The sequence below is a fragment of the Pseudonaja textilis genome, chromosome 14, assembly GCF_049901715.1.
Source record: "Pseudonaja textilis isolate UNSWEBS1 chromosome 14, rPseTex1.2, whole genome shotgun sequence".
Taxonomy (NCBI): Eukaryota; Metazoa; Chordata; class Lepidosauria; order Squamata; family Elapidae; genus Pseudonaja; species Pseudonaja textilis.
This window is the reverse complement of record NC_142003.1, coordinates 6,498,803-6,570,108: the sequence shown is the minus strand read 5'-3', so window position 1 is coordinate 6,570,108 and position 71,306 is coordinate 6,498,803. Positions and strand designations below refer to the sequence as shown.

The 71,306-nt window shown below is 43.9% G+C and overlaps 2 protein-coding genes across 6 annotated transcripts in view; one reads left to right on the top strand and one right to left on the bottom strand.

Moving 5' to 3' along the window:
• Positions 1–20,223: 20,223 nt before the first annotated feature.
• On the bottom strand, positions 20,224–55,050 carry LOC113438739 (BOS complex subunit NOMO3). Its single transcript, XM_026704255.2, has 31 exons — positions 54,854–55,050; positions 53,394–53,483; positions 52,935–52,980; positions 51,548–51,648; positions 50,503–50,609; positions 49,418–49,490; positions 47,494–47,646; positions 46,270–46,407; positions 43,764–43,853; positions 43,498–43,603; positions 42,258–42,408; positions 41,964–42,141; positions 40,728–40,869; positions 40,397–40,528; positions 39,423–39,559; positions 38,629–38,716; positions 37,703–37,766; positions 37,014–37,109; positions 36,133–36,342; positions 35,187–35,269; positions 33,020–33,179; positions 31,823–31,949; positions 29,443–29,556; positions 28,255–28,382; positions 27,223–27,364; positions 26,803–26,886; positions 24,624–24,734; positions 24,287–24,388; positions 22,967–23,086; positions 21,706–21,798; positions 20,224–20,640 (listed from the first exon to the last, which is right to left on the bottom strand). The coding sequence occupies exons 1-31, from the start codon at positions 55,007–55,009 to the stop codon at positions 20,509–20,511; spliced, it is 3,654 nt and encodes a 1,217-aa protein (XP_026560040.1). The 5' UTR covers positions 55,010–55,050; the 3' UTR covers positions 20,224–20,508.
• Positions 55,051–58,328: 3,278 nt separating this feature from the next.
• Positions 58,329–71,306, top strand: part of ABCC6 (ATP binding cassette subfamily C member 6) — a 37,706-nt gene continuing 24,728 nt past the window's right edge. The window contains exons 1-9 of one of the 5 annotated variants that reach the window (XM_026704259.2): positions 58,329–58,443; positions 59,823–59,999; positions 61,476–61,601; positions 63,494–63,631; positions 64,823–64,948; positions 66,678–66,739; positions 67,463–67,594; positions 68,098–68,301; positions 69,996–70,173. In XM_026704259.2, coding sequence (XP_026560044.1) covers positions 58,384–58,443; positions 59,823–59,999; positions 61,476–61,601; positions 63,494–63,631; positions 64,823–64,948; positions 66,678–66,739; positions 67,463–67,594; positions 68,098–68,301; positions 69,996–70,173 — 1,203 coding nt within the window. In that variant the 5' untranslated portion in view covers positions 58,329–58,383. Of the gene's footprint in view, positions 58,444–59,451; positions 59,626–59,822; positions 60,000–61,475; positions 61,602–63,493; positions 63,632–64,822; positions 64,949–66,677; positions 66,740–67,462; positions 67,595–68,097; positions 68,302–69,995; positions 70,174–71,306 lie in introns of those variants that run through there. The other 4 variants (XM_087942089.1, XM_087942087.1, XM_087942090.1 and 1 more) reach the window with 4 other exon arrangements.

Sequence of the window (71,306 nt, the reverse complement as noted above, 5' to 3'; positions counted from 1 at the left end):
GCTAAACAAATAATTCTCTCAGCCTTGTCCAACTATTTACAAAGTCTGCACTGCTATTACTATTAATCTTCTCATCACTCCTTATACCCCTCCCCTTTCACTTGGGACTGTAGGACTGTAACTCTGTTGCTTGTATCCTTACGATTTATATTGACTGTTTCCTAGTATGATTTGATTGCTGATTGTACCCCATGACTATTAAGTGTTGTACCTGATGATTCTTGACTCTTGATGAATGTATCTTTTCTTTTTTATGTACATTGAGTCCATTTACACCAAGACAAATTCCTTGTGTGTCCTATCACACTTGGCCAATAAAGAATTCTATTCTATTCTGCACATCTGCACGTCAGGCACTGGACCCAGCTGTTCCTCCTCTTCCTCATCAGCCACCTCCAGACCTGGGCGCTGTTGACTCTCCATCTGAGGATGGCCCAGGTTCTGCCTCTCTCTGTCTCTGTCTCTGTCTGTCTGTCTGTCTCTCTCTCTCTCTGTGCCAGCTCCATTCCCTCCTTCCTCTCAGAGATCTCAGGTTGCCTTGATGCTGACCCTACTCCCATGCCTCCTCCTCCTCCTCCTCTGATTTAGCTGCTGGAAGGGCCGGCAGCTGACAGGACACAACACATGTACTTATGACAGTTGCAGTCTCCAGGGTCATGTGACCATCATTTGCCGAGCAAAATCAATGGGGAAACTGGAGTACTCAATTACCAGTGATTCACTTAACAAAGGAGACAAGAGGTCGTAAAAAGGGGCAAAAACTCCCTTAAACTCCCTGCCTCTCTTAGCAACGGACATTTTGGGCTCAATTGTGGCCATAAGTCAAGGGTCATTTATGTTATTTATGACTGTATGGTTTACTGGTTCTTCAAGTTTGATTTTTAATCGTTCTGCAGAGATAGATGAATAGATAGATAGATAGATAGATAGATAGATAGATAGATGATAGATAGATAGATAGATAGATAGATAGATAGATAGACAGACAGATAGATAAACACAAACACACACATATATAAATATATGTCTATGGTTGGACTTAAGCATAGTACACAAATTCTGCTACAATGTCCTACCAGTCAATGACCACTTCAGCTTCAACCACAACAATACACGAGCACACAACAGATACAAACTCAATGTTAACTGCTCCAAACCCGATTTCAGAAAGTACGACTTCAGCAACCAAGTGGTCAATGCCTGGAATGCACTACCTGACTCTGTTGTTACATCCTCTAACCCCCTTGCCTTTAACCTCAAACTAACCACTATTGACCTCACCCCATTCCCTAAGAGGTCTGCAAGGGGCGTGCATAAGTGCACCATCGTGCCTCCCATCCCTGTCCTATTGTCCCCATTTATTCGTACCTATTTCCTGTATTCATACTCATGTTTATACTTATATCTATTATCTTGTAAGCGATTGACAAACCAAATCAAATCAATCAATCAATAAAATTTATAAATTGGATAAATAAACAAATCAAGCCAGCAAGTTCACTGCCGTGGTGAGTCAGGGAACAGCAACAGCTCTGGCCAAGACTGTAAAATAAGCTTAGCCTCATTCGGGGTGTGGGGAAAAGATGTCTGTAGCAGAGATCAAGAACGGCTTTTGATCCCCAGAGGTTTTACAAGAGCAGGAACAAATTGGATTTCTTTCCTTTCTACCATTAAGCTGGTAGAATCCCTGGACTGCTGCAGTCAATAATATATTTGTCCATTCACAGATTGGTTATCCTGGTGTTCGGAGCTGAGCCGAGAGATCATCTGGTTAAACACACACACACACACACACACACACACATACCAAATCCAATCTTTTTTTTATGGGCCTCGATCAGCATAGGATGTCATGATCTCAAGGGGAACCTCATTCCAGAAAGCGAGTGCTGGAACAAAGAAGTAACATTTCCTAGATCCCAAAAGATGACATTGTGTGATCAAGAGGGTGTGGGGTAGGGAAGAGACTGTCTGAGCCAGTGGGAAGAGTCAAGCAAGGAATCGGTTTAGAGTCTTTACATAGTCAGGAATGGAATAGAATGGAATCCGAGGTGGGATTCAGCCGGTTCTGACCAGTTCTGGAAACCCGGTGGTGGAAATTTTGAGTCGTTCGGAGAACCGGCCAATCCCACCTCTGACTGGCCCCACCAACCCCATCTCTTCTCTGCCTCCCAGTGAGTCCCAGCTGATGGGCTGGGTCTTCTTTGGTTGCCCTGCACAGGAGAACGGAGCTGGAAAGCAGGTTAATGGGATGGGGAGGGAATGGATCCCCTGCCATGCCCACCAAGCCATGCCACATCCACCAAGCCACACCCACAGAACCAGTATTTAAAAAAAAACTTGACCCCCACCACTGATGGAGATGGTTCTGCTTTGTGATATTGCCTTGGTGAAGCAGACGGGGGGTTGCCATATTTTTTTTCCCCTTTTTTACCGCTGAAAGGTTGCTGAAGATAGAGGGTATATATGTGCCTCATCCTTAACATAAATTTCACTCCATATTACTCATGGATTACAGAGAGCTTAATGTCAATTCGTCATGGCCTTTAGTGGTAGCAAATTCATCTTGTCTTTGTAATTGGGAAAGCTGTAAATAATCACCATCATCATAATAAAAAGAAGGAATTCTGGGAGAGTGAAAAGTACACGGTTAAGGAGGAAGGCGCCAACAGCATACCAGGTTATTTGTGCTGTCTGCCTGAGTGTTGTGCTGTGAGTCACGGTCAAGAGCTTTCTTTTGTAGGAATTCATTTAAAAAAACCTCTGTTACTACAGAGTAACAGAGTTGGAAGGGACCTTGGAGGTCATCTAGTCCAGCCCCCTGCTCAGTTGGTAAAATGAGGACCCAGATTGTTGGGGGCAATATGCTGACTCTGTAAACCGCTTAGAGAGGGCTGTAAAGCACTATAAAGCGATATATAAGTCTAAGGGCTGTTGCTATTCCCAAGTCCCTTTTTTCAGTGCCGTTGCAACTTTGAATGGTCACTAAATGAACTGTTGCAAGTTGAGGGCTACCTGTATAAACTTGGAAGAATTAACATTTGAAGGCATAGGCGGCACCGACCGGCTTAAATTTTAAAAAGGCTCCTTCTCAGAGATATGGCTGAAAGTGGACAAGCCATTTAACATGAGCCCAAGCAAGGGAGCTGCGTTCAAAGCGGTTCTTTTCAAGTACAATTTTCCAAATTTTATTTCTGGGCTGGCATTTCGTGCGTAGCCCACGCTGCTCCCTTATTAACTCACTATAAATAAAACACTTTTTTTTTTTAAAAAAAAACAACCCATTCCTCTGTTTTGACAATGTGTGGCTGGCCATCTATCAAAATTTGCTTGCGGAGTTATTAAAATCCATCGTGGAACCAAATATATATAAGAACCTGCCTGCTGGACTGCCAAGACGCCCACCTCACAGGAACATCTGCTATACTTAGTGGTCTTACGCTCCTTCTTTTTCGACCTCTCTCTCTCTTCCTACGTTCGTGGGTTCTATTTTCGGGCACAGCTAAAACTTTTCTTGGGTTAACCACTCCATGGGCAATTCCAGAAAAAAGGCGAGTTTACGCTGGTCAGAAGTACAACTCTCGTGTTTCTTTGGGGCCCAATGGTGGCTAAAGACGCTGAGCTTGTCAGCTTTCCAGTGTTTGAGACCCAAACACTACACAATGGGGTGAACTCCCATTCCTTGCTCCAGCTCCTACCCACCTAGCAGTTCAAAAGTGGAGTCTACGTTTGTCAGAAGTACAACTCTTTGTGTTTCTTTGGGGCGCAATGGCTCAATGGTTAAAGACGCCGAGCTTGTCAACTTTCCAGCATTTGAGACCCAAACACAGCACAATGGGGCGAGCTCCTGTTCCTCGCTCCAGCTCCTGCCCACCAAGCAGGTCAAGAGCATGGGAACACGAGTAGATGAATTGGTACCACTTCGGTGGGAAGGTAACAGCATTCCATGGGCGTATAGCCATGCTGGCCACATGACACCAGAAGTATCTTCGGGCAACGTTGGCTCCCTCAGCTAAGAAGCAGAGATGAGTAACACCTACTAGAGTTGGACACCCGCTAGAGTTGGGCAGAGGAAACATTTTTCTCAGCAGTGACTTTTCTGAGATGGCATATTTGAGTTTCACCTGGAGAAACTTCAGGTTGAACTCAAAACCACCTGAATTCAAGGCATGTGGCTTTACCGCCCACTGACAAGCTTACAGATCTTTCTTGAGAACACAGGAACTGTTACTGGATCCAGCTCTTTTATCCATTGGTACTGAAATGTCTGCAAAAACCTCCAGCAAACTCCTAGACGCCCAAGGATCCTACAGTCCTCCTCCCCCTCCCCCCTTCCCCCACACCCAAAGCCCACTCTCTTCCAAGACTGATGATGTTACCTACTTGGGTCATGGAACATCTGCAAGAAAATTTATCAAGCTCAGACAGCACCACGGATCCTACATTATTATTCTTCTTCTTCTTCTTCTTCTTCTTCTTCTTCTTCTTCTTCTTCTTCTTCTTCTTCTTCTTCTTCTTCTTCTTCTTCTTCTTCTTCTTCTTCTTCTTCTTCTTCTTCTTCTTCTTCTTCTTCTTCTTCTTCTTCTTCTTCTTCTTCCTCTTCCTCTTCCTCTTCCTCTTCTTCTTCTCCTCCTCCTCCTCCTCCTCCTCCTCCTCCTCCTCCTCCTCCTCCTCCTCCTCCCTTCCACACAGTCCAATCCCTTCTTGCACTGATAATGTTACATAGTTGGACCATGAAACATCTACAAGAAAGCCACCAAGCTCAGAGAGCACCAAGGACCCCATCGTTCAACCCTAAGTTACAAAGATTCACTTCTAAAATCTAAAATGCGGCACACAAAGGAACACCTCACACAAACATAATAGCCTCTAGAACCCCTTTGTGATACCTATTAAAAACCACAGTATTGCCCCAAATCATTCATTACCACCCAATCGTCTTAAACTTCATTCGATTGAATTCCTCTCCCCTCTATTTATCTGGATTTTAGCTATTGGTCACATCAGACATAGGAACCTGATCAAACCACCACCTGGACTGTCACAAAATCTACCTTTGTACAAGCCCGTTTTTTTCCCCCCTTCCAACGTTCTCTCTGCTTTGGCTCCAACTTTGAAAGGGGATTGGGAGGGAGAAAGAGGAAGTTGTTTTCCAACCATCCATCAACGCTCCTGAAAGAAACATCTACTAACCATCAGAAAGTATCGATCAAGCATCAATAAGTCATCAGAGCCATTGGCAAGCCATCAAATTAGGCAGGAAAGAGCCTTGACACAACGCTAAATCTATTTACGATATGATCAAGACGTGCCCGAGGGAGGGAAAAATATAATGTTAATGGGTGCGGAAAATGTCAAACCACATTTTTGACTTAAGTAAAGAAAATATTGGTTATTTATTGCTCTTGGAAAGTCATTAGGCTAATTTTGTTTCAGTGACAACCCACTGTCAGACCTCATTAAAATTGTTTATTGATATTTCTATTATGTTTCATTTTGCCCCATAGTTCAAGATAGCAGGCACAATATACAAGGCTCCTACCTGTAGTTGAGGGTTTGTTGTTGTTGTTTTTTTAGTTTTAGGGGTTGTTAACAGTTGTTGGAGAGTAGTGGCCTCTTTAATAACATTAGATTAAGAACATTAAGTCGATAACATTAAGAACATTCAGCAATGCAAATGTGTTTCTTTTTAAAAAATAAATAAATAGCTGGTTCATTAGAACAACTCTGCCCCAAAACAAATAAAGCTATAAAAACTATAAAAGTGTACAAGTGATCCTCAACTTATGACCGACATTGAGCCTGTGATAGTCACAAAGCAGATCATCACACAACCGGCCCCGTTTTATGACCTTTTTTTTTTTTGCAGTGGTCATTAAGCTACTGCAGAAGTCATTAAGCGAATCCATTGTTCACTATGGTGGCATTTTTGCTAGAAACTGGAAGCAAATGCTACTTTTTGGCAAAAATGGGGGGGTCAAAGGTAAAGGCTCCCCCCGCATATCCATGCTAGTTGTTTCCAGCTTTAGGGGGCGGTGCTCAACTCCGTTACAAAGCCGAAGAGCCAGCGCTGTCCGAAGACGTCTCTGTGGTCATGTGGCCGGCATGACTAAACACCAAAGGCACAGGGAATGCTGTTACCTTCCCACCAAAGGGGTCCCTATTTTTCTACTTGCATTTTTAATGTGCTTTCGAACTGCTAGATTGGCAGAAGCTGGGACAAGTAACAGGAGCTCACTCCATTCCGTGGCGCTAGGGATTCGAACCGCCTTCAAACTGTTGACCTTTCTGATTGACAAGCTCAGCGTCTTAGCCACTGAGCCACCGCGTCCCTAGAAATGACTATAAGTACAGGCAAATTGCCGAGCGCCCAAAATGCGGTGACATGACCCATTAGGGGAGGATGCCTGACAGAATTTCAGAATTGGGGCGTAAATATTTTTGGGAGGATCCATCAGAACTTCAAACTGTCACTAAGCAATTGGTCATTAAGTCGAGGCCTACCAATACATTTCGCCGCCTGGAATAGATCTCCGGCGAGAGAGGCAGCAAATAAACTTAACAAATAAACAATACATACATACAGCATTCCCCAAAGCCTAACTTCTTCGATCCTTAATCAAATAAATGGAATTTAGCACCTACACCAGGTGTTTACATGCCTTTGGACTGCTAGGATGTGATTCCCTGATAGAATCCAACATTTGGGCACAAAGTTGTAAGCGTGGCTGAATTGAGCTGCTATTTTAATTGCCTGCTGCATTTCCAAAACTGGATAACACCAAGACCTTGACGGAAATCAAAACAAGCACCAATCTGTTGGTCTCTTCTAATACCTTAGCCAGGAACGGAAGAAAGGTTTTAACCGACAGCGATCTTGTCCAGTGGAAAGAGGAATAAAAATTGTGCCAACTGTTAGGTAGGTGGCTCCCCATCTATGCCTCTTCATCAGATAACTTGTGTGCTTCTGAACGGTGATTTATTTATTTTTTAGCTCTCTGTTGATTTTCACTCTTCACTCAGCAGTTTCCTCGCTTCCCACTTCTGTCAAAAGCCGCCAATGCTGGCTGCCGCCTTCGAAAATCAGAGTTGGGCTTTATTATGATTTCTATCTGCACCACTACTCAATATTCTGCAGCTCCTGGAGTGCTCCATATAATCAACACTGAATCCTTTCCTCAGGTGTATTAAGAGGCATTTATATCCTCTGGTGTTCTAAGACAAGGGTCGCCAACCTTTTGGATCTCAGGGACCACCAAACTCATAATTTTAAATCCCACGGACCACTAATATGAATTTTGACTGACGGTGGCTTGCTGATGTTTTCCCAGGGTCTCTGCAGAAAGCAGCAGAGACCCTGGGAAAATCCCTTAAAAAGTCTGCAGGGAAATGCCCCACTCCATTTTCCTACCGATCGATCATTCTTTATTTGGGATCGCAGGATACTGCCTCCAGCTCCGTTCTCAGGGGGGAAAGAGGGAGAGACTTTTGGCTTCGTGCAAGGAAAGCAGCAGAAGCAGCAGAAGTCTTTCTTTCTCTCCCCCAAACTCTGCCAGAAATGAATCTTTGTGAGACTTGTCATGCCAGCGCAGCCTCTTGGAGCAGGAGGTCTTGCAGAGTCCCAAAGACTCATTTCTGGCGGAGTTTGGGGGGAGAGAAAGGAAGACTTTGGCTGCTTTCCTTGCATGCAGCCAAAAGCAGAAGAAGCGGGAAGAAGCAGCCCTGTGGCCAGGCCAGGCGTGTGGGGCGAGTGGGGCAAATTCCCCTCCTCCGCCCTTTCCCCCCCTCTCCCCTCACTACCTCGTGTTGTTTGCAATGCAAGCGACGCAAGCCTTGTGTTCCCGCGGGCCATGTGGGTGGCGCAGCCTTGTGTTCCCGCACAGCCTGGATTAATTGCTTTGGAGGTGACATTTCTCTGTGGACCACCAAAATTTTCTCACGGACCACCAGTGGTCCCCTGCCCACTGGTTGGCAACCACTGTCCTAAGAGGCATTTTCAGTTTAGAAAAAAAGGAAATATATATATATATATAAAGAGAGACTTTACACCCAGCTCAATAGATGGATGCTGAGTTTGATAGGATTTCCATGTCTTGAAGACAGTTAAGGAGTTGATGGTTCGAGAGCAGTGATAGGCACCAAACAAGGCCCTTCAACCCCATTTGTAACCTACTCAGCCTTCCTGGGGTAGAAGAGGCTGAAAAATCAGGATCCAATTTTTGTTTCAACTTTGGGGTAATTTAGGGGTGAAGCTTGCTATTGGAGGGGTTTGAAAGTAGAGTTTAGAGTTTAGGCCTGCCTAGATCTAAATGGCCACTAAAGGACAGCAAAGAGGTAGAGATTTCTGCATTGCTTTGCTGCCCTCTGGTGGTCATAAAAAGTTTAGCAGGCCCGATTTGGCAATTCTTTCAAAAGAATGGGGGAAACAGTTTAAAAACCCTATTTGCCCATTCAAAAGTCCACAAAATAAGAAAAGATCTCACATGATGGACCTTTCCCGCTCAGACAATTTGACCATATTCCCAACCTCATTGCTTTTGGCCCTTCAGTTGGGGAAGAAGATGAGAGGGATCTTGGAATCTTGGTGGACAACCAGTTAAATATGAGCCAGCCGTGTGTGGCACCAGCCAAAAAAGCCAATGCAATGCCATCCTAAATTGCATTAACAGAGAGATATAATCAAGATCAAGTAAAACCACTCTATAAAGCCTTAGTAAGACCACACCTAGAATGCTGCATCCAGTTTTGGTCACAACACTATAAAACAGATGTTGAGACTCTAGAAAGAGTGCAGAGAAGAGCAACCAGGATGATTAGGGGACTGGAGACATATGAAGAACAATTACAGGAACTGGGCCTGGCTAGTCTAGGGAAGAGAAGGACCAGGGATGACATGATAGCAGTGTTCCAATATTTGAGGGGCTGCCACAGAGAGGAAGGGGTCAAGCTACTCTCCAAGGCCCCCAAAGGCCAGACAAGGAACAATGGATGGAAACTGAACAAGGAGAGATTCAACCTGGAAACAAGGAGAAATTTACTGACAGTGAGAACAATCAACCCATGGAACAGAAGTTGCCTTCAGAAATTGAGGGAGCCTCGTCATTGGAGGCTTTCAAGAAGGAATTTGACTTCCATCTGTCAGAAATGGTGTAGGGTCTCCTGCTTGGGCAGGGGGTTGGACTAGATGACCTACAAGGTCCCTCCCAACTCTGTTGATCTGTTAGTTTAAGAAACAGGAGATGAATCCTCCAAGATTCACCTTGTGTCAATTGCAAACCCATAAGAGGGTGTCAATTGCAAACCAAGAAGAGGGTGCCAATTGCAAACCCAGAAGAGGGTGCCAATTGCAAAGCACACCACAAACTCTGACGAGGAAAACTGAGCTCCCTGGGTACTCCAGCATCCTCAAAACAGAAGGGATTAATCTTGGTGCATTTTGTTTTCATTACCAAGTAATTCAGGCACATCGTTAGAAGTGCAGCCCGATGCTATGCGCGCAGGGGCCAAGCGGCACATTTCAGCTGAGATATGCTAATGACCCACTTGAGAACCAAATGTTACTTTTCCTCCCTTATCATTTTTTTTCCCCCGGCTCTCATGACTTGAATGACTCTGTGTACAAAATATTTGCAAACAGGAAGGCGAGAACTGGGAAACCACAGCGCTGGCATTCAATGTATTGTTTTCGCCTAGCTGCTGTAGGTTTTGCTTGCTTGCTTGATAAAACGTGAACTGAGCGTGGGGATGCTAAATTAGCCATTTTGCAAATAACCGATAAAGGCAAGATAGGGATTAGCGTCTCCCTGCTAATTCTGCATTTCAAAGATAAACAAGACAATGCAAATATTACCAATTAGATAGTGTTGAAAAGTAAACACTCCTGAGCATTGAGGAATATGAAAATGAGCTCAGAACTGGAAGGAGGTGGGGTATTTTAATCTTCTGGGATTAAAACAAAGTGTATCATGCAGTATTTGTCATACTTAGAAACCCAGAAAGATTTAGACTGGGGATAATTGACACAAGAAAATATCTCAGATGTGCTAGGATCTATCAGTCAAATGCAACAATTAAGATATCGGTGGGATCCTTCCAGCATCCAAGGTAACATTCACTAAATCGTTTTTTTTTTAAAAAGCCATCCAGAGTCAGTAAAAGCGAGTGCCATATATATTACCTAAATCAAATCAAATAAAAAATGGAAACTGCTAACAAAAGTTTAGCAGAGGAAGTGTAAGGTTCCTACTTAAGTATTTAATTAATCAAAGTTATGATGACACTGGGGGAAAAATGGCTTCTGGCAGGTTTTCATGCAACCGTTGCAACATCTCCATAATCACATGATCAAAATTCAGACGCTTGGCAACCGGCATGTACGTATGACGGTTGCAGTGTCCAGTAAATGAAGACTTGTGGGGTTCCTAATTTGGTTGCCAAGATTCTGTACGTTATAGCAATAGCAGTAGCACTTAGGCTTATATACCGCTTTAGCCTTCTCTAAGCAGTTTACAAAGTCAGCCTATTGCCCCCAAACAATCTGGGTCCTCATTTTTACCCATCTTGGAAGGATGGAAGGCTGAGTCAACCTTGAGCCCGGTGAGATTCGAACTGCCAAACTGCAGGCAGTCAACAGAAATAGCCTGCAGTACTGCATTCTAACCACCGCGCCACCGTGGCTCATTATCCCTTCTTCTTGGCATTAAAAACTCATATTAATATTATGCTGAGCATCAGTGGTACAAGCCTCACAGCCAGGTGCTCATCTATAGCTATTATCTACTTTGAAAATATGTTTGTGTTAAATTAAATCATAATAATCTGCTTTTTAAAAGTCCACTTCTTTGCATGCGCTCCCCAATTAGGCAGCTGGAGGGATGGAGGGATGGACTCCCCAAGTTTCGACTGTAGCGTAGCATGTTGTAGGAATACTGCTTTAGCTTGCTGGGGGAAAGATTTCACAGCTGCAAGGAACATTCTGTTTCCTATGAATTTAAAACACAACCGCTCCTCGCTCGAAAATTCATTTCCCCTCCACCCTCCTGCTGGAGTGGCTTAAGCCTGCGCACGATTTGAATGCAAGCATCAGCACATGATAAAGTAGCCAGACTGATGATATTCCTGGCACCCATACACACACACACACACACACACACACACACACACACACACACACACAGGACTGATTTGTATATTGCGTGTTTCTTTTGCAGGTATAAATTACTCCCTTTTCTGCCTCTGCTTCAGCTCCTACAAGGTCATCATGTCATTATCAAAACTGCATTCCAAAATAAAACAATTGGCAAGGGACTTCATTCATCCTTCTCCCGGCTTTGCAAAGGGAGCTGGCCTCATTTGAAAACATAATTTAATACCAGGAAGGGCTCAGAAGCTGGCATTATCTTGAGCTCCACTTCTGGCTATGAATCACTGTCGTTAGCATAGACTACCCCGTGTTCATGTAAAGACCATCAATGAAATCACTTTCTAATACGATGAAGCTGGCTAAAATTATTCGGAGTGGAAAAGCCCACTGCAGTCCATGCACACAGCAAATCCACTTTCTATCTTCCCTGTTAACTCTTCAGTCCTTCATGGAACCGTTTAAATTTATTCTTACCCTTCGCTTTGATCATGAATTATTTTACAAGTCGAGGTAAATAACAGGGGAAAACAGCTTTCAAATCTCCTAATAGATTCCACCTATACGTATGTCTTTGGGGAGCAACTCAGGTGATTAAGGGTCTGGAAGCTAACACGTTTGAAGAACGGTTGCTGGATTTGGGATATGGCCAGTCTAGAGAAAAGACAGAGTAGGAGTGACATGAGAGCAGTCTTCTGGTATTTGAGGAGCTGACACAAAGAAGAGGTCAAATTATTCTCCAAAAGCACCAAAGGGCAGCAGGCAGGACAAGAAATAATGGATGAAAACTGATCAAAGAGAGAAGCAACCTGGGATCAAGGAGAAACTTCCTAAGACTGAGGATAATCAACCAGTGGAACAGTTCGCCTCCAGAAGTTGTAGGTGCTTCATCACTGAAGGTTTTTAAGAAGACCATAGACAGTCACTTCTCTGAAATGGTATAGGGCCCTGATGGCGAACCTATGGCACACGTGCCACAGGTTGCACCCAGAGCCATTTGTGCCAGCACGTGAGCTGCAGGCAAACTTACCTCACTGCACATGCGCGTGCCTTTTTCGGACTCCCAAAGGGTTGAGAAAGGCTTCTGCAGGCTTTGCAGGCCAAAAACTAGCCCCGTTTCATCACTTCCTGTTTTTCCGGAAATACCAGAAGTGACGAAATGGGGATAGTTTTCGGCCTGCAAAGCCTGCAGAAGCCTTCCTCAAGCCTCTGGGAGGCCGAAAATCAGCTGTGAGGTGCAGTGCAGGTAAGAGGGCGGCGGGGATGGGTGAGTGGGTGGGTGTGAGTGGATTGCGCGCGCATGCCTAGGGGGCATGGGACATTGCCTTCTGAGTGCTGGCAGGCGAGCGCGAACATGCAAGCGTGCACACAGTTTTTGATACAGGAGCCCAAAAAGGTCAGCCACCACTGGTATAGGGTCTCCTGCTTGAGCAGGGGTTTGGACTAGAAGATGTCCAAGGTCCTTTCCATCTCTATTCTGATTCTAAGCTGGTTAGGAGTTGGAGTTGACAGTGACCACGAAGCTATTCATTCTCTGGGTGGTGAAGGACAGCACCCACCTTGTTCTTTGTTTTCTCAATTGGATGGGATCATTAGATTCCACTGCGTTGCCCTTCTGCATGGATGCCCACCATCAAAACCCAACTACAGACATCTTCCATTCTTTGCAAGAGTCCCAAATTTGGATGTTCCCGCTCAGTTACATATGTTTTGAAGGGTTGCAGGATACACACCAACTGCTCAATCAGGTCAGCTGATCAGGACCCCTCACCCTTAAGATGAGTTTTTAGCTTTCATCAAGCTTGTATGCTTTTATGGCTTACTGTCAGGTAGCGTTGTCAACCTGGTGGTATTTTAGTGTCGGCTGGCTGTCAGGGCTCCAACAGATCCACCCCCATTCAAATCATAAGTCTCTAGCTGAGTAAAAAAAAAATGTTTTATTAGGAACAGCCATGTTGGCGTTAGCTGGGTGCAGCCGACACTAAAATACATCATCCATTTCTCCCGTGACCCTGGTCTTCCCCCCACCCCTCACCCTGGATGTATATTCTCCAATGGGACACATCCATAGCCAAGAGTCATCAATCATGCTCTCCAGTAATAATCTTGCGCACCGACAGCTTTGGGCTGCCAAGGCGATTATCTAAGGCATTTAAGGAATGTACTGCTTTCCCCAACTCCCTTTCTGATGGCAACTAAAACGACCAAAGGAATATTTCTTTTAGTTGACATTTATGATATTCTGCCAACCCAGGTAACCATTGATATGATTGTCGGTTCAATGTCATCACGCAAACCCAGACTATTGATTAGGTGAAGCTCCAATAGAACTACGACCAACCCAACCAACTGGTATAGCATTATTAGGTAGTCCTTGAGTTACAAGCATTGGTTTAATGATGGTTGGAAGTTTTGACGGCACTAAACAAAAGTGACTTAGTGAGTTCTTGCCCTTCTGCTTGTCAGCGTCCCCAGTTTGCCTGATCAAAATTCAGGCACTTAGCAACCGGCAAGCATTTATGAAGCTTGCTGTATCTCAGGGTCACATGATCCACCATTTGCAACTTTCCAACAAGCAAAGTCAACAGAGGAAGTTGGGTTCTCTTAACCAAGATTCGCTTAACAGCCACAGCACAATGGGTGTAAAATTGGGTGCAACTCCCATAACGACCTCATTGGTTAGCGATGGAAGTTCCTGTCCCAGTTGTAGTCGTAACTCAAGGACTACGTGTACACAACTAAGCTAACCAAGTTTAACATTTTATGAGATACTTCAACTCCTAGTCTTGGGGTTTAGGAATGTTGGGACTTCCAGTTTGTCGGTCTTCCCTGTTCCTCCTCCCAGATATTCTGAGAAATTGAAACAGCAATTATCACCACTTGTAGTTATCAAACCTCCAATGCAGTAGAAACCAAGGGGGGCCGCTTTTTCAAACCCATCTTCCCTCTTTATTTCTAATCCTTTTATCCCTAATATTTTGCATATTGCTTCCTTCCCAGGAGCAAACCCCGATTTGTTTGTTTGGAACGAGTGCTCGCATTAAAAGGCGATACGATTACCACTGCTTAAAATCCACACGAGGCTGCAAACTAAAATGGATCTGTGAATTCATTTGTTTTCATTAAAGCCAGACAGCAGGAAAGTGATGTCAAAGGAGAAAGATTAATTTGCAAACTGAATAAATGGGAAAAAAACGAGGGTGGGAAGAGCAGGAGAGATGGATGCTCTGATTTGACAAAATAGCTTTGAAAAGAGATAGTTAACTTGCTCAGATAGACCTCATCGGGCTGAGAAGGTATCAAAAACCAACTCTGGTTTTTCCCGCGCAATGCATGTATAGTTAATAGCAATAGCACTTAGACTTGTATACCGCTTCACAGTGCTTTCCAGCCCTCTCTAAGTGGTTTACAGAGTCAATCTCTTGCCCCCAATAATTTGGGTCCTCATTTTACCGATCTCGGAAGGATGGAAGGCCGAGTCAACTTTGAGCCTGGTGGGATTCAAACTGCCAAATTGCAGGCAGCCGGCAGTCAGCAAAAGTAGCCTGCAGTACTGCATTCTAACCACCGCACCACCCTGGCTCACAAACAATAGCTTCACTTTCTCCCCATCCTTGGTTGGTCCACATAGTCTAATTATGAATCGTCCTTTTGTTTTGAGAACTGTTCCCTTTTCGGTCAGACACCTGCCTTAATGGGTCCTTGGCTCTCATGGTCTGTCTCTGGTGCGCCTGCATGCTTTCTCCCTTTCTTTTCCCACAGTTCGTTGGCAAGTTGAAGAGCGATAAGACCTAAACATTTCCAAAGCAGTCCAATCTTGAGAGGACCACTGAAATAATTCAAATCCAGAAATCGTCCTTCAGTCACAAGTAGTCCTCATCATACAACAGTTCATCAAGGAACCAAAGTTACAACAGCACTGGAAAAAAAGTAGCTTATGGCCATTTTTCACACAACCGTAGCAGCATCCCCATGGTCGTGTGATCAAAATTCAGATGCTTGGCAACTGGCTCGTGTTTATGATGGTCGCAGTGTCTCGGGGTCATGTTTTCCGACCTTCTGACAATCAAAAATCAATGGGGAAGTTGAACAACTGTGTTGCTAATTTAACAACTGCAGTGATTCACTTAACAACTTGGGGCAAGAAGGGTCATACAATGAGGCAAAACTCACTTAACAACTGTCTTGCTTAGCCACTGAAATTTTCGGCTGAATTGTGGTCGTATGTTGAAGACTACCTAGACATCGTTATTGTAGATCTTGAAATCCTACTATGATTACAAAGAGTGAGGTACTTCCTAAGATCATTTTATCTATTGCATGTGGTGAATAATAATTCCATAGGTGGCTTTTTATATAGAAAGAGAGGCTATACAGTAGTCCCCGACTTACAACAGTTCATTTAGTGACTGCTCTAAAGTTAGAATGGCACTGCAAAAAGGGACTTACGACAATTTTATCACGTTTGCAACATCCCCATCGTCACGGGATCTAAATTAAGACGCTTGACGACTGACTCATGTTTATGACGGTTCAAGTGTCCCAGGGCTACATGATCCTTGTTTGCGACAAACGACGTCAATGGGGAAACCAAACTCACTTAACAACTGTGTTACTAACTCAACACCTGCAGTGATTCATTTAACAGCTGTGGCACAAAGTCGTAAAATGGGGCAAAACTCAATAAATGTCTCACTAGCAAGAAAAATTTGGGGCTCCGTTGTGGTCGTAAGTCGAGGACTACCTGTCATGCCCCTGTCAAGAGTCTGAATCTGAGGAGGAAGACGAAGGAGCTTACAGGGAGCGGGAGTGTGGCTCCGTTGGCTGTGAAGGAGGCTGGGGAAGAGCAAAGTCCGGTTGAGCAGAGCAGGGGAGAGAGAGAACGAGAGGGAGTTCAGAGGAAGACCCAGGCCCACCCCCTCTTCATCCTAGGGCACGCAGGGAGGAACAGAGAAGGGAGCAACGTGAGTTGCGTGGCTTATGGGGGAGGAAAGGGCCCTGATTCCCTTCATTAGCCATACCTGGGAATGAAAGTTTAAAAGAACTAAATGCTGACTGTGACAGCTACTGAGAGCAAACGTGAATTTATCTTGTGTTGACTTTAGTTATCTGTGTTCCCGGCGTCTTTCCAACCGTGTTGAGTTTTGCCGTGCCTTCACGTCTGGAATTCTTGCTCCTGCCCTGCCAAACTAATTACCTCAGTTTGGCTTTATTGGGTTTATCGTTACAGTTGGTGTTGACCATGTTATGGACTTGATTCTATGCAGCCAAAGGCTGTTCCTGGGAGAGTTTTTCTCTAGCCAGAAGGTAACCGGGACATTGGGGGCAAAGTTGGAGTTAATAAAGTGAGTCTTATTGATTATCTGACTAGGTTGGCTTTGTGCCACGCCCCGGGTCATCACACTACCCGTATTCTCCAATCCTTTTCCTTAAACATCTTGGGTCAGCCCTACACCTCCAATCCAGAAAAGAGGCAAACAGATTTATTATCTCTGGGTTTGATGAATTATATAGGAAAACTCTTTTTGAGTACAATGGTTATGTTGGACTAGAATTGGGTGACTTGTTCCTGTCACGCTTTCAACCCAAACAAACATAAAGGAGAAAAACAGGAGCTCTCTCATTTGTTATCAGAAGCTCCCCAGATTAAAAAACCATAAAACACAACCTAGATCCAAAATGTTGCTCTCTGCATTTGAATATATCCACACAACCTGTCCTTGGCAGCAGTGTTGAGCTCATCGTGTCACATCAACCAAAAAATTGCTGCAGCCAACTTGAACGGTCCCGAAGAATAAAACTCATAATGGCTTCGAAAACAAAGGCCCTGTCTTGAACCTCCCAAGACAGCTGTCACATTTCAGTTCACCCTAATTTTGCAAATCGGTTCCAAGCGTGTAAAGCTCATTCTGCCCATTGTAGTTGTGACAAAAGACCAAGAGGCCTCCTTCCAGTTTGCCGAGTCTATTGTTTGAACGATCTCAACCTGTGTCATCCAAGTTTTCAAACAGCCACTGGACGAGAGAATCATGCAAAATTTTAAACTAATGTTTCTTCTCTGGATTGGCGTTTTTGTTTTGACAGATGTGGGGGCAACGTCATCCCCAATAGATGGCAAAATAATTGTCACTATCTTCAAAAGGAAATTAATAACAACTTCCGAATTGTTCCATTATGGATGTAAAAATCTTCTGCCCACCCTCGGCTGGGGTGATTAAATCTATTTTCTTTTTAAAAATAACCTCTGCAAAACTGCAACTTAAGAGGAATATGATGGACGCATTTCACTGGCAATATAAGCAGTAACAAACAGTGGTGGGATTTCACATTTTTTCCTACTGGTTCTATGAGAGAGCGCTTCGCAGCACTCAAAGACCGCCCTCTGTGTCAGCGCGGGTGAGGTGAACTGCTTTTTAGCTCAGCTGAGGCGCGGCAATTTGCTCTGCCACAGGAATCAGCTGAGCTAAAAAACCAAGGATGGGAAAGGGTAGGGGCAGGTGTGTGGAGCCGGCCAGAGGTGGTATTTGCCAGTTCTCCGAACTACTCTAAATTTCCGCTACCAGTACGCCACAACCGGTACGAACTGGCTGAATACCACCTCTGCTCACAAAGACTCTCTGCTGACAGTATTTGCAGACAGAGAATGCTTGACCTTTTTCCGTGGTTCTTCGATGAAGTTATTTCCAGAAGGGGAAATATCTAGAGGAAGGGTGAAAATATTTTGTGTAGATTAGAAAAAGGAAAGACACAAAGTGCGGGCACTTTATATACGATCTCATTTTTTTTTTTAAATCGGAACATGTTGCAAAAAGATTGGGTGGAAGATAGAAACAAAGATATTTTATTTATTATCTTGCCTTTATTGTTTTTTTTATAAATAACGCAAGATGGTGAACATACGTTATTCTCCTTCCTTCCTATTTTCTTCACAACCACCCTGTGAGGTGGGTTGGACTGAGAGAGGAGCTGGCCCAAAGTCACCCAGCCAGCTTTCATCCCTAAAGCAAGACTAGAACTCAGCATCTCCCAGTGACTGGCTCATAGTCATCCAGTCAGCTCTCATGCCTAAGGTGGGACTAGAACTCACTTATTTCCTGGCAATTAGCTCAGTTACCAGCCGCCTTTCAAAGCTAATTTAGGACTAGAATTCACCTTCTCCCGGTTTGTAGCTTGGTGCCTTAACCACTAGATCAAACTAGGTTCACTACTTTACTTCATTAAATATTGAGGTCTCTCGACATGCAGAAACTGACAAAAGGGAACTATTAGCAAATTTCTAATTGTTCTAGGTGCCAACTCCTAGTTGAGTAAAGAAAGATGGATGCGTCCATGTTTATTTTGGCCTGTTTGTGTACCAGGTCTAAATCTGAATCCAACCTAGAAATGTTGGCTTTGCATGGCGCATCTTTTCTGACCCAGCACTGGCTAGATAGATTTGACTACAGTTCCCAGAATTCCTAGCTATTATCAATAATGATAGAAGATTCTCTGCCTACAACCTAGCCCTCTAGGCTGTTCTACCCTTTAGCATTGGTGTCCTGGAGGTATGCTCGCCCATCTCTTCACAGACCTTCGAGACAAATAATTGCGCTCAACTCCTGTGGCCGATTCTCATCAAAAGAAGCAACACAGGATGAATGCAAATTTAAACAAGACTTTAAGAGAAAGAAAAAAAAGAACTGGCACAAATAGGGATTTGAAAATAAAGTCATAATAAGTGTTTGCTTTTCGTGCCAATTATTTTTCCCCTCCCTATTGAGGCGCAAAATACAGCTTTCCTCCACTTATATGGACCTGCTGAACCCTGAAGTGGTTTGGCTAAGGAGATGTCATTAAACCTTCCATTTAATGGTAGAGGATGACTCATGCACTCCATCTCTTCCACGTTCAATTCACATGAGCCCATTTTTCCGTAAAAGAAGAAACATCTTTGCAATTAAAGCAGGGATATGAACTAAAGCGACATCATGAGAGCTAGAAGACATGCTGATCTTCCAATTCCATTCTCATCAGAACTTATTCTTGATACATGATCAACTCTTTGTGGCATTGTGCAATTCGGGTTGTTCAAATCTCTCCCCACTCCACCCCACCCCAAATCCTCTTGGAATCAGACTGGTTAAAAACGGCGTTTGCGTTAATCCTTAGAAGATTGTAAGGGCGAGTCAAAATGCCAAGCTTTATTCTAGCTTTCTCTCCACCAAGACATTCTCCGCTTCATCCACTCTAGGCAACCAAGTCTTACGCCACCTAGAGGCTACTTTCTCATATTACATTATCCACCTAGTCGAAACCTGTACAGTACAAGTATTCTCGAATTGCAACCATTCTTTTAGTGACAGTTCAAAGTCCTTCAGTTCAGTTTTTGGATGAGAAGTGAAATGCCTTCAAGGAAAAACAAAGAAAATCCAGTTGCCTCTTGAAAAAGCACCTTTGGAACAACTGTGACCTGGATGACTGAGAATCTCCATAGATATTAATTCCATGTTTCTATGGGTCCCTTCATTCTTATCCCAGAATCTTTTGGTATCATCCAAACCACCTACAGTACATGTCAAGGACCTACTGCTGGCCATACTGTAAGACATAGGGCAGCCTTCCCTAAGTCCTCCAGATTTGTTGGACAACCAATACGGAGAGGGGTCACTGAACATCAAGGTTAGTGGAACCAATGGGAGGTGAAACCAGCATTCATGGACTCCATTAAGTTGAAGAAGGTGGGTTAGAGAATCTAGAAGTGAATCTACATGTGTGGATTCCAACTTTCAGAACCTTTGGTAACAGCCATACTAGTTGGAGAATTACGGGAGAGAGAATCCCCATATCTGGATGGTTGGCCAGCTTGCAGAAGTTTGGACTGAAATGGTCATAGTGGGCTAAAATGCTATACAACCAGATCCCTGCACTGAGCATAGAATCTGACCAGAGGATTGCCAAGGTCCCTTCCTGTGTGTACATTCCAGGAAGGCTACTTGCAAAAAGATCAGTGCTTGGAAAGTAAAATATAAATAAGAAATGAAGCAAATCAGGAACAAACAACAAGAATGCCTGAGAATTAAGACTCAACTCAGACAAAGGTGGGTGTGAAAACAAATTTAATTGGTCGTTGTTCTTCCAAACCTGATCATAATTTATGACCCCAACACTGTCTTTTAGGACAGAGGCTTTCTCTTTAAAAGGGCTTCTGTGACATTCAAGATACTCCATGTAAAAAAATCATACCCGTGACAAACCAACTCGGAGTCAAGATGTCCAGTGCAAGGAATTTCTTTGCTGTAACCCAGAGTGTCTCACTTTAGCAGCCAGGCGAAAAGAGGAGGAGGAGGAGGAGTAAGTAAAACCAACGCATCGGAATCAGACAGCCATTCTCACGTCCGTCTTGTCTTCTGTTTCTTGGCCTGCCTTTTGATATCCTCGAGGCCTCCTGCGTCAGCCCCCGCCTGCCCCAGAGCACACACCCCTTGGAGATGGCTGGTTAACTGAAGCAGCAAGGGAATCAACTGGAGGAACAGAAAATAGGCTACGTTTTGGCCCAGGGAAGGGAGAATTCTTCCCCAAAGACCAACAGGATACCATTGTACAAGTCATCAACCCCACATTACAAAGCAGCGAGAAGCTCCAGGCGTGCGTTAGAATGTGAAGCCCTTGATCTCTGAGCTGGACTGTTTTCTTGCACGCGTTTCATAGCCCAGCTAGATAACATCCTCAGTGCAAGAAGGGATAAGAAACAGAACAAACTCCTCTCTCTTCTAGCACTGAGGATGTTACCTAGCCGGCTCATGAAAGGCCTGTGAGAAAACCACCAAGCTCAGAGAGCACCAAGGATTCCATAGTTCAACCCCAAGCTGCAACTATTCCCTTCTACGGGTGCATTAAGATGTAGTTGATGGTTCAATCTATCTGTCCCCCTAGTTCAGTAATCCCACTACCCTAAATAGGCAATCAGGGGTGAGATTCGAATTTTTTAACCACCAGTTCTGTGGGCATGGCTGGGTGGGCATGGCCATGTGACTCGGTGGGCATAGCTATTTTTTGCAGCCCAGGAAAGGAAAAAAGGGAGCCGGGGCGGACGTAACACCCACCCACCCTGCGCCCCATTTTGGCGCCTTCTCGGCCTCAGGGGAGCCTCCTGGGGGGGCATTTTTGCTCCTAAAAGGTTTCCCTGGGGCCCAGGAAGGCAAAAATGGAGCGGGAAGTTGTGGAGGTTGAGAAATACAGATTTCAGCAACTTTCAAAACAGCTCTTCTTCTCCAGGATGTATCGTAAGCTTGGCAAAACGAACACATGCACTTAAAAGCACCGGGAATGAAGTCGCATTGCGCACTCTGAGCATTGGCTGGTGCCTCTGCTTGGCCAAACCCACGAAAGACAATGAACCCAACCACACAGTTCATCCATCCAAACCTCAACCCCAGCATCAAAACGCTTGTAGCTTGGTGCAAAACCCAAGGGAAGCCATCCTAGCCAGGATGATGTTCACTGGGTACCCAAGAAAGGGAAGCAACTCAACCCAAAGAACAGCCACAACCAGACGGACCATCACTACAAAACAATTTCTCTATTACCTTGTCATGGTTATAGCCGGCTAACAAAAGCAGCAGAGTCAACGGAAGGGCGATGTAGGATCCTTGAGCGATATCCTGCTCTGGCAGTTTTCTCTGAAAAGGAAGACAAGCGTGATGACCCAGAGTATCTCAGAAATATAACAAAAACCGAAAACGTAACTGAAAGTCCTTTAATGCCTTCAGCCTGGCTTCGCCGATTCATTGTTCACAGTGGAGGAGTAAAACTATTTTCGAAATAACATTTCAAAGGCAAGAAACACAGTTCATGTTCGAAGAGACGATAACGAAGCAAAAACCAAAAACAAACCGCACTGAATAAAGTTCCTCGACAGACCAGGATAGATAATGGCCAACTTCAGGAAGATAATCAGGGACAGTCCGTTGGAAGAACGCCAACCAAGATAAACCTTCTTTAGGAATAAAACACTAATTTGTCTCCAGCGTCTGTTAGCACGCAGGTCCAAACTCTTATGCAGATCTCACACCTGCAGCCCATGAAGAGGATCATGGCCCTCTCCTCCCGAGTAGACCACGTTTTACCCTGATCCTCTCCTCCCTGCGTGCCCTAGGATGGAGAGGGGATGGGCCTGGGTCTTCCCCTGACTGCTCAGCCGGCCTCTGCCCTTCCCCAGCCTCCTCCACCACCTCCGGAGCCACACTTCCACTCCCTGTTCCTCCTCTTCCTCAGAGTCAGTCTCCACCAGGGGGATGACAATAAGAGTTACAAGAGTCTTTGAATACTTTTGGCAGTTAAGGGCCCAGAAAAATCCCCAAAGTGGTGTTACGTCATCCCTTAGAAATCATCAAAGGCATCACATCTGCCAATCAGGACTATCAGTTAAGGTGAAATCCAGGTTTATTGCTTAAGTCTATATACAAGAATCTATTCAGCTAAAGTTCAATACTAAAGTAGCACCAGATAAGCGTCAATGGAATTCAGGAGAGGGTTAGACTTGTATCATCTGTGGGAACGCAATGATTCTCGGCTGATGACAAGCTTAACTCCACCCCTCCCAGCTCTGCCTATCCTCCTCCTGCAATAGCTTATTGACTTCCTTTGCCTGGATACACCATGGTTTGTTGTGAATAAATCTCCATTAGCTGGGTTCATCTACCACAGCAAGCCACAAATCATGGCTGCTAACCCACCAGCGAGCTCACCGTGGCACTATGCTGGGGCTGACGCCCACTCTTCTCTCTCTCTTTCTCCCTCTCCCTTCCCTTCCTCCCTCCCTTCCTCCAGAAATTTGCAGCACCTTACCGTAGGATTAAAAACCAAGGTGATGTGCTTGTGGTATCCGATGGTGGTGAATGAGATTTGAGGTAGAGTGTAGTCATACTGGGACTTGGACAGGGTGGAATCTAAAAGCACCATGTAATTCTAGCAGAAAAAAAAAAACAAGAGAGGGAACGGAGAAAAGAAAAATAAACACAATAAAATCGGCTTAACAAAAAAAAAGAAAGGAAGACAACAGAATCTGAATCATATTCAGGTGTTCTTCTAGGTAGGCATTTACTACAACACCCCAGCTGATTTTACATCATTTCGACAGGTCGGTAAGCTAGTTTGTTTATATCCTGCCTTTATTAATTTTTACAAATAACTCCGGGCAGGAAACGTATTCAATACACCTTCTTCCTCCTATTTTTCCCAAAACAGTCCTATGAGGTGGGCTGAGAGAGGGAGGGATTGGCCCACAGTCACCCAGCTGGTTTTCATGCCTAAGGTGGGACTAGAACTCTCAGTCTCCTGGTATTTATTCCAAAGACACCCAGCTGGCTTTCACATCTAAGGCAGGACTAGAACTCTCAGTCTCTTGGTGTTTATTCCAAAGTCACCCAACCAGCTTTCAGGCCTAAGGCGGGACTAGAACTCTCAATCTCTTGGTATTTATTCCAAAGTCACCCAGCCGACTTTCATGCCTAAGGCAGGACTAGAATTCTCCGTGTTTATTCTGAAGTCGCCTAGCCGGCTTTTGTGGCTAAGATTGAATTCATAGTCTCTTGCTTTCTAGCCCAGTGCCTTAAACCACCAGACCAAACTGTCTCTCACTTCTATTTCTTTCCAAAAGTCAGAATTGCAATGGACAGCAAAGAAAAACTCTATCTTATCTGCAGCTGAAGGAGAAAACTCCCACCAAGTCTAGATTTTCTGCGGTCTCTCCTATGGGGAGAAACCCATCCAGGTCTATACAGTGTTTCCCCGAAAATAAGACCCAATCGGAAAAAAAAAGTCCTAGCATGATTTTTCAGGATGCTTGTAATATAAGCCCTACCCCCGCTCCAATAAGCCCCAGTTAAGATCATCAGCGAACACATTTAATACTGTATTTTCCCCAAAATAAGACCTAACTGGAAAAGAAGCACGAATCCGTCTTTTGGAGCAAAAATGAATATAAGACCCGGTCTTATTTTTCAGGGAACACACAGTACTAAGAACTCATCTTCCACTGAAGATATTTTACAAGATAACTGAGTGAAAACAGAAGAAAATGATTCCTGCTCCCCCTCTGCAAAGATGCTCAATAAAAAATGTCTTCATACAGATTTTCTTTACTTCTTTACATTTGAAGATGATTACCTCTCCGTCCCGGAGCAGAGGTGGGAAATGAAAGAATAAAGATTGGCCGAGCGAGACTGTGTGAACCGGATTGTCCAAGTTTTCGCTTTTGTAAAGTTTCACCTGGGGAGAAAACACACACACACACACACAAAGTGGTTATTGTTAAATGAGAGGCAGGGATGAGCTGCTAGTAGCAATTAGCAGGTTCGGTGGTTGCTCCCGTGCTGGACCAGAAGCAGCAAATAGCCGAATATTTTTATTCCCAGTTTACTGCCGTTTCCCCTCCCCGCTTTTCTGCACCCTGGGAAAAAAAATAATAAAATAATCTGGACAATTCCACCCGTACTTAACTCACCCATAAGGTAGGGAGGTACTCGGAAGGGGTGATCACGTTTCCGCTCAGATCAAACTGGTTGATTTGGCGGAAAGCCACGATGTTCACATTGTCGACATCATCGCTACCGACCTACAATTTGGGGGAGGAAAAAGGATGATGGGTCGAAAACAGGAACCGCCTTCTCTCGGGTCAACCGTCTCACCAGGTTTGCAATCCGAAAGAACATTTCCACTCCTTGGTGGGCGGGGAAGAAAGTGACGCGTGCAATACTCTCGAGGTAAAAACTTCAGAGTTCCGGTGTCCCAAAGGATTCAATTTCAAAATTTGAAACCGGGGAGCCCACACACACACACTCAGCTGAAGATAATCACCTCATTTAAAACAAAACTGGGTTAGCTTCTCCATAGCTTCCTCTCTCCAACCTCCCGAAGGAGAGTCGCTATTTCGGAACTAATTTCCTGTATGAAAAATTCCAGTTATTGTTAGTTCCTCAACTTACAACTGTAATGCGAGTCTGCCGGTTATGGTTGTCAAGCCATGATGTTTGCTAAGTGGGTCGTCACGTCCAGGCTAGCCCAATCTTTACAATTTTCCTATGCGCCAGTTAATTGAATCCCTATTTTAACTTACTGCATCTCTGTATGGTTTGCCAATTGCACAGGGGCAGATAGGACAGCGCTCCAGAGGGTTAATGTCATTGCCCAGAAGACCATGGGTTGTCCTCTCCCCTCTTTGGAAGAGCTTTATAGCTCCCGCTGCCTTAAGAAAGTTCAAAACATCCTCAAAGATCCATCTCATCCTGGGCACCCTTTTTTTTGAACTATTACCATCTGGCAGACGGTACAGGATAATAAAAACAAGGGCAAATAGGCTGAAAAACAGCTTCTATTCCAGGGCAGGAGCTCTGTTGAATTCTACTGTTTAGTGCAGTGTTGGTGTGGTGTCGGGGGTTTCGGTTCAATGTGTGGAGCGTGAAGGATGTGTGTTTGTGTTTCATTTTCATGGTCATGATGTGCACTGAAGATGGCGTTTGATTTCATTGTACGAGGTGCAATGACAATGAAGTAAAAGTAAAGTAAACCATAAACAATCATTAGAAGAATGCTGACGTTCATTAAGCAAACCCTGTCAGACCCTGCTTGGCTCCTTGATGTCCTGCCATCAATCTGAGGAGGGAAGAGGGGAGCACCTCAGCAATAAAGCTGTATACCTTTTTGATGGGAAATTGGGAGGGGGAGATTGACAGGTGAGAAAAACCAGTGTCGGGGCTCTGGCAGCTACCTCTATTTAAATCACGAATCTCGAGCCAAACTCCAACAAGATTTATTGGGAGTAAGAAGATGTGGCACTGCCTGCGTGTAGTTGACTCTGAGACACCTAATTCACTGTCACCTTTGACCCTGGTTTCCCCCCATCCCCTGGGTGTATCATAATTCATATTCTCCAATGGGACACATGCCTAGCCAAGAGTCATCAATCATACATTCCAGTTAGAATTTTGCGCGGCAGAAACTTCAATCACCTGGAAACTATCTTTGAAAACATTTGTGGAATGCAAGCTGCCGCACTGTTTCCCCCCTCCCTTTCTGTTGGCAACTCTAAAAAGTCCATAGAAATATTTTATGAGTTGGATTCAACGTTTTAGAATCCAGTTCATGCTGGCATCTTCGAGGCCGGTTACCCTGAGAGTGGACGGTTACCAGTCCGAACACCTCAGCATCTCTCAAAATATCTCGGCAGTGTTGGGTTGGCTGGACATGATCGGACAATAGTGGGGGAAGGTCTGAGGGGACCAAGAGGTTAGTTCTCATGGGAACTTTAGATTTCACCTGACTCCATTGCAATCTCTTAATAAAAGTGCTTTTTTCACTTCGATGGGAGTTGAGAGTTTTACTTTCCTAGGAGATCAGACTTGGGCAGGTCTGACAAATCCATTGATTGCCATGGGGCGTTTTAGCCCACTACCCCAAAATTGGAAATAAATGTAAATCTGTTTTGGAAGGCCTGCGGTAATTTGAATGATTATTAAGTAACCAACTATGAGTTGAGGACTACCTGTAACTATTCTGTGCTGTACTTCTGGAACATTCTTTTGAACAGTGATGATTTCCTAAATCCATTTGTTCATTCGTCCGTCCATCCATCCATCCATCCATCCATCCATCCATCCATCCAATTTATAACAAGAACAGAATACCTGGATAGCAGAATACTGTGGAAGAGCTCTTTCAATGTGGTCATTGCCTTCGGCTTTCAGTTGAATGTGATACAGGCATGACGGCTTTTTATGTATACAATTAAGAAAAAAAGACGCGCATTAATATTCCTGAGGTTAAGCATTGTCATTACGACATGTGCCACTGTTTTTGCACCAGCCGTGACTTAACTGAATCACAACTTGTTGAAGATGATGTTAAGTAGCTGGATTCACTGGACGCTAACCCACAAATCCACATTTTCTGATGAAAAGAACAGAGTTTACCCAGCATATTATGTCTTAGTATTATGAGTAAATTCAGGCTTTGGAGCTACAACCCTCCCCTTAAAAACTGCCAGTGGCTTAACTCAAACCCAACAGGAGTTTGCGCCCAATTCTGCCATGTTTTAAGACACTCACCAGCAGACCCCGTAGCCGGAATCTCCCCTCTTCATCTGTGACGGTGTCTTCTCCGTAGATGGCACACTCCCCCTGTCCTACCGCTTCCACTGCAACCCCTTGCTCAGGTTCCCCATTCAGAGAAGAGACGGTGCCGTAACAGCTGGAGAAAAGGAGGAAGAAGGTAAGACTCAGGTAACACCCTTGAATTAAAACTTGGCGCGGTGTGTAAGGCGCTGGCCTAGGAATCAGGAGACGGAGAATTCTAGTTCAGCCTTAGGCATGAAAAACCAACTGGGCGACTTTGTGCCAATCACCAGGACATCCCACCTTAAGGCATGAAAGCCAGGTGACTTTGGACCAATCTCCAGGAGACTGTGAATTCTAGTCCCACCTTAGGCATGAAAGCCTGGTGACTGAGCCAATCACCAGGAGATGGTGAGTTCTACTCCCGCCTTACGCATGAAAGCCTGGAGACTTTGGGCCAATCACCAAGAGACAGTGAGTTCTAGTCCTGCCTTAATCATGAAAGCCTGGTGACTGTGAGCCAATCACCAGAAGACAGTGAATTCTTAGATACGAAGCCAGCTGGATGACTTTTGGCCGATCACCAGGAGACTGGGAGTTCTAGTCCTGTTTTAAGCATGAGAGTCAAGCGGGCGACCTTGGCCAATCACTCTCTCTGATCCCAACGCATCAGACAGGGTTGTTGTTGAGGGAAAAGAAAAGGCAGAATATTAGATATGTTCACTCTCAAAGACAAACCAGACCATAAGTGTCCTTTATTTTGGAAGGAAAATAGATGGGTGAGGTAACTGAGTTTCAAAGCAAAGCATGGTACTTCAGAATTTATATTCAGGCAGATCTCGGCTCCTTCGCCTTCTCTTTCAACACCGTCCTCCTCTCAGAAACGAAGACCTGGACCTCTTACGTCTACCATCTTCCTATCCCTTGCTTGTTCAGGTTCTCTATATTCCTCCTCTCTGGTTCAGATAATTCCATCAAATTCAGCCCCAATTTTCCAGCCCTGAGCCTGAACTCAGATTTACTGACCTGTAAGCCGTACGGTAACCAACGATGGCGATTTTAAGATTCTGGCCCTCCTGAACTTCAATCATTTGAGAGGAGGGTTCAAAGCGAAATTCTTTCATCATTGGTTTGAAGTAGTACTGCCCAGGACTCTGCAAAAGGAGACCCACTCGTTTACTATTATTCCCCCAAACCCAAGGGTCCTTAAACGTGGCAAGTTTAAGACCTGTGGACTTCAACTCCCAGAATGCCTGAGCTAACATGACTGGAGGAGGAATTCTGGGAGCTGAAGTCCACAAGTCATAAAGCTGTCAAGATTGAAGACCCCCCTGCCCTGACCTATTTACACACCCCAGAGCTAAAAATAAATGCTACAATTCAATGAAAATTCTGGTTCCAAGTGTGGTTGCTAAGTCAAGGACTACCTTTATTGTAATAAAGAGTCACTCAAGCTCTACTCCAGCCAACGTGAACTTGGGGCCATCCAAATTGGACTAGTCACAGTGGCGCAGTTGTTAGAGTGCAGTACTTCAGGCTACTTCGGCTGCTTGCCAGCTGCCTGCCAGCTGCCTGCAATTTGGCAGGTCTAATCTCACCAGTCTCAAGATTGACTCAGACTGTTTCCTAGTATGATTTGATTGCCTATGACTATTATTAAGGGTTGTACCTGATGATTCTTGACTCTTGACAAATGTATCTTTTCTTTTATGTACACCGAGAGCATCTGCACCAAGACCAATTCCTTGTGTGTTCAATCACACTTGGCCAATAAAGAATTCTATCTATCTACCTATCTTTCCATCCTTCTGAGGTGGGTAAAATGAGGACCCAGACTGTTGAGGATAATAGGCTGACTCTATAAAAATCGCTTAGAGAGGGCTGTAAAGGCCTGTGAAGCAGTAAATAAGTCTAAGTGCTATTGCTCTGTGGGTCACTTCTGCTGACTGCTGGCTGCCTGCAATTTGGCAGTTCAAATCTCACCAGGCTCAAGGTTGACTTGTCCTACCATCCTTCTGACGTGGGTAAAATGAGGACCCAGATTGTTGGGGGCAAGAGGCTGACTCTAAGTGCTATAGTTCTCACCATCCCCTAACCCAAAGGTCTAACTGGCTGGAGGGGATGACCACTCTCTGAAGGAGAGGCAAACTGGGTGGATGTTTTCCCCTTTGGTGATCGGGCCAAAAACTGTAAATATAAATAAATAAGCCATACCAAGTTGGCGAACGTCAGCATGCCGTTGTCCTGAGTCAGGAGGTTGGAGCGAAAGGTACCACCACTGAGCGACAGGAGCACTCCTGCAAGGGGGTGGCCATCTTCCGATTTAATCTGTCCAAACAAAAAAATGCAAGCAACGTGCTACCGAGTTGTCTCAGTGCAGCCTCCGTGGTCCGGATTAAAGGATGAATTGGACTTTTTGACAGGAGAGGGAAGGGAAGAACTTCAGTAACCACAGGTCTTGAAGCTGAACAAGGGTCTACCCAACAGATCTTCTACCATAAATGATCATAATAATTCCTTGGAATGGTGGGCTCTTGTTTTGGAGATGTTCAAATAGGACCAACTTCTCCGTTTCTGGCAAGGAAAAGCCAAGGAAGAAATGGCTATGGAGATTCTCAGTCATCCAGGTCATGGCTGTCCCAAACCAGAAAGTCCAAATGCCCCTTGTTGGAGTCGGATTCTCAGGGGGAGATTGAGCAGCTGACAGGGAGTGGGAGCGTGGCTCCAGTGGCTGTGGAAGAAACGGGGGAAGGGCACGGACCGGCTGGGCATTAAGAGGAAGACCCAGGGCCATCCTCTCATCATCCTAGGGCACGCAGGGAGGAACAGAGAAGGGAGCAACCTGTCTTACAGGAGAGGAAAAGGCCCTGATCCCTTTCATTAGTTGCAGCTGGGAGAACAGGATATAAGTGGGCCGTTTTAAATAGCTCTTTGTTGGAAGCAAAGCGTGCTTTATCTTGGTCGAGGCTTATCTGGGCTTTGGCATCTTCCCAACTGTGGTTGCTGCGTTATCTTGTGGAAGCCTGCAATTTATCATCCTGGCCTGCCGTGTTAATGACTCCAGTGTGGTTTGTGTTGGGTTTTTTAAAATTTCTAATTATCTTTACTTTTGGTTTGGATGGCCTTTACTCTCTTTGTAGACTGTTTTTGGAAGAGTTTGATATCAAGCCAAGGATAATTGGACGTTGGGGCCCAAGTTGGAAGCATTAAAGGGAATTTATTCTACTTCTGTGACTGTGTTATTTTTGTGTCACGCCCCGGGTCATCACGCCTCTTGTATGTATATAAAGATTATTAGGAAGAAATGTCCTTCAGAATATCTGTAGGTCAGGGTTGAACTGTGGGATCCTTGGCACACTCTTGAGCTTGGTTGTTTCCTTGCAGATCTTTCATAACCCAACTAAGTAACATCATCAGTGCTAGTAAGGGAGTGAGCGGACTTGCTCTCAAACCCCACCCACTCCTAGCATTGATGATATTACCTACTTTGGTAATGAAACCCCTGCAAGAAGTCCACCATCTCAAAGAGCGCCAAGGACCCCACAAATAGCCTACAACCGGGGCACTCAACCGTCCCCGGACTCAGGTCAACCAAAATCCAAAGTAGGTAGGTCAAGGTAGAAAGCGAAATATAAACTGCTGTAGATTTAGACTGGAAGAAAATCGTACTAACTAGATTTAAGAAGTCTGAAACGGAAACTATTTGGCCCCAAACATCTGCTTGACACTAAAATTGTGACCCGATCCCAATCGGGGTCATAAACCAAGGACTACGCCTTTACTGCAGCCTCAGATAGCATGTCCGTTATCTTTCTCTGCCCCGAAGACCGACCCAGTGGTGGGATTCCCCCCCAAAAAAATTTTTTCACTACTGGTTCTGTGGAAATTAAATTTTTTTAAAAAGGGATGATTAAAGCAAACAATTTTTTTATGAGATATGGGGTGGATTTTATAAAATCAGTGTTGGTGGAAGGCAAAGGGAATAAACCTACTCAAGAGTATATGTCGTTTTAGAAGGGATAAGGGCACAATTGGAATATAGAGTAAACTTTTTAATTGTTATAGAAGAATTATAAGAAAAAAATGGTCTCTGGGAGTGGAGTGCACTGTAATATTTGTATTTCCCCCCCCCCTTTTTTTGTATTTAGATGTATATGTACTATGTTTGCATTATTTGTATTTAAAATAAAAATATTATTTAAAAACAACTACTACTGGTTCTGTGGGCGTGGCTTGGTGAACATGGCACGGCCCCCATTCCCTCCCCACTCCTGGGGGAAGGATACTGTAAAAAAAATCCCCATTCTGTCCCCACTCCACTAACCTGCTTTCCAGCTCCGTTTTCCTGTGGAGGGAAACCAAGGAAGACCCAGCCAATCAGCTGGGACTCGGGAGGCGGAGAATAGATGGGGGTGGAGCCTGTCAGAGGTGGGATTGGCCGGTTCTCCGAACAACTCAAAATGTCCGCTACCTTTCTCCAGAACTGGTCAGAACCGGCTGAATATACCACCTCTAGACAGAACCCAAATTGTCTATAAAGAAGCAGTGGGGGAGAGGAAGCAAGATTTTTCCAGAAGATCTGGAGAAGGTTTACCTCAAAAGTGACCCCAGCAAGAGCAAAAGCCTTGAAGTCTCCGATGGTCTCCTCCACGCCACTCAAAACGAACCCTTCTTTCTGAGCAGTTACGGTGTATTCCAGATCGCTGTGAAGCGGTCCCACACTTTTTTGGGGGGCGAGGGAGGAGGAAAACAAAGCAGAGAATCTTAATTGACAGGGGAGGAACCCCCAAAACCCATCGTGAAGCAGGCAACACCATTTCCCCCCAAAGTCTCCAGATGAGATCAATCCCTCATAATCTTTTTTATTTATATAATAAGTAATTTGAACACAAAGGGACGCCGTGGCTCAGTGGCTAAGACCCTGAGCTTGTCGATCAGAAAGGTCGGCAGTTCGGCGGTTCGAATCCCTAGCGCCGCGTCACGGAGTGAGCTCCCGTTCCTTGTCCCAGCTTCTTCCAACCGAGCTGTTCGAAAGCACGTAAAAAATGCAAGTAGAAAAATAGGGACCCCTTTGGTGGGAAGGGAACAGCGTTCCTCCATGCGCCTTTGGTGTTTAGTCCTGCCGGCCATATGACCACGGAGACGTCTTCGGACAGGGCTGGCTCTTTGGCTTTGTAACAGAAATGAGCCGTAGAGCCGGAAATGACTAGCAAAGATGTGCGAGGGGAACCTTTGCCTTCACCTTATTTTGAATACAGTGTATTGTCTGGGCGTTTCATTTTACAGAAGGAAAAAAGAAAAAGTAACAGATATACTGATAGTAATAATAATAATACACCTCATGATTCTAACCGTATTTAGAATTGTATTAACTTATTTATGATCCTATTCATTATAGTAGCATACCTATAAACAACATTGATATTTTACTTACACATAACGCCCTTTCTTCATCTCATTTCTACCTCTTATCTCAAAATGTTGATAAAACCTATTCCACGTTAAATAATACCCCGTATCTCCTCTATCTTTTATTTTCAATGTCAATCCATCCATCTCTGCACAGTCCAATATTTTCCACGGCCTGGTTTCTGGCATGCTGGGGACCAGTTGCAGTTCGTAGACCCCTGATCTAAAGGACGCTGAGATTGGGGACTCCTGGTCTAAAGGAGGCATTTGGTAATGGTTGAAGGGGAAGGAATATCAACTACTACCAACTACAAACACAGAATAATTGGGTTGGAAGGGACCTTGAAGGTCTTCTAGTCGAACCCTCTAGACTAGAATTTACCTGTAGGATCCTTTGTCATCTGTGAAAACCGTGATCAAGGGAGAAGGCGCTCCTTTTTCAGAAATTATGATCTCAACTCCTTCCAATTCAGGGTGAATCTGTCCTTCCAGGAAGAGGCCTGCTTTGCCGTATATCTCGATCAGCTTCCCAGGGCAGCTCTCTGAAACAAAAAAAAACAATGGCTACCAACCTGCCTTCTGTTGAGGACCTGTATATACTGCACGAGTCAAAAAGAGGGCTGTGAAAATATTTACAGACCCCTCACATCCCGGACATAAACTGTTTCAACTCCTACCCTCAAAAACGACACTATAAGGCAGTGCACACCTAAACAACTAGGCACAAGGACAGTTTTTCCCCAAATGCCATCACTCAGCTGAACAAATAATTCCCTCAACACTGTTCAACTATTTACAAAGTCTGCACTACTATTACTATTAATCCTCCCATCACTCCTTATTACCCATCCCTTCCCTTGTGACTGTATGACTGTAACTTTGTCGCTTGTATCCTTATGATTTATATTGACTGTTTCTGAGTATGATTTGATTGCTTCTTGTACCCCATGACTATCATTAAGCGTTGTACTTTATGATTCTTGACTCTTGACGAATGTATCTTTTCTTTTTTATGTACACTGAGAGCATTTTCACCCAGACAAATTCCTTGTGTGTCCAAGCACACTTGGCCAATAAAGAATTCTATCCTATTCTATCCTATCCTATTCTATTCAAAGGCAGGCAGAAGGACGGTGAAGGAGTTGCAAAAACTTAGGTGCTAACAGGAGTGTTAATAGGAATTACCAGCAACCCTGCAAGCTTCACTACTATTGAAACACACTGTGTGTTTCAGTGAAACAGTGAAAATTAATTGGGGGGGAGAAGGGTGCTTGTTACAAATGAACGTCCATTCAAATTATACTGTGACTCATCCACAGAGATAAATCTGAATCGTCTGGCAAGTGACGATGGACAACTTACTCCCCCACATGTGGCTCTTACTCAACAATCCAGGATGTTCTGATTTGCCTTTCAAGGCTACAGAAGGAAGGAAGTGAGAGGAGAGATCCTTTATAGAGCGGTTCATGGACAGTACACACGTTATCCAGTGAGAGGAGAAAGCAACAAGAGACGGGTTGAGACAACCTGGCTGGATGACGATGCTCTCTCCCATTTTAGACGCAGGTATGTATCTGAGGGAACAAGTGGAGGAACAAGCTAGATTGCAGGACATTGCCCCTATTGTAGGAAAACCACCTCTCCAGTTATGAGCCACGGTGGCGCAATGGTTACAGTACTGCAGGCTACTACTTCTGCCTGCTGGCTGCCTGCAATTTGACAGTTCGAGTCTCGCTGTTGACTCAGCCTTCCATCCTTCCGAGGTGGATCAAATGAGGACCCAGATTGTTGGGGGCAAGAGGTTGACTCTATAAACCACTTAGACTGATATACTGCTTTCCAGTGCTTTTTCCAGCACTCTCTAAGTGCTCCTTGCTATTGCTGGCATGAAGAATTGGGACCACTCACTAAGTTCCAGTTGCTGATTTATTGCTTATGCCTGTACGTAAAAGTCTATTTGACTAACGGTCAGCATTAAATTGGGGCCAGGTAAGAGTCAGCGGAATTCAACGAAGGGTTGGAAGACTCTTAAGACTGTTTGTGGGAATGTAAGGATTCTCAGCTGATTACTCGTTTGACTCCACCTCTAGGCTGTGCCTGCTCTTCCCCTACAATCATTGAACTACAGTTCCAGTTGTCTTACGGACAGCTTGGGCGAAGTGGAGGGGTGCTGGGAGCTGTAGTTGCAGGTGTAGGTGGAATGTAGCCTGGATCTCCAGGAAGGAGGAGCTGCATACCAGAGGAACAAGAGACAGTGAAGTCTGGTTGGAAGGAAGAAAGGTTAAGACAGCTCTTCCTTAGAAGTTCTTGGAGTATGTTTTTAAAGGTGCAAACAGTTCGTTTAGTTTGGCAATAAAGGAAGGAACAATAAAGGAAGCTGTTTAGAAGTAACTCTTTGTCTTTCTTGGGTTTGGGGGAATGACAGTGTCCATTTCAAGTAGTGATCATTCTTTCAGATTTCTAGCAGGAGAAATTATATTTTCCCCGATTCTCTGTTGTCCCACTTGGAGATGCTTTGCAAATACTGCGGAATGACTGCCAAGACTTACCACCACTGACCACCGTTTCGATGGAAGGAGGGTAGAAGAGAAGTTCTTTAGATGATGGCGTCACTGTGATTTTCTCGCCAGATCTACAAATCACAGAATAAGAGGGTTGGACCTCAAGACTATTTAGTCCAAAATTTCCAATGACTTGCTATGCAACTCCTAGTGGTTCTAGATTCATAGCTAGTGAACATGAGTTTATTTATTACATTTTAAATTACAAAGTCCAAAGAAATTTAAATGGCAACAGCATCTGGAGACTGATACCTCGGTCTAGTCTAAAGTGTCATTCCACCTTAGTCAACTCTTCCAGGGAAGCTCCTTCACAATCAAGACACTGTGTATGTAAGACACCATGAGTTCTAGTCCCACCTTAGCCATGAAAGCCAGCTGGACCAGTCTGACTTTGGACCAGTCCCTTTTTCTCACCCCAACTCATCTCAAAGTCATTGTGGTGGGGAAAATAGGAGGAAAATGTGCTGGATATGTTCAGTATATTGAGTTATAATAATAATAATAAAGGTAGGATACGTCATTACTCTGCTAAACAAATAATTCCCTCAACACTATCCAACTATTCACAAAGTCTGCATTACTATTAATCTTCTCGTCACTCCTTATCACCCCTCACCTTCCACTTGTGACTGTGTGACTGTAACCTTGTTGCTTGTATCCTTACGATTTATATTGACTGTTTCCTAGTAGGATTTGATTGCTGATTGTACCCTGTGACTATTATTAAGTGTTGTACCAGATGATTCTTGACTCTTGACAAATGTCTCTTTTCTTTTATGTACACTGAGAGCATCTGCACCAAGATAAAATTCCTTGTGTGTCCAATCACCCTTGGTCAATAAAGAATTCTATTCTCTTCTCTTCTCTTCTCTTCTGTTCTATTCTATTCACACCCACCCACACTGGATTTTCTTCCAATACAAGGTCCACATACCTTGCCCAATAGGAAAAGTCATAGTAGAATGGCCCCAAGAGCTCCTCCACCACTTCCTGCACTGGTGGCTTAGATCCCTCTTCATCCGGTCCTTTTTTCTCCCTCTCCTGCCGTCGAGCCTCTATTTCAGCCCGTTGCTGCTCCTGGCGTAGCTCTTGTTGGGATTTCAATGGCCCAAGCACCAAATCAGGTTCACTGTCGATTGAAGACCTAAGAGCGGGAAATGTTGCCTCGTGAAAGCCACTGCGGCTTCTTCAATCCTTGAACTCAACTATTTAATCTGATGCATCGAGGACTAAACGGAACAATCGTCCCCAACCCAGCTTGCAAAAGATGTATTGGAGACCTCCATCCCCATGTCAACAAGGAAGAACATCCACAACACTTTTAATGTTCTCTTCTGGTCTTCTACTACCTGAACTCCTTGTCTAAAGAACTCATTATTCCTGCATTCAAAGCCAATGAACCATCCCTGAATTACTGCAATTAAGGAGCTCCCTGGCTAACGTTGAGTATGGTCATCAGATCAAATACGGGGCAGTCTGGACTAGGGGATGTTATAATACACCATACGTTTGGGCTGGAGTAAGGACTTTGTAGTCTTTCAAATAGTACTGCAACACATTCCCCAGAGCCTATCATTATAGACCATGCTGGCCAAATGTTGTTGGTCCCAGTTCAGCAACATCTGGAGAACATCTGACATTCCTACGTTCTATTAACTTCTACTAAATGAAGAAAATAGACTTGAAATCTAGAGAGGTAAAGATACAAGAATTTATCTCAATCCCTCCATCCTGGTCTATTCAAGAACAACCAACCCTGGGCCAAAGTTGAAAAACACTTCAAGGACAGCCTTCTGAAGTCCATCAGACTCTTACCGAATGGTAACCATCACATCCATCAGTTTGTCCGTGGTAATTGTTCCAAGCACATGGTGACGAATTGCAGTCAAGGTCAAGATACTTGGAGCAGACCTGGATCAATAATCAATAATCAAAAAGTGGAATTACAAGGAAAACTTACTCAAAGTTGGCTCACATCAGACACAAGATACAAGAAGCCATGACCTTATTGGCAGGAAATCTTTCGAAATCTCTGCAGCCTAAGTGGGTCACAACAACGCCTACAGAAATTTAGAAAGGAAAATATATTTCTCTACAGTTGGGTTTCAAGTCTAAAACTATGGAAAGAGACTGGTACAGCTTATCAAACTTATTTTACAGTAAAGGAAACTATTTGGGTCACCTTGTCTACCCCAAAGGAACATTTGAAGATTGATGAGGTTATGGGAACTCTCATCAAATGGCTACTATAGAGAGGTTCCTGCTTATCCATAAAACATCAGCTACGTTATTCACAAAATTGTGGTCAAGGGGAACATAGCTACCCACAAAGGGGGCCCATTTCCCCACAAGGAAAGATGGCCTCTCCCAACTTCTGAAGTTGAAACATTTTGGAACCCACAAAGAAGCAATTGTCCCACATCTTCACAAGCAACCCTTGAACCGCTCTTTGGAGGACTCCTGACAGACGCCGTCCAAAACATTTCCCCATCAACCATGCTTACGTGTCATAGGTGTAATATTCATGTTCAAATCGGTGGCAGGAGCGGGGTGTTACTTCATACACACCTGGAGAGGATGAACAAAACACCGCCCTCATGTTTCAAAATCGTTCAAGCCTGTGAGAAGCTGGCAATGGAGTTGGACTTGTTTTTTTAAAAAATGCAGCACAGGTAGAGGCCGTGGGAAGGAAATTCTTCAGAGACTCTGCCTTAAACTGGCGTGCTGTTAAAAGTCTGCTGGGAATTTCTTTTTCTTTTTTTTCAGCTTTCAAGGTTTATATTTTTACTTTAACCTTTTTAAAAATCCACACGGTTTTTTTAGTTTTGTCAGCTACCCAAAGACAGTCCAGACCAACATTTCCAAATTATTTCAACCCACAGGTTCTCCCGCTGTTTTCTAATTATGAAATATGCCTTGTTCATCCAGTTATTGGATCAAACTATAGTTAATCGAATCTAGGTTTGCCTGGAAACGTGCAAAAAGTTCCTATTTCCTTGAAGTTAAGAAAAACAGGTCTTCTGCCTTTTCTTCTTCTTGACCTTTCACTCCTTTCTTGACCTTTCACTCCTTTCTTGACCTTCACTCCAACTGTCATCTTAAACATCAAGTCAACTTATCATCAAGTCAACTTCAACCATGTACACATCAACTCGCTTTTTCTCTGATCTAGTTCAGGTCTCACCTACGCCAGAGTATCTGCTGAATTAATCAGAAATGGACGTCCCTCACAACACACACACACACACAAAGTCAAAATGTCACAAACCAACCTGTGCTTCAGCAGCACAAAATGTGTGCCTCTCATTTTTCTGACCATCCCTTGACATGGTTTACCTCCAAAAGTATCGTCTCCTGTCCATCTTTATCTCCAAAAATGCACTGCAAAGAAACTTCTTTCGTTTCCAACTTGTCCCCTAAGGATTCCTACCTGGCTTGGAGAGGCAGAACCTGTTCACACCTTTGGACAGGTTGTAAACACCAACATTTTCCGGTCCGTTTCCATCTTGGTAAAATTCCTAAAGAGCATTAATATCCCAGTCAAAATATGGAGAGAGAAATAAGCTGAAGGCTTAAGCCAGAAGACATTCATGGAGAGGCAATGCCTGACTTACAATCGAGCCCAACATTTCCGTTGGCTAAATGAAAACATTTATTAAGTGAATTTTGTCCCATTTTACAATCTCTTGTGCCACGGAGTTAAACGAATCGTTGAAATCATGAAGTTCATTACATGATTCTTAAGTAAATTTGGCTTTCCCCCGTTGGCTTTGCTGGTCAGAAGGTTGCAAAAGGCGATTACATGATCCCGGGACACCGAAATCGTCATGAGTCAGTTGCTAAGCGTCTGAATTTTGATCACACGACCATGGGGAAGCTGCAGTGGGCAGCTTCCCCCGCAACCTCCAGGGCCACACTCCCCCTCCCTGTTGGCTGTTCCTCCTCTCCCTCGGAGTCAGATTCTAACAGGAACGTGACACCTTGTTTGGGGGAGCATGGAAAAGCAAATAGCTGTAGGGCTGATTACCTCAAATCCCCTCCTATTTTAATTAAGTTTTAATATGAATTTTTAATTCCTCCTTGCCCTTTTAAATTGCATATTTTATATGCTGTTTTTATGCTTTCATATTTTTGACTTATTCAACACCATAAGTCTCTCTCTCTCTCTCTGTAAGGGAGAGGAACGGTTGCAAAAAGTTTAATGCATTTGAGTTGGTTACCTACCAAAGTAATGGCATGGGAAAGAGAACATCGCAGCATGTAACCTGTCTGGCGGAATTCGATGCCCGATACATCCTCCTCCACAACTTCTATCTCCAAGGATTTATTCTTCCAACACCAGTCTTCTTGGATGATGCTCACTTTAAATTAAGGGGGGGAAAAATGGCTCATGGAAAGAGAAGCCTCACTAATCAACTTGGTTTCTAAATAACCAACACTGCCCAAGCATGCACACCCAAAGATCAGCCAATTTAAACCGAGTAATACTGAAAAAAGCTGATATATTCTTCTAGGCTAGGGCATGCTTTAAAACGGAGTCCATTTAGCTCACAAAGGTAGTCCTCAACTTGTGACCCGCAATTGAGCCCAAAATTTATGTTGCTAAGTGGAAATATTTGTTAAGCGAGCTTTGCGCCATTTTAGGACTTTTCTTAAAATGAACTGCTGCTAAACGAACTGTTGTAAGTTGAGGACTCCCTGCAAAACTATAGCACTTAGACTTATATACTGCTTTATAGTGCTTTTCAGCCCTCTCTAAGCGGTTTACAAAGTCAGCATGTTACCCCCCCAAAATCTGGGTCCTCTTTTTACCCACTTCGGAAGGATGGAAGGCTGAGTCAACCTTGAGCTGGTGAGAATCAAACTCCTGGTATACGGGCAGAGTTAGCTTGCAATACTACATTCTAACTACTGGGCTTACCTCCATCCATATGAGTCCAACTGTTATTTATTTAAAATGACATATTAATAAGGCGACTGCTTTAGGTTCATTCACGCACGTATTTTTCACATTCAAATAGCAACCTGCCAAACGATGCAACTGCTTTAATGAGCAACAGAGAGAAGCTGTACTGCTGAACCCTTTCAACTGCTGTACCAAACTGGTCCTCAGCCAAATCTCAAGATGGAAAGAAGCAGAAAGGGAACCTGATATAAGCACAATTCTAAAAAGATGTGAGGACGTGCAAGATTCTTACTTTTGTATTTGCCCGGCAGGACATTTTCAAAGGTAAAAGCCAAGGAAGTTGACTTGGCTGTAAGTTGGAGGCTTCGTTTTTCTCCAGGCCGAAGGATGGATTGAAGTATCACCATCAATTCCCCGCAAGCATCTGCGAGAAAGCCAGGAATGAGGACAGATGAGCCATAAAAAAGTTGGCAAGGTGAATTGAGTCACTTTTCTCTGGCTCCCTTGGGAGTCCAACTTCACGGACCATCAGAAGGTGATGCCCAACGCAAAAGAAGCCAAGATAGGGCAGGACAGGTCAAACTCTGTGCTTTTCGTGGACCTGGAGGGAAAAAATAGCTTACCCAAACAAGTGGTCTTCCCAGAAACAGAAGCCAAGAACTGAGAGAAAATCACATCCAGCACAGGCTTGGAAGCCACGGTAACAGGAAACACTTTGGGCTTTAAAGCAAGTCCTGCTCTCACTTCCGCGTCGGGAACAATGACCTGCAGGAAAGCAATTCTGGAATTCAGGATAGATACTGGAAAAAAACCAAACACCCGATTAAAAAAAAATAAAACTTCTAGGCCTTTCCTGTCAGCCCATGGCCCTTTTTGATGATGTTTGCCACGACTTTTGCAATCTTTCTTTTACTTTTTTAACCTGTCGTCTTAGAACCACAGAGGATTTTCCCTGTTCTGTTACTGCAATCAATGCAAGTAGCAGGTATCAAGGCTCCCGGGCACTGCGACATAGCAGATCCTCACGTATGATACACGAGGAATCCTGGCTTAATAAATTGCATGCAGCCCATTGGTTTCTATACTCAGAAAAAGCCGGTAAACTAATCAGGAAGGAGGCATAATACATCCCGAGGGGCCGTCCAAACCTGAATCCTTTTTAGCCCCGGACTCTACTAAGAGATTGTGGGAACTGCAATCCAAAAGATGCAAGATTGCATAATTACCCCTTTTTCCCCTCTGCAGCTGAAAAATGAAGACATTTTTACTGCCAATGGTGCAAAAACAAATTGAATAATAGCAATAAAATCTAGATGAAATGAAGAAGGGGACATGGTCTAAAAGATTAAAAGCCCCCGTTTCCCTGTGTTGTTTTTTTTTTAGTTTAATATAGATAGATAGATAGATAGATAGATAGATAGATAGATAGATAGATAGATAGATAGATGATAAATAGATAGATGATAAATAGATACATAGATAGATAGATAGATAGATAGATAGATAGATAGATAGATAGATAGATAGATAGATAGATAGATAGGCAGGCAGGCAGGCAGGCAGGCAGGCAGGCAGGCAGGCAGGCAGGCAGGCAAGATAAGATAAGATAAGATGTTAATTGTATTTAGAGTGGTAAAATTACAACGGAGAAACTGATCATTGAAACAATAAAAGACAGACAGCAAAAATGTCCATTTGCAAAGTAGAAATAAGCAATTCTTAACCTGATTTTTTTAAAAAAAGTTTTCCTGTTTCTAGTATAAAAATCCCAAGGAAACAAGAGCAAATGTGTTTCTAACAGGAAAAAAAAAACCAGAAAAGCAATGGGAAACAAAGAAAAGAACAGAGATTCTAAATACCTGGAGAACATATAACCCTGGTCTCGCCTTGAAACAAAACCCACCACGAGCATCTGTTTCGGTAGTCAGCAGCACAGCCTTTTCCTTCTCCTGAGGCCACATGTTCACTTTGTACTTGGTGATCTGCTTGATCGAATCGGGGAAGCGGGTCACGGAGATCTGCCCACAGACGCTGAATCTGTAGTTGGTTGGTTGGTTTAAACAAAGGAGAAACAAATGCCACGATTCACACAGCGGCCTGAAAAACGGCCAGTTCAATTTAGGCAGGGACACTCTTAAGAAGGGCACACTCACTCCGTTACTATGATATCAGCTAGCTGTGGGGTGTTGGGAGCAATCTTCACCGTCATGGTATCGAAGAAGAGGTGGTCTTTGTGAGCCTGAATGGTGTATGTGCCGGTGGTGATGTTTTCAAGACGGAAAGAACCATCTGACCGGGTAGTAACTGGAATCAGAAAAAAAAAAAGGAACAACCCGTTCTGACCCAGGTTCCTAAACCATAATTACGCACACGGTTATTTTAAAAACAAGACTTAGTTTATTGCAACACTGGGAATTTTCATTCCCAGCCAGAATTAATCTCAAGCAGTCCCCCGAGATAAGCACCCACCTTTCTTTCCTGTGAAGTGCTGCCAAAAACAGAAGTATCAAATGAACCAGAAAAGAAACCAACCGAAGTACAAAGAGCTTCAAGAATGAACCAATCGAACGACTTTGCTTCCTGCAAAGGTTTTGTCATCTTGGCCTGACCTTTATACCTTATGGGAGGGGCAATCACCTCCCAACCTTACTCCCGAGTCGCCCCTTTTGTTTCAGCTGCTCTAGCTTTCTAGCAGCTCCATGCACATGCACACTGGGAGCAGGATCCCCTGGGTCCTCTGCCTTGCTGCTGCCAGACTCCGAAGGCTCCGGAGTCAGCACTCCACTCCCAGATGGTCCTGGCCCCATCCCTGTATCGGATGCAGGACCCTCGTCTGAGTCCTCTCCAGACTCCCTGACTGGTCCCCGTTCTTCCCCACTGTCCGATTCTGCTGCCATCTGCACCGGCTGCCAGCGAACCACAACACAACCGTGAGAAAAATAAAAGGTAATCTATCCATTGCCAAAGAAACTGGGACTTAAAACTTTCAGAATCCCTACTGACTTCCTGGCTACAGATCAGGAATTCCCCGCCCAAATAGTAATCTCAGCACCTCTTCAAGCCTTTAAACCCCACCCCACCCCCAAATTTCTTCTAAGTCTTTGCAACAACACAGCATTGCCTTTTATACGACTGTCGCTGCTATACAAAATCTTTCAGGGGATGTCCAACCTTGGCGACTTGAAGGCTTGTGGACTTCAACTCCCAGAAATCCCCATCCAGCACATGCTTACCTGAAATAGTATAGGACTATAGGTTCTCCTGCTTGAGCAGAGGGCTGGACTAGAAGACCTCCAAGGTCCCTTCCAGTTCTATTCTATTCAAGTCCACAAGTCTTAAAGTTGCCAGAGTTGAACATCCCTGATCCAGGTCAATATCAAAACTGGCACCCACCTTTAATCTGGCTATTCAGGATCACGGTGGCGTCTGGCACCCCTTCACCCTCGGGGCTGTTCAAAATCCTACCCGTGACCGAGAAGCCCATGACGTGGAAGACCGGCTGAAAAGGATGGGACAGAATTTGAACTCTGTTGCACTTTTATCGTCTCTCCCCTTTCTGAAACAGTTCCAAAGTGTTCCAAGCGTCCATTGTCTCAAAAGATGGCCCTTCCAACGGAATTTATGAAAGGGCGCCAATACAGCCTTCCGCCAGAACCTACCTCAATTTTGAGACTATCGTGCTCCACGACAAAGTCCAATTTGGAAGGGGCGACGTCGAACGTAATTCTCTCCCCCCTGTAAAAGGGTATCTGGAAGGAGACAGCAACCCAGAGTTTAAAATGTCTTTTAATGTTCAGATCCAGCCGAGATTCTCCCCATCCTATTGGATATATCTATAATATATGGCCAAGCCAGAATCCTTTCCTATGCATGGTTAGCACCTGGGCTAGAAAATCTAGATTTTAGGGTTGGGCGGTTTGTTTGTTTTGGGGTTTTTTGGGGTCCATTGACTATCAGCAATAAAATTAGTTTAGTGTGCTGTCAACACTCCAGCTTTCTGAGTGAATCAGTCTGGAGAGAATGGATTAGTTCCACACGGAGTAAAATTTACTATCGAAGGGGAGAAAAGCCAAATGTCCTTTCTCACTAATGTATTATAATCAGATTCATAGACTGATGGAAACTAAATAATTCAAGCCCTAACCGTCCTAACCAAGACCTAAGAATGATTAAAATCTGAGGATATCAGCACAAATGCGGCTCAGAATTTTTTTATATATATAACCACTGGGACCAATCGCCAGTTTATTATTCAAAATTTATTAACCTCCCAACTCCAGCGGATTCTGAGTGGCGTCCAAAACTAGAAGGCGAGGTGAAACCCAGCCGAAAACATTCAATCAGGTTGAATAACTATAAACACGGCTAACAGATTTCTTGCTGAGCTCGTCACGACTACATTAATGCAGACATGAATTTCTTAGGCGGAAATCATGCGCCTGAGGCCTGGCACACACACACACCCCGATCAGCAGATTATTCCATTTAATTTCATCAATGCTTGCATTATTATTGATATTGCAAGTCAGATGAGTCCTGCCGGGGGAGAAAACAAATCCTCTCCAAATTAAGTTTCTAAACCCTCCGCTAATTCTGAAGAGCATCGATCGATGCTTTCCCTGTACAAGGCAGGATTTAGAGCAGAACGCACGCAGTCAGGAGCCACCAGTGGCGGGCATTCCAAATTGCACGCCACTGGTTCTGCGCACTTTGCGCACACACTCTGCACTCTTAAGATCACTTCCCCCGCAAGCGCAGTAGTCACAGATCACTTCGCGTGTGTGCAAGCTCAAAAGACCACGTCAGGCTTAAAAATTAACTTTATACCAGAGATGTTCCTATTAGGAATAACTAGAGAATTTTAGTAAAGCAGATATTTACCTAATTAATCATGTAATTACAACAGCAAGATTATTGCTTGCCTAAACTTGGAAGTCAAAAGAAGATTCCAAATTGACGAAGCAACAATAGGTAAGATTTTTCAATGCGCTGAACTAGACAGTTTGACATTAGACTGGAAAGAACAAGACATATCAGAATATTATAAAGTATGGAACAACTCTTATATATGGAGGGATATGAAAGGAAGTCTATAAAATGTAAATTAAATTTACAACATAATTGAAATGCAGTACAATGAATAAGATATAAAATGACACAAAGACTAAATGTAAATATGTATATGGATGTATACATGTATTATGTCAGGCTACAGAACTTTTCCCATTCACTCAACTAGAATGCACTTCTCAAAACGTATCAAAAAGGAATCCTTTATTGAGATGAGACAATTCCTGTAGGAGTTCAAAGCAGAGTCTGAGGTCTCTCAGGCATACAGGGATACATAAGGGAGTTTAGAACCCCTCCCCTTATCTCGATGTGTATTTAGTGAAACAAAAGCCAGTGTGTTAATTTTGTAAGGAATGATCTTTTTCACAGTTTCCCAGTTTCCCAGTTTCCCCACCCGCTTTTTAGAACGAACTTTTCCAGAGATTCCCAGGACACATCTCACTGTGGAATTTTTATGATCTTCTCATCTCCTGGCTGTGCCTCTCAGAGGTGATAGTTGTGGCCATCTGGCTTTTCTCCCTCCATTGTATCATGTGTGGGTTATACAAATTCGATATAAGATTAAATATATTCAGGTTACATCAAGAAAGGATTTCTTTATCAGCCTCCCCCGCCCTTTTCTTCTTCCACTGAAGAAATGACAGATACACGGATCGGACATCTTTAAATGCTTATATTGCTTAATGTTTTTTTTCTAGTATAAAATATAAAGACTGAAATGTACGTCAAAGAAAGTCCATCATGTTCAAGACTTTTTAAATGTCTATTTTCAATAAAATTATTTTTAAAAAATCACATCCTGCACGCGCGCATCACTCAAAAATCGCTTCACGCACATGTATAGCACTCAAACATCGCTCTCAGTGAGGTGAGCTGTTTTTTTACCTCAGCTGAGGCGCGCAAATCAGCTGAGGTAAAAATCAATGAAATATAGGATGGGAAAGGGCGGTGGCAGGGGCGGAGCCAGTCAGAGGTGGTATTTGCCAGTTCTCCAAACTGGTCAACGTTTTTGCCACCAGTACCGGCCCGAACCAGCTGAATACCACCTCTGAAGCCACTGCGCTATTGAGGAAAATCTTCTGGCAGTTTACTCACCACGGCATATTTGCCACTCGGCAGAGACTGGAAGGTGAAGGTGCCGTCCTCTTTAGAAATGACGTTGCAAAGGTAGGCAAGAGAATCGTCCCATGCGGGAAAACCATCAACCGGAGAAGAATTGCAGCCCATAATGTCCTGTGCAGAGAGATAATATTAATCCCTACAGGTGATCGAGTTATGGCACTAGTCCCAAAGCTGATCTTCGAGTTATGACATTAATCCCTACAGGTAGGCCTCTAGTTATGACGTTCATCCTACAGGCGGTCCTTGAGTTATAATACTGATCCTTACAGGGGGTCTTGAATTACGACATACAGTTGGTCCCTGAGGTACAATAATCATTACAGATAGTCCTCAGGTTATGACATTAATCTTTACAGGTAGTCCTCAAGTTACAGCATTAATCCCTATATTACCATCGTTGAGTTAAAACATTCAATCGTACAGGTGGTCCTCATGTTATGACATTAAACCTTACAGATAGGCCTCGAGTTACGGCTTTAATCCCTATAAGTAGTCCTCCAGTTACATTAATCCCTACAGGTAGTCCTCATGTTACAACGTGAATCCTTGCAAAAGGGGTCTTCAAACTTGACAGCTTTAAGACTTGTGGATTTCAACTCCCAGAATTCCTCCTCCAGTCATGTTAGGTCAGGAACTCTGGGAGTTGAACAAATCTTAAAACTTGCCAAGTCTTAAACTTGCCAAGTTTGAAGACCCTTGCCCTACAGATAAGCTTCAAGTTACAACATTAATCTCTGCAGGTGGTTCTTGAGCTATGGCATTGATTGCTACTAGTAGTCCTCAAGCTATGACATTAATCCCAAAGGTGATCCTCGAGTTATGACATTAATCCGTACAGGTGGTCCTTGAGTTACAAGATGAATCGCCACAAGTGATCCTTGAGTTATGGCATTAAACCCTATAGGTAGTCCTCAAGTTATGGCCATCCCTACAGGTAGACTTCCATCAACTTAATCTCTACAGATGGTCCTCCAGTTACGACATTAGTCCCTACAGACACAGAATGGTACGGTCCATTCTGCCACCCACAACAGGAGCCAATGATTAATTGGTTCCAGAACAGACTCAGCCTGACGAGACTTCCTACATGGAATTGCCATCATCAAGTACTACACGTGGCACAAGGCGGAGAAGGGAACCAATCGATGGAGGAGCTAATTGATACCAATAGTTTTGGTTCATAGCATCTTGACTGACCTCCTTTGACACCGAAGAGGAGAAAAGGAGAAACATGACCCCTTTCATCGGCTCACCATCACTTCGGACAGACCCAGAGACATTGTACCCAGCCACGATAAGTGGGCTGGAAGCGTAAGCATTGGAGCTGGTGACTCGGACAGTAGTGGTGGCCTGAAATACCAAGAGCAACAGGTGATGCAAGATATATATGTCAACTCATAAAACATTTCTATGCCTGTTTTAACAGAAAGGGGTGGGGGGAGGGGAGAGAAATTTGAAAGAGCAGCGCAGCAGTTTGGAACTGAAAGTGCATTCCATTCTTATCTTGCAAAGATTGTAACTACGCTACCGGAATGTCTGCCATGCAAATCTCTAATTGGAGAATGTGATTGATGACTCTTGGCTATGGAAGTGTTCCGTTGGAGAATATGAATTATGATACACCCAGAGGGATGGGGAGAAACCGGGGTCAAAAGGGTGACAATGAATTACGTGTCTCAGAATCGGCTTCACAGAGGTCATGCCAACCTGTTCGCTCCTAATAAATTCTTTGAAGTTTTTGAAGCTTGGCTCAAGGCTCATGATTTAATTAGGGCAACTGCCGGAATCCTGACAATATCGCTGTATCAAATCCTAGCGGCGCAGTGGTTAGAATGCAGCATTGCAGGCAAACTCTGCCGACTGCTAGCAGTTCGATCCTGACCAGCTCGAAGTTGATTCAGCCTTCTATCCTTCCAAGGTCGGTAAAATGAGGACCCAGGTTGTTTGGGGGAGGGGTGCAATAGGCTGACTTTGTAAACCATTTAGAAAGGGCTGTAAAGCACTATGGCCCCATTGGTTTGATCCTGAATGCCAGCGGCTGAAAAAGAAATTGAAGGCAGCCATGAGGCTCGCCCAAAGGAATCCTACTGCTCATATTCAAGCTGAGATGTTGCACACAAGAAGAGAATGTACAAAAATTATAAAATTAAAGAAAACAAGTTTTGCCGCTTCAATCTGGTCAGAACTTGAGCTGGCTGCCAAAAGTCATAACTCCGTAATATTTTGGCACTCTGTAGCAGGTGTCCTAAAGGAACGGAGATTTGCATTGAATATACCAATCTCTGCTGAGGACTGGGAAACTTATTATCAGCGTTTCTTTGCCTCCACGGAACCTGTAGAGAAACTATGAAGCGGTGTGTAAGTCTAAGTCCTATTGTAAGGCAAAAAACTATGATTTACGTACACCGCTTGCTGGATTAAAACAATATACAAAGAGATGACTTGGTGTGACTGGGAACCTCAACTCATCTTGGGAAAGTTACTTATGTGTATAAGCCCTGATGGTGCTGTAGTTGGAATGCAGTGCCGCAGGCAAACTCTGCCCACTGCCAGGAGTTCAATCCTGACGGGTCTTAAGTGTGACTCAGCCTTCCATCCTTCCAAAGTCGGCAAAATGAGGACCCAAATTGTTGGAGGGCGATAGGCTGACTCTGCAAACCACTTTGAGAGGGCTGTAAAGTATTAGGAAGTGGCACGTTAAGTCTCAATGCTATTGCTATTTGCCCTCTCAAAGAAAATATGAATGGCGGAAAGGTCTATGATTTTTTTAAAAAAAAATATATATATAATCAAGATACGGACAGCGTCTCCTTAACCCATCCACTTCAGAGTGTAATGATTGGCTCCAGGAAACTGTTCATGTAAACAGGGGTGGATCTCTTCCATTATCGGGGCAGAGATCCAGCGCTGCACTAGTTCAAAACTGAAAAATCTCCACCTTGACAAGTCACCGGGATAAACTGGCTCGATACGCAAAGGAGTTTCGGTTGCGGGAATTCTTGTGACGCGGCTGCTTTCATTTCAATAAATCACGCTAAAGATAACTTGGGAGAACTGAGCTGGGAAAGAATCACTTTCCCTTTGGGAATCGACTAAAGAGGCCAACAGTCCTGTTTATTACCTCTTTCAGAGTCCAGGTGGGATGAGAAGCAAAGACTTCATATTCTCCAGGAAGCACTTTTAAGAAGGCATATCTGAGAGAAGAAAAAGACACCAAAATAGTCCATATGGAACATTTCTATCCATTGAAATAAAATTCAATGGATAAAATTCACTTCCCCCTCCAGTTTTGGGGACCAACAGGACAATAAAATCCATGTCCCCGGTTGGATATTCTCCAGAAGTCCTCAAAATTACCACCCAGGCATTCCTACCAGAATGATTATTGCTACACCTGTCGCTGGCAGAGGCACCACGGGGCGGTCCTTCACTATTTCCAGGGTGGTCCTGTTCTGACCAAGGCTTCCTGAGACCGTAATTAAGCACGCGCTTAATTAAAACAACACTTGTTTTATTTCAATGCTGGTAGTTACTTTCATTCCCAGCCGGTAATGAGTCCCAAACAGTCCCTCGAGATAAGCACTCACCTTTCTCTCCTTTGAATAGCCAACAACTAGAGTGCCAAATGAACTATAAAACACCAGCCGAAGTACAAAGTCCACACAGAGCTTCAAGAATTGATCCAAACAGAGTGAACTACTTTGCTTCCTACAAAGGTTTCTTCACCTTTGCCTGTCCTTTATCCATTATGGGAGGGACAATCACCTCCCAGCCTTACTCCCGAGTCGCCCCTTTTGTTTCAGCTGTTCTCGCCTTCTAGCAGCTCTGCGCATATGCGCACTGGGAACAGGCTCCCCTTGTTCCTCTGCCTCGCTGCTGCCAGACTTTGAAGGCTCCGGAGTCAGCACCCCACTCCCAGATGGTCCTGGCCCCATCTCTGCATCGGATGCAGGACCCTCGTCTGAGTTCTCCCCAGACTCCCGGATTGGTCCCCGTTCTTCCCCACTGATTCCGCTGCTGTCTGCACAGGCTGCCAGTGAACCACAAGAGGTCCCATGAGCCAGATCTAAGCATCTTGCGGGCTGGATCCAGCCCCCGGGGCCTTGAGTTTGACACCCCTGTCCTAACCTTGCCGATACTGTTCAATTCTTTGGAAATGGGTTTTACTGCAAAGTGTTGTGAGATCTCAATCAAATTCACACTCACTTTCCTCCAGGCTGAGTGGTTGTGCTCTGTAAGGTCACTCCTGTGCTGGGATGTCTGAGTGCAACAAGGACGCCGGCAGGACCCAAAGCCTGCCCTTTGCTAAGAACCTGCAAGGAATGAATAAAACCGCCTTTCAGCTTTAAAAGAAAAAGCCATGATGTTCAACAAGGTTTAGACTAGAATAGAATTCTTTATTGGCCAAGTGTGATTAGACACACAAGGAATTTGTCTTGGTGCAAATGCTCTCAGTGTACATAAAAGAAAAGATACTTCAAGAATCATCAGGTACCACACTTAATAATAGTCATGGGGTACAATAAGCAATCAAATCATACTAGGAAACAGTCAATATAAATCATAAGGATACAAGCCACAAAGTTACAGTCCTACAGTCCCAAGTGGGAAGAGATGGGTGAAAGGAAGGATGAGAAGATTAATAGTTCTAGTAATGCAGACTCTGTAAATAGTTGGACAGTGTTGAGGGAATTATTTGTTTAGCACAGTGATGGTGTTTGGGGAAAAAAAGTCCTTGTGTCTAGTTGTTCTGGCATGCAGTGCTTTATATCATTGTTTTGAGGGAAGGAGTTGAAACAGTTTATGTCCGGGATGTGAGGGGTCTGTAGATATTTTCACAGCCCTCTTTTTGACTCATGCAGTATACAAGTCCTTCTTGAAAGCTGATTGTTAGTAATTGTTTTTTTTTTTTCTGGAGTCCTAGTTATCCTCTGAAGTCTGTGTCTGTCTTGTTGGGTTGCAGAACCGAACCACACAGTTATAGAGGTGCAGATGACAGACTCCATAATTTCACTGCAGAGCTGGATCAGCAGCTCCTTGGGCAGTTTGAGCTTTCTGAGTTGGCGCATGTTTAAATTTAATAGCAAAATGTGTTATCACCCAAGAGGAAGACGCCCCCCCAAAACATGCAGCCTTAATGAGTCTTCAAGCACCACTTACAAAACAGTCTTGAGGACCAAGCAGGTCTGCACAGACAACGTAACACAGGCAACTGTCCAAAACAATTAAAATTAAAAAGAGGAACGCTCACCTTCCCATTGACTGAGAAGCCAGTGAAAATAAAATTGATGTCACCTCCTTTACTGCAAATGTCGTTGATGCCGTCAACATGGATGTCCACACTCGTTGGCTCTGGAAAGGAAGATCAAAACCCTCAAACGGGATTCTTCCCTTCTAAGGAGTAGCTCCAATGGCTGAGGAGAGCGATGAATCTGATGAAGGGCCAGGACCATCAGGGAGTGGACTGCTGCCTTCAGAGATTGTGGGGGCTGGCAGCAGTGATGAGGAGGTTCCCAAGGAGCCTGTGCCAAGTGCATGTGCACAAAGGATTGCTCAGAGGAAAGAACAATTACAGCAGCACAGGCGACTTGGGAGTAAGGCTGCAAGGTAATGCCCCCTCCCTCAAGAGGATAAAAGCCAGGTTTGGAAAAGCGTTCTTTGCAGAAAGCAAAGAAGCTCTGAAGCTCAACTGGTGGACACCTTAGTTCGTATAAATAAATTAGTTCTTATCTCTGGGTTTTTGGCAGCCTTGACAAACACCTTGGCGAGGGTCTTTCTTGTCGGAGCTAATTAGGGGAAAGCAGCCTTCAGAACAGAATTTGTTATTAAACTTTAAAAGGTGGGGGCTGCTGCCTTTGTCTGTGTTTGCTCTTTGGGAACCCGGTTGGGCCAGAACAGCATGCGCATATGCATGCACACTTGAGATGCGCATGCACATGTGCCTGCCAGGCCGCCATTCACGTGGCCCAGTTTCCCTCACCCACACCCATCCGGCCACCAAGTGCAAAGACTGACCTAAAGCACAATCCAATCCATGTCTACGCAAAGTAACCCTCACTAGCTTATCAACTGGTAAAAAGGCACTAGAATGCCCTCTGAGTGATTTCAATGGAAGCAAATAAGCATAGAAAGCAGATTTGGTAATTGTTCTGAGCATAAACACTTCTAATCAGTTCAGGCTTTGGTGCTCTCTGAGCTTGGCTGCTTGCTTGCAGACGTTTCATTAACCAACTAGGTAACATCATCAGTGTGCGGGAGGGTCCGTAAATGAAATGTCTATAAATATTGATAAATCTGTAAACGAAACATCTGCAAGCAAAACACTAAGAATTACAGAGTGCAACCTTGAGTTGCAGAGATTCAGAAATGGTAAGAGGGAAGTACATAAAAAAACAACAACCCACAACTGGATTTCTTTCAATAAGAATGAATACACAATCACAGCCCTTGGAAAATTAAAGATTCTCAATGGTCAAGACTTCAGATATTGGGCAGATCAGAAAGTCAACTTGGGACGGGCTTCAATAAACAACTGTAATGAACAACTAAGTTTATTATAACATAGTTTATAAACAAATATACAACTGTAATAAGCTTCAAATCATCTGGGAATGTGTTCTATAAAAATAGCAACTTACCAAAGCTCCACCCTAGGGGAGGCTCAATTTTAAGGACAAAATCCCCCTAAAAAAGGAAAACAGAAAAAAAAATGTAGTTATACTGTACTGCGATTCAATCCTTTATCATAAATACTGACAAGGAATATTGTGGTTAAGATTTTGGACAGGGACAAAGAAAAGTCCCAGAGGAATTTCTGCTCAGTCATTGACCTACCTCCAATCATAAACCTTACATTTCAATCCATTTTGAAATCTTATTATTTACCTTTAGAAACCTTTGCTTAAATATAATTACACACACACACATTTCATGAATTTCTCGGTGGGTTTTTCAACAGCTCCAGGTACTCATCCATTATCCACAGCCAGCAGAATGGCAAATATGAAATTGAAAAAACCAGTTTCAGTAGGATTTTGTTTAAACGCAGACCTGAAAGGCAACGCCACCTATTTGAAATTATTAGAGAAGTCTCCCACCTTATCATACAGAGGAATCATAAAGTAACCATTATTTGGAGCGCAGTCAGTTTGGTACTTCAAAGTGCCGTGCTTGGTGTACAATTTAATCTGCAGAAGAAACATTGAAAAGGGAGGGGAAAAAATGGTTTATTATTCTGGAAAAGCTGTTGATTTATGACACTTAAGTCCTGCTGCCATCGAACCCAACTCTTGGCCAAGGCCAATTGACAGGATCTTGCCAGTGTACAGTAATCTTCTACAATTTGAAACTCATCCCAAAATGTCTTAAAAGCTATTCCTCTCCAATTAATCGGAGGCTCTCATCTCAAAGGAGGCCACTGGTTTCTTTTGCCATAAATGGAAGAGGTCTTGGGTTGTGCAAGTCCTGTTGCATTTGAACTCTTGTGAAAACCAGCCCCTGTGGTTTGAAAAACAACAACCAACAACAGGGTTTAACCCTCTGAAAGTCGTCTCCTCTGCTTGTGTTTTGCATTTGGAACAGATTTCTTTTCAGGTGGGGAGGGGGAGTAGAACATCAGAGCATGTTAATAATAACAATAACAACAACAACAACAATATTGGAAATACTAATGCTCTGATGATCATTTCGAAAAAACCCTTTCTTAGTGAGCACCTAGAAGTCAAGAGGAACATACATGCCAAATTTCAAATTTGTAGACTTTACGGTTCTGGAGATTTTGTGATGATGCGTGAATGATATTTCATAGACAGAGATAGATAGATAGATAGATAGATAGATAGAGAGAGAGAGAGAGAGAGAGAGAGACAGACAGACAGACAGACAGACAGACAGATGAAGATAGACATGAAGATAGATGATTGATATATAGATATTATATAGAGATAGGTATTAAAGAGATCTAGATAGATGATAGACAGATAAATGAAGATAGATAGACATGAAGATAGATGATTGATATATAGATATTACAGAGATAGAGATAGGTATTAAAGAGATCTAGATAGATGACAGACAGACAAATGAAGATAGATAGACATGAAGATAGATGATATAGATAGGTAGGTAAGTAGAGATAGATATTATACAGTTATAGAGATAGAGATAGATATTATATAGATGGATAGGTATTATAGAGAAATAAGAGATATAGACAGACAGACAGACAAACAGAGGGGGGATTTGCACCAACGTACCTACCGTCCCTGTCCTATTGTTTCTTTTATATATTTTTTTATTTTTCTTATATGTATCCATGTATTCATAACTATGTTTTTACTTACACCTATTATCTTGTAAGCAATTGACAAAATAAAATAAATAAAATAAAATAAAGAGCTACGGTTGGAGAGACCCGCTGGTCTTTTCATTATAAAAAGTCACTTCTAATTTAACTTTTAATATTAATTAACGGATTTTTTTTAAATACCTTCCTCTTTTCCTTCCTCCCTCCGTCCAAGCCCCCCACCCCGTCCTACCTACCAGGGCGAGCGCTCACCTCGATCAGGGAGTAGTTGATCTCGACGTCGGACCTGACGAAGCCCCCGCAGCCCACCACGATGTCCTCGGAGCCCCCGGCCCCGGCCCAGAGGGCTCCGCACAGCGCCCACCACCAGCAACAACCCCTCGCCGGCGACCCGCATCGCCCCAGCATCGCCGAGCCGACCGTCGTAACACGCCGGCCAGCGCTGACTCAGGAAGAGAAGGGGGCGCATGCGCCCGCCAACGTGCTCGGTGGTTTCTTCGCAGAGGGGCAGAGTGGACCAGGAAAACGGAAGTTTACTTTTTCAGGCCGTGCTAGGCGGGAAGTGTTTTTGTCTCGGTTGCTTCGGAGGCTTCAAGAGAAGGACGCTTAGAAAAAAAAGAAACTTTTAGAAAGGGGAAAGCATTGGAGTTCTGCAATTTGTTTATTTGTGTGTCTGTTTATTTCTTTATTATATTTCTACAAAACGTTGAGCTTTTGCAGTTTGTGTGTATGTTTATTTCTTTATTATATTTCTACAAATTTTTGCAATTTGTGTGTCTGTTTATTTCTTTATTACATTTCTACAAAACGTTGAGCTTTTGCAATTTGTGTCTGTTTATTTGTTTATTATATTTCTACAAAAGTTGGGCTTTTGCAATTTATTTGTGTATCTGTTTATTTGTTTATTATATTTCTACAAAAGTTGGGCTTTTGCAATTTATTTGTGTATCTGTTTATTTGTTTATTATATTTCTACAAAGCGTTGGGCTTTTGCAATTTATTTGTGTATCTGTTTATTATATTTCTACAAAGCGTTGGGCTTTTGCAAGTTGTGTATCTGTTTATTTGTTTATTATATTTCTACAAAACGTTGGGCTTTTGCAATTTACTTGTGTATCTGTTTATTTGTTTATTATATTTCTACAAAGCGTTGGGCTTTTGCAATTTATTTGTGTATCCGTTTATTATATTTCTACAAAGCGTTGGGCTTTTGCAATTTGTGTATCTGTTTATTTGTTTATTATATTTCTACAAGGTGTTGGACTTTTGCAATTTATTTGTGTGTGTTTATTATATTTCTACAAAGCGTTGGGCTTTTGCAATTTATTTGTTTGTTTATCTGATTATTTGCTTATTTATTATGTTTCTACACCTCCCATCATATCTGAGCAACTCTGGGGATTTTACAGACTAAGAACACCTTTATTGTGACTTTGAATGTACTAATCGGCATATATTGAAATGAAATTTCATTGCCCATAATAAAAAAACAATAAAAAGCATACATTAAAATAAATTTAATGTATGCTTTTTATTCTGTGTTTTAATTTATGAGTTAAATTTAACTCATAAAGAGTTAACAACAAACAAACTTGAGTTATGAAAAAGTTAAATGAGCAAAAGGAAGAGCCACAGTTTTGGTGGTTTCCAGCTTTGTTCACACCTTCCCTGGGTTTACACGTTCAAATTTATACTGAAATTTATACAGTTGCTTCCCTCCGCCTAATATCGAGTCATTGTTTGTTTAATCATGGCTTACTGTTAAAATCACTGCTGAGGAATGAAATTGCAGAGCATTCAGCTGCGTTGTGAGGTGAGCATAGCTCACTTCCAGCTCTTCCTGAAGAGAATCAATGGTCAGGGCAGATTAATAGGTGGATGTACAGGAACCGGTAATAAGGACAGAGTTTGTGGGAAAATACTCATCCAAATGCAGAAGGATTTCTGAACGTGAGGTTACTAAAAGACTGCAGTGTGCAAGTCGGCTGGGTTCATACAAGCAACCCATTTTGTGAATTTGCAGAGTGCGGTGAACTATGGTAATCAAATGGGTTGTTTTCAGGACAGGGATGTTGTAATCGAACGAGTTGTGTTGGCATTGCAACAAACTGGCCCGTAGGATGATGTGAAGCTTCATGATGTTATGCCACAAAGGTTGCAGTGTGGTTCTGGAGTCCTTGCATCTATTGCAAATTTATTCGGTAACCCGTATTTGTTATGACATCTACATGGTTGTGTTATTTAACCATCTACGCCCCTTTATTGGCTGGAATTCGCAACACTAGGGACCACAAAAAAAAACCTTATGCACCTTTATTATTGATATAAATAACTCAAGGCCGTGAACATATCTGATACTCCTTCTCCTATTTTCCTCACAACAACAACCCTGTGAGGTGAATTTGGCTGAAAGAGAGGGACTAGCCCAAAGTCACTCAGCTGGCTCTCATGCCTAAGGTGGGACTAGAACTCACAGTCTCCTAGTGATTGACCCAAAGTCACCCAACTGGCTTGCATGCCTAAGGTGGGACTAGAACTCACAGTCTCCTAGTGATTGGCCCAAAGTCACCCAGCTGGCTTGCATGGTTAAGGTGGTACTAGAACTCACCATCTCCTGATTTCTAGTCTAATGCCTTCAACACGAGACCAAACTGGTTCTTCATAGCCACTTAAGTGGCTGAGAGAGATTTACTAGCACAAACTTATTTGAATCTGGGTTTTCCTGCCACAGTTTTGGTTCAACCACCATTTCTTACTGATCTTCAAAGAAGATCAGTAATATCTACAAAGAAAGATGGGGAACCTTGTCGTCCTTTTTCAGACCTTCCTATGTCTCAGCCAGATGCTGACTAGCAGGATTTACATTCTCAGCGCATATGGTTGATTTATCAACTAAAACAGGAATCTAAGCCGTGGCATCAATCCTAGACTGCTTTTCAATTTAAGAGAATCATTTACCAGTCTGGATTATTGATTAGTTTACACCAAGCCAGGCATCTAATCTTCAGTGGACTTTACTACTACATACCCAAAGCGCTCTGTTTAAAACAGCTCATCCTCAGGAATGACTTCATGGTGGTTTATTTTGCATGTCTGGTTTCAATAACACCCTCCCCCTCACCTCACCATATATTGTAAACCAAGATTTAGAACTGAACCATTGTGGCTTATTTAACAAAACATGATTAGAGAAATTGCGGCTCCATACAGTGTGAGAATCCGTCTAAGGTGCAGAGAAGAGCAACAGAGATGATTAGGGGACTGGAGGCTAAAACATGAAGAATGGTTGCTGGAATTGAGTATGTCTAGTCTTATGAAAAGAAGGACTAGGTGTGATATGACAACAGTGTTCCAGTATCTCAGGAGCTGCCACAAAGAAGAGGGAGTCAAGCTATTCTCCAAAGTACCTGAAGGCAGGACAAGAAGCAACTGGTAGAAACCAATCAAGGAGAGAAGCAACCTAGAACTAAGGAGAAATTTACTGACAGTGAGAACAGTTAATCAGTGGAACAACTCGCCTCCAGAAGTTGGAAATGCTTCAACACTGGAAATGTTTAAGAAGAGATTAGATAACCATTTGTCTGAAATGGTTATCTATTTCCTGCCTAAGCAAGCGGTTGGGCTAGAAGACCTCCAAGGTCCCTTCCAACTCTATTATTCTATGTTCTAAATCCCCACCCCTCTGGAAGGGGTAGAACACACAGAACCAGAGAAGATAAATATTGCAGAATGACAGCAGGCAGCAATCAGATCTGTACAAGACAGAAGCCTCCTCCACGGCTATGATGACCAGGGTCCCTGGGTTATGTAGTTCTCAGCAGAATGCAACAGCTGGACTGGGGGTGAGCAGAAAACAGTTCTTGCTGACTATTGATTGATATATGGCTTTGACTGCAGGTAAATTTAATATGCATAGACACTGAATCAGGCATGTCCAAGCGAAGGGCAATGAGCATTCTGCCCTGATCATTTTCCATGTACAAATTTATGCACGCCCACTCACCGGTAAGAGATTCTGTCCATCTATTTTTTTATTATTATTTCATTTATTTACTTGTCAAGTAATTATAAGATAACAGGTATAAGTATAAACATAGTTATGGATACATGAAATGGATACATATAAGAAAAATAAAAAAATCAATAGGACAGGGATGGTAGGCACGTTGGTGCACTTATGCACACCCCTTACAGACCTCTTAGGAAAAGGGTGAGGTCAATAGTAGACAGTCTAAGATTAAAGTTTTTGGGGTTTGTGGAAGAAACCACAGAGTCAGGTAGAGTATTCCAGACATTGACCATTCTGTTGCTGAAGTCATATTTCCTGCAATCAAGTTTGGTGCGATTAACCTTGAGTTTTTATCTGTTGTTTGCTCTTGTGTTGTTATGGTTGAAGCTGAAGTATTTATTGACTGGTAGGACATTGCAATGTATGATTTTATATACTATACTTAGATCGGACCGAAGGCGGCATAGTTCTACGTTTTCTCGGTCTAGAATTTCAAGTCTGGTGGCATAAGGTATTCTGCAACGAGTAGAGGAGCGGAGAACTCTTCTTGTGAAATATTTCTGGACTTTCTCAACTGTGTTAATATCAGATATCTATCTGTTTTCTTTCTTGTTAAAGTTTTTCCCCACCCCCATCAATTCATATTTCCTAATTCCTTCCTCAAGTCAGATTTGGAGGCAAGTAACAGGACAGAAAACCGATCTGGGGAACCATAAAACTCTGCCTTTTAGACTGGATGCAAGAGAGGAGGAAAATAGTAATAATAATGAAACTTTGGACTTCTGGACATTCTTCAAAATGCTTTCTGGCTAAGACTGAGAAAGAGGAGGAGTTGGAGCACATTATCAAGAGAGACAGAACTCAGAAGGATTATAGCGGTGATCAAAACCAGGGAACAGATGGAAACTGCAACCCTAGAAGACCTAACAGTTCCTTAGCGTAGAAAAAAGGGAGAAAAAAAACCTGGGCACTTGACCATTTAAATGTACTGCGTAGGTCTTATCTGAAAAAACATGTAATTTTCCCGCACTGCTTTTGAAGTATCATTACTGGGTGGCTTTGGGTTTTAAGTCAGTTGGTGTTTGAAATTGGTTGAACCGGTTGGACTGCTTTATTAATAGCCTTTCTGGATGGAAGCTAGACAGTTACAGAGTCCATGTTTTGAATTCAGCGGTTGTGATTTTGCATTTTGTGAATCTTGTGTTTTCGTAGAACCAGAGCCAGACATGGTGGATGGATCTCCCAAGCTTTGCCGCCTGTTTTCAAAACACTGTTGCAGTTTGGATCCCTTGCATCTATCTATGGATTTCTTTCCCCTTCTATTATCTTTACCTTCAGAAAAACCGCAGGGGGTATATCAGGATGTCGGCTGTCTTCAAAGCAAAAATGGTAAGGTTCAAACCCGGGAGAAGGATTCCAACCAGTGGTGGGATTCAGCCAGTTCGTACCAGTTTGAGAGAACCGCTTGTTAACTTTCTGACCAGTTTGGTGAACTGGTTGTTGGGAGAAATCATTAGAGCAGAGAACCGGTTGTTAAATTATTTGAATCCCACCACTGATTCCAGCCATCCATAAACATGTCGGATTCTTTGTTCTTTTGTGGGATTCTTTGTTCTTTTGTTCAATTTCAGTGGCTGCCCATTTCAGTCAATGAGTCTGGATGGCTTACCATTCATAAAAGATATTACAATTAAAAATATAAAAAACACACCTTTAAAACAAAAACAGTAAAACCGGTAAAAACATCCAATTCAATATAATTGTGGTTAAACATCCAATCAATACAGTGGTGGTTATTATCATTATGCTGTTCTCTTTCCACCTAGAGTGTTCAAGCACAAATAAGAATGATGAAGTGGTAGAAATACAGTTTAAAATACGGGTAGACCAAATTTTCCATTGCCTAAGCAAGGCAGTTGTTCAGTGAGTCACGTCTGACTTTACAACCTTTGGGCCGCGGTCATTAAGCGAATCACTGCCATTGCTAAGTGAATCATGTGGTAATTAAATGAATCTGGATTCCCTCGCTTGTTGGAAGCAAGATAGAAAGTCACAAATGGAAATTGCATGACCCCCCAAGATCCTAAAACCATTATAAATACAGGATGGTGCCCAAACACATGAATTTTGATTACGTGGCCATTGGGATTGGCCATAATCAGAGGTGGCTCAGGAGAGCCGCTAGCGAAGACTCTGCAGGGCTCAGAGAGCCCCCAATAACCTCAGAAAGAGAAGCAGCAAGAGAAAGCTCTGAATAGGCGTAATTGAACTTCTGGGCATTCAGCCAAGAGCATTTCACACCTGATAAAAGTGTTGCAAGCTAGATAAACAATCCACTCAGTGCTTGCGAGGGAGAGCCATTGAGAAAATCAGAGAACATAGCCACTCGCCTCCGAGGGGATTAATCCTCAAATAATAAGAATCGCGTAAGTCATCAAAAATTCCACTAAGACTCCAAGATCCCTCTCACAGTCACTGCTATTAAGCCTGGTTCACCCAGTCTTTTATTTAAGGATTAAATGCATGAAATAATAAACAACTTTTTGGTATATTATCCTTTTTAGGTAATTAGGGCAAAGAAGCAACCTCGATTTGCTGGAGTTGGCTACATCCACACCCAGTCATATGACCACCCAGTCACGCCCAGCCAGGCAGTCATTAGGGCAGAGAGCCCCTTGCTAAAAAATTTGAAGCCCACCCGCTACAATGGCTACAATGGTTGTTAAGTGTGAGGACTGGTTGTAAGTCACTTTTCCCAGTGCCATTGTGGTTTCCAACAGTTGCTCACCGAATGACTGTAAGTTAAGGACTCCCTGTAAAATGGATCTCAATTTTTTCTAATTGTGTTCTTTTCCGTTTCTTTAGATTCTTGGCTTTGCCTTGTTCTTGCTGTGTTTCTCCACCATCTCCTACCTCCTTTGGAAAGCTAGCCAAGGGGTTTCACCAGCACCCGAGCTCATAATTAGCCCTACAATTCAACTGGTCACCATGGTTGGTTGTCTCTATTTTTCACACATGCTTCTTTGCTTTGGAACTTAGGATATTATTAGCCATAATGCTGGCAAGATCTGTGCGCCTTGCCCAATTAGAATCCGAGCCTGAAAAGTGGTTGAATATCTCTTTATTTTTGCACAAACAAGGAGAGGCGTGATTAATAAGTGAGAAGAGCCCCCCACCCCTTAAAAAATTCAGGGAATCCCTTGATATCCAGTTCAAACACATTGGGTTCGGAACAAGTTCTTTCATTCGTTAGCTTCATAGGACTCTTTGCTGATGTTACCCATGTAACATGTAACATTTAATAGCATCCCATAATATCCGTGGTTTTGGGTGTGGTGCACTGGCCTAGAGGTGGAGCTCTCACCTGAAGGTCAGGACGCTGTGAGTTCAATCCTAGGTAGCGGCCGATATTTCCCTCTCTGAGCACAAATGATCTGCTGCAAACTCTGCATTGGCAAGAGGAAGGGCATCCAGCCAGTAAACACTCGGCTCCATTCAGTTTCCCCAACTCTGCCCTGCAAATGTGTGTGTGTGTTTGTAGTTCGATCTTGTTGACGCTCATCCTCATATTCAGGAGGTTTTTTTACATTATAATGAGGCGTAAGGATTTGGCAGTTCAATCCTCTGTATAGTCCTTGTCTTTAGCGGGTCTGAACTGGCTCTTATCAGTCAGCCTCCTACAGCATGCCGGGGGCGGGGGGTGTTTTCACCCACCCTGGGTTCTGGAAGCTTTCCTTGAGCTTCCAGGAGGGCAAAAAAAGCCTCCCTGGGACTCCCAGAAGTTCTGGAAGGCTGGAAACGGGCCCCGTACTTACCTGGGATCCAGAACGGGGCCGCATGGTGACTCCTGGGAGAGGAGGGGCTGGACAGGGCCAGCCAGGGATGGGATTTGCCAGTTCGCTGAACCGGCCGTAAAATTAGCTACCAGTTCGGTACCAGTTCACCCAAACCAGGGCGAATCGGTAACAGTCCATCCCTGTTTACAGCTCTCTCTCTCTCTCTAAGCACTTTACGGAGTCAGCCTCTCGCCCCGAACAATCTGGGTCTTCCTTTTACCAACCTTGGAAGGACGGAAGGCTGAGTCAACCTTGAGCCTGGTGAGATTCGATCTGCCAAATGACATGCAGACGGCAGTCAGCAGAAGTAGCCCTGCAGTACTGCAGTCTGGCCACTGCGCCACCAAGGCTCTTAAATTTAGTAAGAGCCTATATAAATATAAATACAAATACTAGATATAAATACTTTGGTGTTGTGACTCCGTCATCAGCTACAGGTTTTTTGAATGAAAGCTCCAGCGAGGAGGACTTGTATGAATCAGCAAGTTTTAGTGATTTCAATGAAGAGGAGGAGACGAATGTTACAAGGGAGGACACATTTGATTTGCAGGACCGGCCTGAACCTTCAACCTCCTCTGCTTCTCAATCAGGTTATCAGCCGGGAATGGCTGACAATGAGGAACTTATAGAGACTTCAGGTGAAGATAATAATTTAGATGATTGCTGGGTGGATGTCAGAAGCAGGCGTCTCCTTACGAGAAGAAACCAACGGGAGCACAGGAGGAGGGCAGATCAGTAATTAGACTAATTAGCTGCTGCTCTATAAAGGGAGAGAGATGACTTTGCCCTTGGTCCGGAACAAAGTGTTTGTTTGCAAGGAGAACCGAAGATTTTGGCTTGGAGGATTTAAACCTGAAATATCTTGTTGGGACTTGGATTTATTTCGTTGGAACTATTAACTTGAACTATCTTGTGGAGGCTATTTACAGCTGTTATCTGTGAAGATTCCTGTTTGCTGCCTTTATTTGCAAGGACTGCTGCTTTCAGCCTTATCTGTTTATTTTGGAAGGTGGGACATAACACTTTGGCATTTCTCCTCCATTTTAGGTCCTGGTGGTTTTTCTCACCCAGATGGAACGGATGAAAGGGGTCCAGTCCTCAGGTGTTTTGATGGTCTTTTGGCTGCTGTCTCTTCTTTCTTCTAGTGTCTCCTCTGGCTTCAAATTGCACCAAGCGATGGAAGGAGTAAGTCTGCCTCGGTCAGCCTTGCGAGGTAGTCCAGAAAGAAGCGAAACAGCACAGGGTGGTCCTCAACTTACGAGCAGAATTGAGGCCAGAGTTTCCATTCTTAAGCGAAGTGGTTGTTAAACGAGCGGTGCCTAAGTTGACCGTAACAAAAAAAAATCTTATAAGTTTGAAAGAACAGGCGGTCCTCGATTTATAACCACAGTCGAGCCCAAAATTTAAGCCAGGGGTCTTCAAACTTGATAGCTTCAAGACTTGTGGACTACAACTCCCAGAATTCCTCCTCCAGTCCTGTTAGCTCAGGAATTCTGGGAGCTGAAGTCCACAAGTCTTGAACTTGCTAAGTTTGAAGAGCCTTGTTTTAAGCTGTTAAGTGAGGCCTTTGTTAAGTGAGTTTTGCCCCATTTTACGACCTTACTTGCCACAGTTGCTAAGCAAGTCATTGCACTTGTTAAGTCAGTAACACGGCTGTTCAGTGAATCTGGTTTTCTCATTGACTTTGATTGTCAAAAGGTCCCAAAAACTGTTCACATGACCCCAGGACATTTCAATCGTCATAAATATGAACCAGTGGCCAAGCATCTGAATTTTGACCACGTGGCCATACGGATGCTGCAACGGTCGTAAATGTGAAAAATGTTTGCAAGTCACACTTTCAGTGCCGTTGTAACTTTGAGCGGTCACTAAACGAATTGTTGTAAGTCAAGGACTATCTGTACGTCTCTCCCCTCTCCATTTTCCACCCAAGAAGCTAGACAGGGTCTCTTCCGAGACGTTTGAACCGCAGTGGCGCAGTGGTTGGAGTGCAGTACTGCAGGCTACTTCTGCTGAACTGCCAGCTGCCTGCAGTTTGGCAGTTCAAATCTCACCATCCTTCCTTCCTTCCGAGGGGGGTAAAAATGAGGACCCAGACTGTTGCGGGGGCAATATGCTGACTTTGTAAACCACTTAGAAAGGGCTGTAAAGCACTGTAAAGCAGTATATAAGTCTAAGTGCTCTTGTTATTTGCCATACCCCCCTGAGGGCTCAGCTGCCTCTTATCTGACCATTGCCCAGTCTGCAGCTCTTCCACCTGTCTCCCCAAAGTCACGGCCATAGATCACTACAGGGCTGTTAACGGAGATGTAGGCAGTTGCTGGTTTAATAAGAACGGTGGCCGACTTTCAATTTAAACATTTTTTTTTAAAACAGGGATTCCAGGAACAGCCTTTCCAACATCTGTCTTCATACATTTGCTTTGCTCTGATTTTATCGGAACTGGTGTTGTGCTGTTTTACAGACCCCGCACCTTTCTTTTCCAAAATTAGCAACGACTCAGTAAGTAGCTGAACTTTGGATTGTTCCTTTATAGAGCTTGGAATATATTTTAGACAGTCTTGTTGGTGCGTTTTAAAGTTTCTAGACCTTAGCAGTTATAACAGAAGGGCTGGTGGGCTCTTTCCGAGCCCTCCCTCCTTCTCTCTCTCCGTCTCCCTCTCTCCCTCTCCCTTCTTCCCTCTCCTTTCTCTTTCCCTCTCCCTCCCTCCCTCTCTCCCTCCCTCTTTCCCTCTCTCCCTCCCTCTCCCTTTCTCTCTCCCTCTCTCTCCTTCCCTCTCTGCCTCTCCCTCCTGCTCCCTTTCTCCCTCCCTCTCCCTCTCTTCCTCTCTCCCTCCCCCCCCCTCTCAGAATAGATTTTAAAAGTTTTCATTTGTGGTCATTTTCAGGATTTCCTAAGCTCATCATGTGAACATGCATTCCTTTTACAACAAAAATGTGTAAAAATTATACTGGAGTAAATGCATAGCCCAGGGTGGTTTGGAAATTCCACTCAGATCGAGGATTATCTTGAATGTACCCTCCTAGCAATTCATTGAATATGTTCAAAGTTATGTTGAATCTCTCCACATTACAAAATACCATGTTTCTCACAAAATAAGGTCGGGCCTTATTTTTTGAGCCCCGAAAAAACAGCTAGGACGTCTTTTCAGGGGTGAATTAATTTCTCCCTCCCCCCACCATGCACCAGCGCCATCTCCAACAACAGCGTCTGAGTCGCTCCTGCTTTTCCCCCGTCCCCGTAACAACAGGGAAAAAAAAGACACTTTGGGGTACCTGGGAGCGCCACACACTGCGTTTTGGTTTAATCCCGAGCGGTTGGGTGGGCGTGAAAAGAGCCGAGTGAACGTCTTTGCTGCTGCTACCCTTGGTTCTCCAGCCTCGGGCTCTGCAAGTTTGCAAAAGTCCCGGTGCGCAGCCCGTTCCTGCATTCCAAGCACCCAGGCTGAGCTGCAGCTGTCCCTCTCTCGCCGGCGTCGTCTCCAATAACAGCGGCAGCAGCGGCGGGAACCGTGGAAGCATTTCAGCCGCTTCTCGTAACTTCCACGGTTCCCGCCGCTGCTGCCGCTTATCAAAGAGAAAAGCAACCTCAAATTAAGGAAAAACTCCTAACAGTGAGAACAATTAACCAGTGGAACAGCTCGCCTCCAGATGTTGTGAGTGGAGGTTTTTAAGAAGAGACTGGACAGTCACTTGTCTGAAATAATAAGAGTCTCCTAGTTGAGCAGAAACTCCACCAGAAATGAGTCTTTGTGAAATTTCTCACTCTGGCGCAGCCTCTTGGAGCAGGATGCCTTGCAGGGTCCCAAAGACTCATTTCTGGCGGAATTTGGGGGAGAGAAAGGAAGACTTTTGCTGCTTTCCTTGCGTGCAGCCAAAAGCAGAAGAAGAAAGAAGTGGAAAGAAGCAGCCCAGTGGCCACATGAGGCACTTGGGGTGAAAGGGGCAAGTTCCCCTCCTCTGTCCTTTCCTCCCTCCCCTTACTACCTCATGTTCACAATGCGACACAAGCCTTGTGTTCCTGCACAGCCTGGATTAATTGCTTTGGAGGTGACATTTCTCTGCGGACCACCACAATTTTCTCACGGACCACCAGTGGTCCCTGGCCCACTGGTTGGTGACCATTGGCCTAACATTCCAAGAATTTGCTTTCTCCCACCGTCTATAGCCATGTTCATTGCATTGATGTGTGCAGATTTGACGGTTGTCTTTTTCTTAAAAACATTTGCAGAATCCTTGTCCTGAATCCGGAGCCTCTTTTGTTTCCAAAATCACATTCTGGTGGTTTGCTCGGTAAGAATAATCTGCTTTAACGTACTACCAATCAATGACTTTTGCACCTTCAACTGCAACAATCCAAGAGCACACAATAGGTATAAACTTAATGTAAACCGCTCCGATTGCAGAAAGTACGACTTCAGCAACAGAGTGGTCAATGCCTGGAACTCACTACTTCATTCGGTTGTCACATCCCCAAACGCACACACACTCCTTTTCCCTCAAACTAACCACTATTGACCTCCCCGCTTCCTAAGAGGTATGTAAGGGGCGTGCATAAGTGCACAATTGTGCCTACCATCCCTGTCGTATTGTCCCCAATTATTCGTACCCGTTTCCTGTATGTTTAAACTTATGTTTATTATCTTGTAAGCTATTGACAGATAAATACAATAAATAAGTGAGCCACAGTGGTACAGTGGTTAGAGTGCAGTACTGCAGGCTACTTCTGCTGACTGCCAGCTGCCTGCAGTTTGGCAGTTCGAATCTCACCAGGCTTAAGGTTGAGTCAGCCTTCCATCCTTCCAAGGTGGGTAAAATGAGGACCCAGATTGTTGGGGATAAGAGGCTGACTCTGTAAACCACTTAGAGAGGGCTGTAAAACACTGGGACGTGGTATATAAGTCTAAGTGCTACTGCTATGAACCATCCTTTATTGGTAATCCAAACACAATAACAGATTAATCTGATGCATAGCATTTTTCCTCTCTTGTGGCTTGATCTTTTTGCTTTCTGCAGGCTGATCTGGAAAGGCTACTGGATTCCATTACAGCCAGACATGCTGTGGTCACTAGCAAAAGAGAACTCTTCTGAAGAAATCATGGACAAGGTCAAAGATGCTTGGGATAAAGGTTGTCCAAAAAGTGAACAGTAAGTTCCTCGAGTTTGTGTCCATTTTTCTTGCTGCCCTATTTATTTAGAAAACCTACAAGTAATCCTCAACTTACAATTATTTGTAGAGCGACCATTTGAAATTGCAACAGCACTGAAACAAGTGACTTACGACCAGCCCTCGCTCTTACAACCGTTGCAGCATCTCCACAGCCAACAAAATTAGGATTCTTGGCAACCAGCAGTTTAAAACCCAGTGACAAATATGCAAAAAAACCAGCAAGGAATCCAGTGGTTTTTCATGCTGTATTCATGATCCCCCCCCCCCCGATTTTTAAATTGTATTTATTTATTTTTGTTTAGTTATTCAAATTTTTATGCTACCACTCTCTCCTATAAGGTGACTCCGGACAGCTTTTTAAGCACTCGGTTTCTTCCTATTCCTCTTTTAATTGGATTTCTCTCGCGTGGAGAGACTTAATCATTGGCAAAATGCTGAAAACGACACTCAAAGATGCTCGCTTGTTATGTGTTTCCTGCAGAATGACCAAATTTGCGAGATTTAAAAGAAGGCTAACCCAGAGAGAAAATGCGGATGAGACTAGCATATTGCTCCAACCGGAAGCTATCAAGAGCAAAGAACTTCTAAAAACTTTCTGGACCGTGTTTGGAACTTATTTTCTTCTGGCAACCCTCTGTTTGGTCACCTGTGATGTCTTCTTGTTTTTGGTTCCAAAGACACTGAGGTATGTGAACCTTAAACTTTGTTTTCAAAGGGGGATTAATAAGGTTCTTTGAAGGTCATCTGTCTGATCCACAGTTTAATCCAGGAAAGTAGCTGCTATCAGAGTAACTAATATTGGAGGAGACAATAATCATGCACCAGGCCAGAGGTGGTATTCAGCCGGTTCTGACCAGTTCTGGAGAACTGGTAGGGGAAATTTTGAGTAGTTCGGAGAACCGGCAAATCCCACCTCTGCCTGGCCCCGCCTCCATCTCTTCTCTGCCTCCCATCGAGTCCCAGCTGATCGGCTGGGTCTTCTTTGGTTGCCCTGCACATGAGAACGGAGCTGGAAAGCAGGTTAGTGGGGTGGGAAGGGAAGGGGGATTTTGCAGTATCCTTCCCCTGCCACGCCCACCAAGCCACCAAGCCATGCCCACAGAACCAGTAGTAAAACAATTTGATTCCCAGCACCGCACCAGACACATCTTGGCAAATAGGATCATGATGTCTTCAGTTGAAAGGATTGAGTAATGAAGGTTGGAAAACATAAGTCTCCATTTGGGATTTTAGGGGCAGGCATGAAGAATCAGGACTATACGTCAAGTGTCAGTTAAGAAGGTTTATTGCTCAAACCAATACAGAACATTCTACTCAACTAATAATCATCACTAAATTGGTGCTAGATGAGACTCAGCAGAATTCAATATGGGCTGGACTTGGATTTTGTGGGAACATTATGATTCTACGCTAATGACTCACTTAACTCTGCCCACCACTTCTACTTGCTCTTTTTCTATATTTAAATATCCCTGGCCTGTGTTATGAGCTAAAAATAAATTACATTCACCTAACACAATTAACCTGGTGGTTAATTTAACCCATTTCCTTGGCTTTGACCATTCATTGAACTATACACAAATTTCCAAACGAATCCAGATGAAATGTGCCACGTTTTGTAACTTCACAAGTAGATGCCGCTGTTAGGTCATATTTCACCAGTCAAATCAAGTACAGCATAATATAACTTGGAAGGAGAGAACTTTTTAAGATCCTAACCAGGGTCGGGATTCTACCGGTTTGGACCGGTTCTATAGAACTGGTTGTTATGATTCTGTGCAGTTCGGAGAACCAGTGTGCCCCTGGCTGGCCCCACCCCTCTCTACCCTCTCTGCCCAGTCAGTCCTTACTGCACATACGCAACATTGCACGCATGCCCAACATTGCTGGCTGCGTTCTTCCCTGTCCGCTCCTTACAGTATTTCTTTTGTTTTTTTTCCCTCCCAATGATTAGCCGTTCCTATGATCAGATGTGCTGGAATTCCCCTCGCTGTCTTCCTGCTTTGCCCAGGAGGCTTCCCTGAGGCCCCTGAAGGCAAAAAATGGAGGGGGGGACAGCAATCCACCCCCCACCCCGCCCCCCGGCTCTGTTTTTTGCCTTCCTGAACCAGGGAGCAAAAACAGCCCCCCTGAAGCCCAGAAGGCCCCCAAAACAGGAGGGGTTGCTGCAAAAAAAAAAGAAAAGAAGAAGCCACACCCACCCAGTCACATGGGCCATGCCCACCTAGCCACGCCCACCTAGCCACGCCCACAGAACCAGTTGTTTAAAAAAATGAATCCCGCCCCGAACCTAATGGCGCACCATTGGCTTAAAAGGTTTTTATGGGTGGTTGCGGCTCTCATTCCAGGACAGTAGAATTGCTTTGATTCTTCTTGTAGTCTTTTCCTAGATTTTATCAATGACCAAGAAGCTCCTCTTTGGATAGGTTACTTCTATGCTGCCGCAATGTTCCTTTTGGCTTGTCTGCAGACGCTGTTTGAGCAGCGGTACATGTATATGTGTTTCGTGCTTGGCATGAGGTTAAAAACAGCCATCACCGGCCTTGTTTATCGGAAGGTAAACCTTGCTCTTTGTTGAGCTTTTTTTTTTTTACACTGTGGTGCTCCTGGGAAGTACATCTCGGTCTTTCTGAAGGGTTCAGTTCCAAAGGAATTCAAGTCAGAAGTGGTATTCAGCAGGTTCTGACCGGTTCTGGAAAACTGGTAGCGGGAAATTTTGAGTCGTTCGGAGAACCAGCAAATCCCACCTCCGACTGGCCCCTCCCCCATCTCTTCTTTGCCTCCCAAGTCCCAGCTGATTGGCTGGGTCTTCTTTGGTTGCCCTGCACAGGAAAATGGAGCTGGAAAGCAGGTTAGTGGGATGGGGAGGGAATGGGGATTTTGCAGTATATCCTTCCCCTGCCATGCCCACCAAGCCACACCCACCAAGCCAAGCCATGCCCACCAAGCCACGCCCACAGAACCGGTAGTAAGAAATTTTGAATCCCACCACTGATTGAAAAGTGGAAGAGAATTAGAGTAGTGAAGTTGCAAAGGACAGTGATTATATACAGGTCATCCTTGACTTACAACAGGTTTTTTTTTAATGATTGTTCAAAGTTACAGTGACACTGAAAAAAGTGACTTATCACCATTTTTCACACTTACAACCGTTGCAGCCTCCCCATGATCACAAGATCAAAATTCACACACTTGGCAACTGGTTCGTAGTTACAATGGTTGCAGTGTCCCAAAGTCACCTGATTCCCTCCTTTGAGACCTTCTGACAAGCAAAGTCCATGGGGAAAGCCAGATTCACTTAACAACCGTATGACTCCCTTAACCACCGCAATGATTCATTTAACCACTTTGGCAAGAAAGGTAATAAAATGGGGGGAAAATTCATTGAATAAATGTCTCACTTGGCAATATACATTACGGGGACCAGTCCAGGAGTCTGGGGAGGACTCGGACGAGGGTCCTGTGTCTGATGCAGAGATGGGCCAGGTCCATTTGGGAGTTATGTGCTGACTATGGAGCCTCCAGAATCTGGCAGCAGCGAGGCAGAGGAACAAGGGGAGCCTGTTCCCAGTGCGCGTGTGCACAGAGCTGCCAGAAGGCAAGAACAGCTAAGACAAAAGGGGTGACTCGGGAGTAAGGCTGGGAGGTGGTTGCCCTTCCCATAAGATATAAAGGAGGTGCAAAGTTAGA

What these genes read in the sequence shown, in the direction of transcription:
- LOC113438739 (XM_026704255.2), bottom strand. Translation starts at nt 55,009, where the DNA reads ATGCTGGGGCGATGCGGGTCGCCGGCGAGGGGTTGTTGCTGGTGGTGG. An exon ending in ACGATAGTCTCAAAATTGAG is followed by an intron (nt 43,604 to 43,763) that starts GTAGGTTCTGGC and finishes CATCCTTTTCAG; the next exon opens with CCGGTCTTCCACGTCATGGG. An exon ending in CCGGCTATAACCATGACAAG is followed by an intron (nt 20,641 to 21,705) that starts GTAATAGAGAAA and finishes CTGTTCCTCCAG; the next exon opens with TTGATTCCCTTGCTGCTTCA.